This window comes from Tamandua tetradactyla, chromosome X (genome assembly GCF_023851605.1).
Source record: "Tamandua tetradactyla isolate mTamTet1 chromosome X, mTamTet1.pri, whole genome shotgun sequence".
Lineage (NCBI taxonomy): Eukaryota > Metazoa > Chordata > Mammalia > Pilosa > Myrmecophagidae > Tamandua > Tamandua tetradactyla.
In genome coordinates this window covers 9368100-9440188 of record NC_135353.1, presented here as the reverse complement: position 1 = coordinate 9440188, position 72089 = coordinate 9368100, and the positions used below count along the sequence as shown (strand labels likewise).

General features: G+C 37.3%; 1 protein-coding gene across 13 annotated transcripts; it reads left to right on the top strand.

The window, feature by feature from the left end:
- The first annotated feature begins 30147 nt into the window (after positions 1–30147).
- Positions 30148–71829, top strand: FMR1 (fragile X messenger ribonucleoprotein 1). 13 transcript variants are annotated; one of them, XM_077145494.1, is made up of 18 exons: positions 30148–30271; positions 43635–43687; positions 47107–47200; positions 49667–49738; positions 49975–50123; positions 51297–51390; positions 51476–51592; positions 53815–53985; positions 54077–54155; positions 57632–57741; positions 58612–58746; positions 59241–59303; positions 61762–61848; positions 64392–64587; positions 66088–66270; positions 66770–66852; positions 67846–67905; positions 69030–69138. In XM_077145494.1, the coding sequence occupies exons 1-17, from the start codon at positions 30221–30223 to the stop codon at positions 67885–67887; spliced, it is 1779 nt and encodes a 592-aa protein (XP_077001609.1). In that variant the 5' UTR covers positions 30148–30220; the 3' UTR covers positions 67888–67905; positions 69030–69138. The 13 variants fall into 13 exon arrangements, with proteins under 13 accessions (XP_077001609.1, XP_077001610.1, XP_077001611.1 ...); XM_077145495.1 differs by having other exon boundaries at positions 69081–69125; XM_077145496.1 differs by lacking the exon at positions 69030–69138 and adding an exon at positions 68768–69009.
- The last annotated feature ends 260 nt before the right edge of the window (positions 71830–72089 follow it).

Genomic DNA, 72089 nt, shown 5'->3' with positions numbered 1-72089 from the left:
AAATACAAGCCACCTAATAAACTAAAATCTCATTCCAATCTGTAAACATCTATTAAGATCAAACCACTTTTAAGAATGTAAAATATAAGGACATTTCATTGTTATAAATCTCCAGTTCATGAGAATAAGAAAACAGCTGGCTACAATTAATCATTACAAACTAGTATCTCTGAAAATAATCGTATTTCCATATTCAAAGAGCAATCAAATTGTCTCTGTCCACAATCAGCTCAGAATGAATTATGGTAATTCATGCATATTGGCTTATCAACAATACATAACAAAGAGCAGCTTTCCTGGTCTTTATTTTTATCAAAGTAATGAATGTAAATGGTAACAAATCAAAGGGTACAGAAAATCCTATGACAAGAGGCCACAGACTCCCTGGCACATCTCACCTCTCCCCAACACTCCTTAAAAGCAATCCATTTTCACACTTTCTCTTTTCAGCCCCCTGGAAGTACAGATGCTAAGCATACACCTCTGATTTTGATTAATATCTTCGATTCCCTGATATGAAAGACAAGGACTTATTTCACACAATCGCTCTGGCCCTCTCTCCTCTTCCTGATTTTTTATCTTTGTTATTTTTAGTTCTCTTTGGTTACCTTGGTAACTTTAAATGCTGTACTTAAAGCTCAATTTCTAGTACTAGCAACTTTTGATAGTATCTCTCGGACGGAATGTAAATATGAGCAATCTTGACAATGTAGAAGGTGGGAGGTGGACAGGCCGGCTTTATGGTGTGTGCAGCCTGCACAGTAACACAGGGCCCAATGCTTAGAAGGGCTCTGCCTGCTGTTACCCTTCTGATATTCTTAAGACATTAAAGAAAACCTTAAAATGGAGAAAGATGCCTTGTTCATGGTTGAAGAATCCATATTTCAATGTAATTCCAATTAAAGCACCAACCGATGTTTATAAGGAATTCAACAAGTGCACTCTAAAGTATATATGCTCAGGAATAGCCAAAATTCAGATATCAAATATCAAAAATTATTATAAAGCAATGTTAGTGTGATACTGGTATACAGATAAACAACTGGGAAACGGAACAGAATACAGTGTGGAGAAACAGACCCATGCATGTACAGAAATGATAAGTGTCAGAAGTGGTATTGCACAAGAGGCAAATAGTGCTGGAAGAGTTAGTTCCCCTACCACATGCCATACTAACACATCAGCTCCTGATGGATTAAAACTTCAGTATGAAAAAAACTTTAAAATGGTTAGAATATCGGAGAATATCATCATAAACTCAAAGTATTTCTTAAGACAAATAAAGTAATGACAATAAAAGAAAATAATGGGAAATTCAACTCCATTAAAGTTACTAAATATTATTCATCCAAAGAATCCAAAAATGAAAGTGAAAAGAGAAGCTATAATCCTGGAGATGATATTTGCAACAAATATGCCTGACAAAATATTAATATCCAGAACAGATAAAGAACTCCCTCAAATCAATAAGAAAAGACAAATAACCCAATAGAAAACTGGGCAAAAGACATGAATAGACATTTTAGAGAAGAGAAAGAATGAATGGTGCATAAACATGTAAAAAGATGTTCACCTCACTAATCAGAGAAATACAAATTATACTCTATATCCTTTAGAGTGTCAAAAATTAGGAAGTCTGATAAAGCCAAGTGTTTATCAGGATACAGATCGTTGGTAGCTGATAGTGGGAATATAAATAGGAATAAACACTTAAGAAAACAATTTGATAATATCCTGTAAAGTACAACATTCATACACTTATGAGCCATCAGTTTCACTTCTAGGAATATAGCCCGGGTTATAGATGCATATATGTTCTTACATACATACACCATTCTCATAATGACACAGTTAATAATAGAAAAAAAAGAAAAAAATCTAATGTCCAATAGCAGGTGAATATGGACTGTGCTAGTTTGAAAGTATTATGCACTTTACAAAAGCCATGTTTTAATACTGATCCAATCTTGTGGGAGCAGCCATTTCTTTTAATCCTAATTCAATACTATAAGGCAGAAACCTTTGAGTAGATTATCTCCACAGAGATGTGACTCTTCCCATTCCAGATGGGTCTTGATTAGTTTACAGGAATTCTTTAAAAGGGGAAACATTTTTTTTTTTTTTACATGGGCAGGCACCGGGAATCGAACCCGGGTCGTCTGGCATGGCAGGCAAGCGTTCTTGCCGCTGAGCCACTGTGGCCCGCCCGGGAAACATTTTTGAGTCAGAAATGACAGAGCCTACAGAAATAACAGAAGTCTCAGAGCAAATAGAAACTTCACAGCAGAGCTGATGTAGAAGCCGACACATGGAGAACAGAGACACGGATGTTTGGAGACGCTTAGAGCCCAGCAGACATTGCTAGGACCTGGAGAGAGCCAAGGGAAGCCAAGAGATGAAGCCCAGCCCCAGAGAAGCAAAGCAAGGAATCCCCACAGGAACAGTCTGGCGAACATGATGACGTCTGCTAGCTTTCTCTCCTGGCTTCTTGTTTCACGAAGTTCCCCCAGAGGCATTCTCCTTCTTCATCTCCAAAGGTCTCTGGCTGCATGGCCTCCTGTGGTTCTCGTGGCTCTCTTGCTGTCTTCAAAGCGTTTGCTCTTTAAAATGATTCCAGTAAACTAAGAAGACCCACCTGGAATGGGTGGAGTCACATCTCCCTCTAAACAAAGGTTAATACCCACAATTGGGCATGTCACATCTCCGTGGAGATAATCTATCAAGTTTCCAATCTACAGTGCTGAATAGGGATTAAAAGAAATGGCTGCCTCCACAAGATGGATCAGGATTAAGACATGGTTTTTCCAAAGTACATAATCCTTTCAAACTGGCACAGGCATCATCCCAGAATATTGCATAGAAAACCAACAAGAGCATTGTAGTTTTCTATGCATGTATAGACAGAACCCCTGCCAGTCTGAGCTAAAATGGAAAGAAAAGGGGCAGAGTGAAGGAAAAATGTCTTTAGAGACAGAACCATGGAGGCTAAGTTCTGGAAACCTCGAACCAGGAGAGTAGACAGGCCCATACATGTGGAAAGGGTGAGTTTGCCTGGAAGCATAGGGTGGGCTTTCTGCTTCCTTATTCAGGAACAGTTGTGCCACTCAGGCCTCAGAGGCCGTGGAGCGCATAAGCGGGGGATTGCGGGGAGCCTGGCTGCCACCGTATTGTTCTGGAGGGGTGGAATATGTGCCCCGGAGAGAGTAGAGATCCTTGGTGAGGCCTCAACATATAGAGAGGGTGGAACTGAGTAAAAGGTCATCACCCCAACGAGCTCCAGTGTTGCAACACACCCCAGCATTTGGAGTGAGAGGTGGGCCACTGCATAGACCCTTGGGAAGGATGGAACTGCCGCTTTCTAAAGCGCTGAGGATCAATGATTCTCAGACTTTGAAATCCAATGGTGTTTGCCTTGCAGGTTTTAAGAACTGTATGGGTCCAGTGACCCCTGTGTTCCTTCCGATTTCTCCCTATAGAAATGGGAACATGTATCCTATAGCTGTTCCTACTTTGTATACTGGCAGCAGATAACTTGCTCTAGGTTTCACAGGTCCAGAGAGAAGAAAATTTTGCCTTAGAACAGACCACACCTGTAGTTGCTATTGATGAGTTTTTTGTTTTTTTTTTTTGAATGGGCAAGCACCAGGAATTAAAACCGGGTCTCCGGCATGGCAGGCAAGAATTCTGTCACTGAGCCACCCACACTACCCCATTGTGAAGATTCTGTACTGGTTTTAACTTTGTATTTTATTTGTGGTGTTACTGAAATGTTTAAGGCTTCTGTGATATTATGATGAAGTGAATGTATTTTGCATATGGAAAAAACATGTCTTTTTTAAGGTCCAGAGGGTAGAATATGCTGGTTTGAAAGTATTATGCACCCTAGAAAAGCCATGTTTTAATCCTGATCCAATCCTGTGGGAACAACTGTTTATTTTAGTCCAGATTCAAAATTGCATGTAGAAGCTTTTGATTAGATTATCTCCATGAAGATGTGACTCAAGGAATTGTGGATGTGACCTTTGATTGAGTGGAGATGTGACTCCACCCACTCCAGGTGGGTCTTCATTAGTTTACTGGAATCCTTTAAAAAAGAAAACATTTTGGAGAGAATTGGAAATGACAGAGGCAACAGAAACAACAGAAGCCTCAGAGCCAATAGAAACCTCAGAGCAGAACTGACACAAATGCAGGCACATGGAGAACAGAGACAGGGATGTTTGGAGATGCTTGGAGCCCAGCAGACATTGCCATGAGGTGTTAAGCAAGCCAGAACCTGGAGAGAGCCAAGGGAAGCCAAGAAATTAAAGCCAGCCCTAGAGAAGCAAAGTGAGAAATCCCCACAGGAGCAGAGACTGAAAGCAACAGAGCCCAGGAGCAAGGGACCAGCAGATGCCAGCCACATGACTTCCCAACTGACATAGGTTCCAGACCCAACAGCTTTTCTTGAGTGAAGGTAATCTCTTATTGATGCCTTAATTTGGACATTTCTATAGGCTTATAACCGTGAGCTTGTAACTTATTAAATTCCCCTTTTTAAAAGCTGCTCTAGTTCTGGTATATTGCATTCTGGCAGCTTACAAACTAACACAGACAAATGGTGGTATCTATGCAGCGGAGACAATGAATTCACTATAACTACATGCAACAACATGAATGAATTTTACAGTATGTCATTTTTACAAAGCTCAGAAACAAGCAGAATTTGTATAAACACAAACACAAAATTGAGAATACTAGTTACCCCTGGGGAAAAGCTTAAGGATAAGGTAAGGAAAGGAAATGCAAGTGGATGCACATGTGACCCTTGCTGAAATGAACAAGTTTTCTTGTTCTCTTCCCTTTCTTGGAAGATGCAATTTTTCTAACTCACCTTTCCATTTAGAGTGTCCTAGATTTATATGTGGGTCTCAGTTCAGCGACCATGTTATGCAATCCTGTGGGTTTATCTACAGGGCAATCATAGCTTCAGCCTCAACTTACCCCTCTGATTTACAGCTCCATTGAGTTTGTTCCCTGGGAATATTCCTTACTTTCTTTTGAGTTCAGATATGCTTTTGAAAGGATCCTTGTTATAGTTTCTCTTACATCTCTTGGTGGCTTTTGCCATGGTAGATCTTAAATCACTTTTCCAATCTCTTCTATGAAATCTGTCTTTTCCAGTTTTCCACTTTTACCTGGGTCAATTTCAGTCATGATATACTAAAAGAAAACCATCTTTCTATATTTTCAGATCTGCTGCCATACATCTGCATGCAATATTATTTTATAACTCAAACATTACATATTATATCTGAGTGTATATCTCCTTTCTGCCTGCCAATCTTGTCAATTTTTGCTTTCTCTAATTTTCATTCCTTGATCATCATTCTTATGTTTCTCTAATTTATAGGTATTTTCAAAGAAGCTTTCAAATTTTACCCTATTAACATTCATATTTCCTAATTCATTAATTTTACCTTTTATATTTATAAATTGCTTTTTTTTCATTCTTTCTGGTTTCTTTCACTATTCTTTTTCTAAGTTTTAGAAGAATACTTACTTTATTTTTCATCTTCTTCTATAAGATGAAAGTATTTAAGGCTAAGAATTTTCCTCTGGGAGTATGTGTTTTGGTATGAATTATTTTCATGGCTTTCTAGACGATTTTCAATTTTCTTTTTTTTTCTTTAATCCAAAGTTGGTTTAGAAGCATATTTTTAAATATCTAAGTAGATAAGGATCACCTTTATATTATATGTTATTAAAATAAGATCAGCAAATATAATCTGTAAAGGAATAATTTTTAAAATTTTATTTCAATTTTCTTTTTGACTAAGCTCGTGATTGATTTTTGCAAAAGTTGCATTACTACCTGTGATGGTTTGGAGTATATACCCTAGAAAAACATGTTCTTAAGTTTAATCCATTTCTGTGGGTGTGGAACCCATTGTACATAGGACCTTTTGATGAGGTTACTTCAGTTAAAGTATGGCCCACCTCAATCAAGATGGGTTGTTAATTCTATTACTGGAGTCCTTGATAAGCAGAATGAAATTCAGTCAGAGAGAGAGAAAGCCATAGAGGGGGCAGCCGGCAACCAAAGACCAATGGAATCCGGAAGAGAGGGGAGAAATCAGGTGGTGCAGCCATCTGCCTTGCCATGTGACAAGGTAAGGACCAAGAATCGCTGGCAGCTGCCCCCAGAATGCCACAGTCTTCAGGGAGAAAGTATCGCCTTGATGATGCCTTGGTTTGAACTTTTTTCCTAACCTCAAAACCGTAAGCAAATACATTCCCATTGTTTAACCTGACTCATTTCATCGTACTTGCTTGAGCAGCCCAGGAAACAAAAACACATTTTAGCACTGCAAGAGTGGGGTGCTGCCATTGCAAATACCAAAAAGTGTGGAAATGGCTTTGGAATTGGGTAAGTGAGGTGCTTACTAGGAGAGGCCAGAACTGCTCTGAAGAGACTGTTATAGAGATATGGATGCTAAATGAACTCCCGATGAGGCCTTAACAGAAAATGCAAATGTATTATTGGTAACTGGATGAAAGGTGATCCTTGTCTTAAATGACAGAGAACTTGGCAAAACTGAGCTCTGATGTCAGATGGGAGGCATTGGTAATTTACCTAAGGAGATTTCCAAACTAAAATGTGGAAAGCGCAGCCTGGGTCCTCCTCCCAGCTTATAATGAAATGCGACAGGAAAGGGATAAGCTGTGAACTGAACTCCTGGGCTCAAAGAAACCAGAAATTGATGGTTTGGAAAATTCTGACCTTATCCAGACAATGTGCACCAAGGCCTGATTTCAGGAGAAGTCAGGATTGCAAATGCAGTTATGAAGGATCTGTGGAAAGTTCTACTCTTTAATGATTTGGATTCCTGTGAACTACATGCAAATTGATAATTTTTTTTTTTTTTTTGAGATTTGTGTGAACAGAACCCACTGCCAGCCTGAACAGAAAAGGACAAAGAAGGGATGAATTGAAAAAAGAATGACTGCAGAACTATAGGAGCAGAGGTCTTGGCCAAAGGGATCTTCTTGGGCCAAAAGAGTGGGTTACCTGTGTCTGTGGAAAGGACAAGTCTACCCCAGGAGAGGGTGGGCCTTCCACCCCATTATTCAGGGAGAGTTTTGCCACCCCAATGCTCAGGGATGGTGGGGCCCATGCCCCAGTATTCATGAATAGCCTGGTGCCACCCCAGTGCTCACAGAAGGTGGGGTTTATGTCCTGGTATTTGAGGAGTGCCTGACTGCCATCCTGATGCTTAGATAGGATGGAGCCTTTACCCCAATGTTTGGGGAGAGCACGGCTGCTGCACAAGTGCTTGGAGTGGGTGGGTTTGCACTCATCAGTCCTAAAGGACAAACGATTGATAAATTGATAACTTTCAGACCTTGAAATCTAATGGAGTTTGCCCAGCTGGGTTTTAGAATTGTTATGGACCTGTGACCCCGGTTTTCCTTCTAATTTCCTCCTTTGAGAATGGGAATGTCTATCCTATGTCTATCCTTCCATTTTATATTGGAAGCAGATAACTTGTTTTCTAGATTTCACACATCCACAGAGAGAGGGAATTATGCCGAAGGACAGACCATACCCATGACCAATTTTTATGAGACTCTGTACTTAGCATTGTTTTTGAAATGACATAAAGCTTTCGGGATGTTGTGATGAAATGAATGTATTGTGCATGTAGAAGGATCATGTCATTTTGGGGTTGAGAGATGCATGATATTTTGAGCAGCCAAGGAAACTAAAACACTTCCCCTTCCACACAAAATAGTATGCTCTATAATCCTCATAACAGCTGTTAACTCAAATTTATTGATTATGCATTCAGGTCTTCTATGTATCAGAAAGGGATTATGCTCAGCTGCTAGAAACAGAACCAACACACAGAAAATCTGGCAGCATATAGCCCAAATTGACACAGGCGCTCCCTGGTGTTATTAAAGCCTGGTTTCCTTTTAATCTTTCTGTTTTGCAATTTTGAGTTTTGCCTTCCATCCTCAAAGTTGCTTCGTGTCAACAATATTACTGTTGCAGTTCCAGCCATCACATCCAACATTCCAGGAAGAAGGAGGAAAAGAAAGGAACAAAATAGATCTTCCATCTAAGTAACCTTATCTAAAGGGCTTGCCTAGAAACCCCAACCAATGATTTCTGTTTACAAGTCAGTAGCTGCACCCACCTTCTGTATTGAGTAACTATGTGGCTTTCTGCATATAGATTTGTGTTAATGTTCATTTTAACCTTCCCTTTCATAATGATATAATGATTCTCTTTGTCCTTTTTAGTGCTTTTAACTTTAAATTTCTCCTGCATTCTTTTTTTTAGCCTGATTTTTTTTCACACACCCTTAATTTCAACCTTTTTTATCATTTTATTTGTATACTTCTTAATCTAGTTGATAGTCTGTAATGAGATCTATCCATTCAAATAGAGTACACAGTTTAATATACCTGATTTTGTGTTTTGCATCTTGCTTCATGTTTACTATTCATTTTATATTGCTGTTTGCTGTTTTTCCTTTCCTTTATCACACATATTTCCTTACTCTTTACTTAAACCAAGATATCAAGTCTTACTTCCATCAAATGCTCCATTTTCTCCACCACTTTTCCCATGCCAGCCAGATGAATAAATTTCACTCTACCCTACCCTCTTCTTATCCTTTGAGAGGCTTTTATTTCCTCTCATCTTCCATCTTCCAGCCTAACTCCTACATTTGGTACATGCAATATTTGATATCCATCTGTAAAAATAAATGAAGTCCAGCCCCTACTTCTTTCCTTATACAAAAGTTAAATTGAAATGGATCAGAGAACTAGACCTAAAAGTCGAAACTATAACAATTTTCAGAAAATAACAGGAAAAAAGCTTTGCTACATGGGGGTAAGCAAAGATATTTTTAGTTAGAACACACAAAGCCCAATCCATAAAGAATAAATTAGACTTCATCAAAATTAAAAATTGTTCTTTGAAAGTTGCACGAAGAAAATAAAAAGACAAGCTACAGACCAAGAGAAAATATTTGCAAAATACATATCTAGCAAAAAACCTATATCCAGAATAATAAGCAAAACAAAGGACCTAATTTAAAAATGAGTAAAATATTTAGAGACACTTTGCCAAATATGATACATGAATGAATCATAAATACATGAAAAGGGGCTCAACATGACTTCTCATCAGCGAAATACAAAATTAAAACAAAATGAGATGCCACTATATACCTATTAAAAAGGCTATACTTTAAAAATGACAATATTAAGTGCTGACAAAAATACTGAGCATCATACATTGCTGGTAGAAATGAAAAATAGTACAGCCACTTTCGAAGTGGCAATTTCAGCAATCCCACTCTAGATGTTTGCCCAAGAGAAACAAAGACTTGTGTTCATATAAATACCTGTGTATGAAAACAGGAAACAACCCAAATGTCCTTCGGCTGGTGAATAGATACATGTGCATGCATATAATGAATACTAATCAGCAGTACAAAGAAAGGAACTACTGATACATGCGACAACGTGGGTCTATTTCAAGTGCATTTTGCTGAGTGCAAAAAGACTCAAAAGGCACATGTACTGTTTAATTCCATTAATACGACTTTCTGGAGAAGGCAAAGCTACAGGGACAGAAAGCGGAGCAGTGGTTGCTAGGGGCTGGGTGTGTTAGGGGAGGGTAGAGGTTACACAACTGTGCCCATTTATCAAAACAGATAGACCCATACGCCAAAAAGCGTAAATTTGTGCCTTACATAAATTATACCTCAATTAAACAATAAACAAAGAAACGAAAGAATCCAATTTTGCACTCTATGATTACTTGATGATTAACACAGTGAAAAAGCACTAAGAAGTCCTTCCAAGTAATCTGCTGAATAGATCCTCAAGTATGGGGTATGGTTTTGGCAGAACCTAAACAGACCAACCAGCATTTGAAATTACTGCTTGGGCTTGGGTAAGACCAGGGCCTGTATTATATTCTTAAACGTTGTGGTGGACCCTGCCTGAGCAATCCTCAGGAATATAATTGCTTATTTTAGTTATAAAAAAGAAACTGCTTTCCTTAGGGCTGGTAATACTAGCTAGCAGTTCTCATTTGGTGCGTCCAATTAGCACCTGCTTTCGACATCACTTGTAGCCTGTGGTCTCTAAGGATGTAGAAGCCGGGACACCTTGGTTTCATCCTCAGTCTGACTTGGGGACAGATTTCCCTTCTGTTCAAAACTATCTGGGTAGCACACGTCCCTCCCCAACCCACCTCACCACCCCCCCCCCATCATGTATTTTTACTATCTGCACTTCCCTAACTTTTATTAAAGGGACAGTTCAAAGTATTCACTTGCCAGCTCAGATGCCAAAGCCTCATGCTAAGATTTTACAACTTTCTTAGAGGATGAAAACAAAAGGAAAGCAAATAAACTCTTCTTTCCCGAAGGCTTGTGGCTTTGGAGAGGAACTATTCAATAACAGCTGTTTGGGCACACAAACAACACGCGCCCAGTCCAGCAAGGTCATCTTCTCCCTTAAATAAAATCAGGCCTGAAGTAAAATAAATAAACTGTATAATTTTTAAAAAGTTATATTTAGTTTAATCCTTTAGTAAATTGTCGATAGATCATTTCAGCTCAATAAGGGTGGGAAAAACGGATCATCTTGGAAATGCTGAAATTCAGAGATAATTGCTCCAATCCATTAAAAGTCCCAATTTTATCTGATCTACCTGCTCAAAACACTCCTCCAATTTTTTAAGCAAAATTTCAATCATAAAATGTTTCCTTGTACCATTAGCTAATAGAAGTTTCCTATCCAATTTATATTGACTTTATTTTTCTTAGAGGGTCCCATTCCATTTCATGATGAACATAATTTCTGTATCCCTATCCTCTGAACATCATTAAAAAACAGGAGAATTTGCTTACATCAATCATGAACTTGAAAATTCCAGCTGCCTGTAAAAGGGAAAGGTTTCAGGCATATTTTATAAGACTTACAACTTTAACTTGGAGCTCACTTCCTCCCTTAGCTACTTCTTCAGGAAAGGCCGATAAAAACAAAGCTTTTTAAACTTTATTGGTGTTACTGTTATGCCTTCCTACATGTAAAACTTTGGGGATCTTTTATATCCTTTGCTTTTTCAATCGCTGTATTTCAGACCATTTCTACAAGGACAGTTAGCTCTGTGAAAGTTAAAGCATTTTCATCTCTACTGTCACCGATTCCCCCTTCAAAAAGCCCTGGCTGTGATAAAATCCCTGCCTGAATAGTTACTGATTGCCCACCTGTTAAGGTCGTGGGGCAGTCTTCAAGACTTCCCTGGTTTCCTGTGTTTCCATCTCTTGCATCAGGGCCTGGGGCAGCTATTTGAGAGACCTGGGCCACTGCCTGAATCTCACTCAGTCTTGCTCTCCTTTCAGGGTTTCAAGTCCCATTTGTAATTTCATACCTACTACCTCCCTATATTTGGAGATCTGTGATTACCCCACTGTGGAACTCCCAGTGCAGAACTCCTACTGTGCAACACTAGGGGTGTTTTCCACTTCTCTGTGCTTCAGTTTCTGCATCTATAAAAAGGAGAGTACATAACAGCACTATTCACAATAACCAGCGGATGAAAACAACCCCAATTTCCATCAACGGATGATGAATAATCGAAATGTGATATAGCTGAACAACAGAATATTTCTCAGTCATAAAAAGGAATGAAGTTCTGATACATGCTACAACATGGATTGGCCTTGGAAATATTATGCTGAGTGGAAGAAGCAGACACAAAAGTCCACATATTGTATGATTCCATTTATATGAAATAACCAGAATAGGCAAATCCATTGAGACTGAATGTAGGTTAGTGGCTTCCAGGGGCTATGGATGACCAGCAGTGGGTAAGGAATGATGGAGAGTGGCTGCTTAATGGGTTTGGGGTTTCTCTTTGGGCTGATGTTCCATTTGGAACTAGATGGTGGTAATGGTTGTTGCACAACTTGTGAATACCCTAAATGCCACTGAACGATACACTTAAAAATTGTTAATAGTTTATTTTATGTTATGTGAATTTTACCTAAATCAAAAACAAAAGATTTGCTATCCTGTACCAAGTCCAAAACCTAAAATAAAAGTCTCAAAAAAATGGGATAATAACTGTATTGACCTCAGAGGGTTGTTGGGGGGATTATACATGTAACACACTTAGAATAGTGCTGGTATGTAGTAAGTTTTATGTAAGAGCAGGATGTCATTGTTATTATTATTATCCCCAACTGTGCTGGCTAATACGTTTAGCAGAAGCCAAGAATTGCACTCAGGGCCACAATGCTTTGTCTTTATCCTATTTAGTTATTCCCCACTCCAAACCAGATAGAGATGCATGAGCAAACACACCCTCAAAAGCCTCCTTCAAAATCCAATGTTCTCATGCTGTGTGTTATTTAGTTCCTGTATCTAGTTCCCTCAGCCTGTTACACACCTTCCAAAACCCAGGCAGAGTGATGGCAGGGGTGATCGACATTCATTTCTACATTCGACCCCAAAGGCAGCCTTGCCATTTAGGGGCATAGCTTGGTGAAAATAAATGATACCTTCACACACGTACTATAAATTCCTGACTTATATAACCAAGAATGTAGGACATAACAGATGTAGGGTACTGTTCTACTCAGGGTGGGCTAGTGGACCACTGACCGATGCTGGTCCATGAACTGTTTGTTACTGGTCGATGGTAGGATTGGTACAGAAATGGAAAAAAAAACATTTAGAAACCCAGAGCAATTTGCCATTGTCACAACATCCAATACATATCAATGGATTCACCTTGCTGAACAGGGAGCGGGCCACTCTGAGATAGACTCACATGGCAAGCTTCCTGTGGTGTGAGGTGCATACCCGTCATGCACAGTAGGACCAAGTGTTAGTATATACCCAAGGGCAAGGAAAACGCATGTACACAAGTTGTACACAAATGTTCCTAGCTGTATTATTCATAACAGAAAAATGTGGAAACATAGCAAAATGTCCACCAGCTGATGACTGGATATGCAAAACACTGTATATTCATACAATGGAATATTATTCAACCATAAAAGGAATGAAGTACATGCTACAACATGGATGAACCTCAAAAACAAAATACTAATTGAAAGAAGGCAGACACAAAAGGCCATGATTCCATTTATATGAAATGTCCTGAATAGGCAAATCCATAGAGACAGAAAGTAGGTTAGTGGTTGCCAGGAGCTGGAGAGAGGGGGGAATGGGGAGTGACTGCTAATGGGTATCAAGTTTCTTTTTTTTTTTGAGTAATGAAAATATTCTGGAATTAGATAGTGGTAATGGTTGCGCAACTCTGTGAAAATACTAAAAAACAATTAACTGTATGCATTAAATATGTGAATCATAGGGTATGTGAATTATATCTCAATAAAGCTGTTACAAAATAAAATTGAATAAAATAGAAAAGAGGGCAGGGAAATAAGATACCATCATGTTCCCAGAACTGGGGAGCAGAAATACTTGACGTGTTAGTTTGCAAGCTGCCGGAATGTGATATACCAGAACTGGAACGGCTTTTAAATAGAGGAATTTAATAAGTTACAAGTTTACAGTTACAAGCCTATAACAATGTACAAATTAAGGCACCAACAAGAGATTATCTTCACTCAGGAAAGGCTGATGGGTCTGGAACCTCTGTCAGCTGGGAAGTCACGTGGCTGGCATCAGCTGGTCCCTTCCTCCTGGGCTCCATTGCTTTCAGTCTCTGTTCCTTGGGGATTCCTCACTTTGCTTTTCTGGGGCTGGGCATCACCTCTCGCCTTCCCTTGGCTCTCTCTCGGTTCTGGCTTGCTTATCATCCCATGACAATGTCTGCTGGGCTCCAAGCATCTCAAAACATCTGGGTGTCTGTTCTCCACATGTCCGCATCTGTGTCAGTTCTGCTGTGAAATTTCTGTCAGCTCTGAGGCTCATCGTTTCTCACGTTTCTGTCTCTCTCGAAAATGTTTCCTCTTTTAAAGGACTCCAGAAAACCAATCAAGACCCACCTGGAATGGGTGGAGTCACATCTACCTCTAATCAAATGTCAATACCCACAACTAGGTGTGCCACATCTCCATGGAGATAAACTAATCAAAAGATTCCAACCTACAATACTGAATTGGAATTAAAAGAGACAACTGGCTCCACAGATTGGATCAAGATTAAAATATGGCTTTTCTGGGGTACATAATACTTTCAAACTGGCACACATGATAAACAGCACCAAAGCTATCTAACACTGGCACTGCTGCTGCATAACTTACACATATTTTCCCTTTTGTCTAAGTTCCATATGGAGGTGCAGCTGTCAGTGGCACTCTCCATGCAGGTAGGGTCCCCCAGACCAGAGAAAGCCACTGAATTTTGTTACACCACTGCCCTGCTTTTCTCATGTTTACATCGCCATTCTGGACAACTCGAATAATCTGAAAGCTTTGGTTTAGGGCACTTTAAAAAAAAACAATACTCCCTACTTTTTGAGCCAAACTTAGCACCAGTGGGCTACATCCCCTTTAGGGGCAAGGAGCAGAGTCTGTCACCAGCTGTCCCTGGGAAGTACCTCATTCCCTACCTTTCTGTGGTCCTGGAATGTCCATCTCCCTTTGGTAACTCTTTTCACTAACCCAGCCAGAAAACTGATGAACTTTTTCATTCTACAGACTCTGCTCTTTGTTTCACTCAGGGACATTTTCTTCTATCATTTCTTTACTCTCTATTCTCCTCCATCTGTTTCTTTTTCTCCTCCTGGAACTCCTATCAATTTGTGCATTTTGTTCGTCTGTCTTCCAACTATCCTTTCTTTTCTCTCACAGTTTATATTTTTTTCAAGTATTTTGAGTTGATCTTCCAGGCCACAAATTTGGATCTAAACAGTGGCTGTTCTCTTCTTCAGCTCATCCACTGTATTGTTTAGCTGGGAAATTGTGTTAAACAGCTTCAGAATTCTTCATACTTCTCTTGAATCTCCTCAAATGTTTTTGCTATTTTCTATTCAAGTTGTCCTATTTCTTCTAGCATGTCTGTTTACATGTATGCATCCTAGCAGATCTTCCTCTCTCTGGTTGCTGGGCCCCCTGAGATGGCAGTTAAACTTTCCTTTGTTTTCTCCTTGGGGCTCAGTTCTGGATTTTAGAGAGCTCTAAGTTGAGACAGTCTTGCAGGTAGAGGAAAGTGAAGATGACCTAGCCCCACAGATGAATGGTATGGAAGGAGGTGGGTTGCCAGTCTCCTACTGAGCTGGCACTAGACATATCTCCCATTTGCTCCCATCACTAAGCTTTTCCCAGGATGCACTGCATTCTCCTCCTCACACCAGGACTCCTAGCAGCTGGTCTCCAGGTGTTCCTACAGCTCACGGAAGAGAAAGCCCTACACCAGCTCTCTCCACTGGAGCTCCCACCAAGCCCAAGGCCTCATTTTCACCCAACAGCTCAGAGGCTCCAATAGACATCTGTCTATAGAGAGATAGAGAGAATGGAATTGGGATTCATATTCCCAAAGTCTCCCTCTCCACTTCCAAGACTTTCTAATTCAACTAATATTAGGGGATTTGATACATCAAGCTATAACTTGACTCCCCATTTTGAAACTGTGCCTGATTTTCTTTTGGGTGTATAATAAGCATTTTCAGAAATTCATTATGGTAAAGAAACCTCTAATTTAAAAAAATGTGCAAATTTGTGCCACGCTGGTGTCAGCAATCCGATAAATACTGGCCCGAAAATGTAGTATTAAATAATTAATTTCTCTTGAGACATTATTTGCTCAATCTCAACTAATAATAACAGCCTGTTCATTATATATGTGAATGTGGTTAAAAGGGAAAATTTTAGGTCATATATATGTTACTAGAATAAAAATTAAAAGATAAAACATAGGACTGTACAAAATAGCGAACCCTATTGTAAATGATGGACTATAGTTAATAGCACAATTATAAATACGTCCTTTCATGAATTATAACACACTAATGCAAGATGTTAATGACAGGGCAGTATGTTGGACAAAAGAATACACCCTAATGTACACTAAGGACTATGGTTAATAGTACAATTATAATATTCTTTTATCAACTGTAGCAAAGATACCACACTAATGTAAAGCATTAATTACAAGAGGGTGGGGTATATGGGAATGCTGTATTTTTTACATGATTTTTCTGTAAACCTACAACTTCTTGAATTAAAATAATTTAATTAAAAAAGCAATTTTATCCGCAAAGAAAAAAATGTGGCTTGTTATTTTCTTTCTTACAAGACAATATCACCATTTACTTGCATAAAATAGCATTTTCAAAGACATATCTTTTAAGCCAAACTGAGTTTCATTTCTTTTTCTATCATGTTGCATTTTGGTCAGCATTCATAAGTGAGATTTCCTGCACTAAAAGAATCCAGCAAACAGCAATTAGTTCAACAATAAGGCTTTTCAAAATACATCATTTCTGTATAAAACTGATTCTCGGGTCAGAACAACCTAGATAAAAAGTCACAATAGCACTCAGATCCTAGAATTTCTATGAGTCGGCTTCTGCACTATTCTGAGGAAACCTTGGCCTCTTCAGTTTCTCAAAAATGCTTCTGATGGGCTCCCCTGCTGTGCTTCACTTGTTCGCCTAAAATCAGCCTTCTTGACTATTGCGGCATTTCCTTTATCTCTCTTCACCTGTATGATATCTCCTATCACTAAAACTATGCTGCAGCTGACAAACACAAACACCCCTGCCAATGTCTCTGCCCTCCTGGTGTCCACGAGCATCGGCATGGATGCTCAGGTCCATTGCTGAAGGTACTGCAATGAACGAACTAGAGAGGCGTCCTCCCATCACTGCTAAAGCAGTTGGTGTCCTCTCAATTATTCAGAGAAGCTCTTGGGCCCAATGCAGTTGATGCCTCTTATCCATCATTTTCCAGCTTTAGGAGCTTTTTGACTACTTCTCTTGTACCTAGAACTCAAGCATAATGCCATGGGTTCTGGAATTGGGACACAGTCCGAGTGATTGGTATGGTACGTACTCATGCTGGCTTCTGTCCTTGAACTACATGTGTTTAGTCTTTCTACTTCAACTACGATCTTTCCTAGTAAGCTTCTCATGCCTCATGCAAAACAGACTCATAATGGGCCTTTTCTCCATCAGTCTTCTGGCCAGGCCTAAATGCCAGCTGTTAAAAATACCTTTGGCACATACCAGTACATGTGGAACCCACTCAATCTAATTTTGTAGTTGCCGAAATTAATGTGAACAAGTATTTTGTCAAGTGACAATTTTTTCTTCCAATATCCCCTTAATATTTTTAATGCACTTTTAATTTTGGAATACTTTTAGATTTACAGAAGAGTTCCAAAGATAATTTCACCTAATGTTAACATTTTATCTCACCTTGGTACATTTGTCACAGCATCAGCATGCTACTATTAATGAAACTACAGACTTTATCCAGAGTTCACTAGTTTTTCCTCTACTGTCCTTTTTTTTCTTCCAGGATCCATCCAGGATTCCACATTGCATTTTGTCATAACATTTCCTTAGTCTTCTCTGGACTGTGACAATTCTTGGGTCTTTCCTTGTCATCTTAGTTTTTAAATGGTTGATATATTTCTATGTCAGTTGTAGAGGAAGGGTCTGCCTAGGTATTAAAGGAAAATATGTCTCCCCATTGATTCTGAGAAGGCATACTTGTCAAAGAGGAGCAAGAAAGCTCTAGAATGCACCTATACAATACAATAATCAGAAATTTTATTTCTAAGGTTGGACTTTTCTTGACTTCCTCAAAAGAGGCAATATTTTCACAAATGCCAGGAGCAAATATCTCCTCACTTTACTACATCCTCCACTCTGTTGACTAGTTTGCGATTGTGAGCCAGGGATTCTGCAGCTAATGCTGACCCTCTTAGACCTGTTTCACAGACACGACTCTCTGCTAGCTGCATCCTTGATACCATTCTCATCTTCTCCTTCCGAACGAAACACAGCGTTGTTTAAGACAGCAATGTGCCTGGCTAAAACGTGACAGTCCTCTGGCTTCCTTGCAGTATGGCCATGTAACATCATCCCAGCCAATGAAATGGAAGCAGAAGTTATCTGATGAGGCTTCTGAGAGAGCTATTATTTTCCTGATTAAACAAACAAACAAAAAAAGAACAGCTGGCATGTGCCTTTTGCACTCGTTTTTTCCCCCCTTTTCCTGTGTAAAATGTAAACTCAAGGCCTAAAGAAGGAGCAGTCAGCTTGTGAGCATTAGGGCAAGGACTGTACATCAAGGACAGTGAGTGGGAAACAGAAAGGGCTGTCATACAGCCCTGTACTGCTTGTCTCCAGACTTCCTGCTTCATGAGAATAATAACATAAAATTTAAAATAATACTAAAATAAAATAAACCCCTTGTTTTAGGTCCACACTTGTTGGGTCTTAATGAGATGTGATTAAATGTAGTCATACCAAAGACTTGCAATTTGTGCTGACCCAGTACATGCTGTAGAGAGTAACCGTCAGTAACAATTTTAAATAATTTCTGAGGAATCAAGGAGGATGAGAAAAATTCCAGACAATATAGAGAATATTCCACAGTTCAAAAAGGACATACACACCTCTGAGTTTAGTTGATTACTGGAAAAATTCTAAAAAGCGGTTCTTACTGAACAGATTTACACTTCCAAAAAGCTTTGCTTATTGACATTTGGTAAAAGTTCACTTAACTTCTGTTCATTGAGCCCAAATGAATGATCAAACTAAGATGCATTGCACTTTTGAAAAATTCCTCTGTCCTGGTATAAATAGCTCTTCTTGGAGCTCTCCTTGACGTGCAGTGAATAAGCCAGTTGTGTGTACTGCACCCTAGGGTGAGGAAAAGTTCTGCATAGGTTTGTAGATGAGGACAACATATGCACAGGGTTAGTTTCTCAATCCAGTTCTAACATTGTTGATACAAGCCATATTACATACAGACACTAGGTAGCTCTTTACATAGATTATTTAATATCCAAAATACTTGATAAAGTGTGTACCTCTATTATCCCCATTTTACAGGTAAGAAAACTGAAGAATAGAGAGATCAAGTCACTTGTCCAAGAAAGTTGGCTAAGCAAGGGCCTCTTATTCTTAGTTTAGAAAACTTTATAAAACTGTCTTAATTTTCCAAAGTTGCTATAACAAATACTATCCAATACTCACAGTTTGAGAGGCCAGAAGTTGAAATCACAGCATTGGCTAGAAGGCTTGCTACCTCTCTGGGTTGGTAATATTCTGGTAGCTGGAAATCCTTGGCTTTCCCATCACATGGCAATGTTTCCTCCTTTCTCTTCCTGGTTCCATTGACTTCTGACTTCTGGATCCTCCCTGTGGCTTTTCCTGACTCTATTGGATTTTTTCTGCTTATAAAGGACTCCAGTAATTCGGATTAAGGCCTAGCCACATTCAGTTGGGCCACACCTAAACTAAAATAACATCTTCAAGAGATCCGATTTACAATGGGTTCACATCACAGGGACATGGATTACGATTAAGAACATGTCTACATTGGGGTGCATAATTCAACCTACCATGCTATCCTTTGGCTGGTTCCATCTGTGCTGCACCCAAAGACTGCTACAGCTCTTACCTCCTGGAAAATTGTCCTTTTCTCATGCTACTTGCTACTGCCACCTTGAACTTACACCGAGTCAACATTCTCTCTATATCTTTTTTTTTTTTTTTTTTTTGACATGGGGAGGCTCCGGGAACCGAACCCAGGTCTCCAGCATGGCAGGCAAAAACTCTGCCACTGACCCACAGTTGCCCGCCCTCCCCTCTATATCTTAACTAACATACTTAACCAGTGGCAGTTAGCAAAGCTTGATATTTCAGCAACAATGAGACGAAGCTTTGATGCAGTTTTTTCAATAGGTGGGTCTCAGCATTACTCTTTCATTGAGACCAAATTTACTCCTGCTCTTCTTTGTGTTTTTAGTCTGATTTCTGAGCTTTGTACCTCAATTTCATATTGATTAGATCAGGCTTTCTGTCAGTTAGAAATGCACATGGCTGCAGGCATCAGCTCACTGATACCACTGTGATTCTCTTGGTCATTTCCTCAAGGTTTCCTTAGCTTTAGCCATCATATCCACAATCAAAGCAAGAATTACAGAGGTAAGAGGCAATATCAGCCAGGTTCATACCTTTTCTCAAGAAAGCAAAAGCTTTTCCAGAAACCTCCCAGTAAACTTATATTTACATCTCATTTGCAAAAACTGTGTCATAGCTCTTTCCAACATGAAAAACTTCGAATGGGCATAGCCCAAATACCCCCAAAGAGTGGGAGAAATATCAAAGGTGATGGTGGAGTTATTCAGAGAAGGTAGGGTTTAACAAATGAATATGGTTGAGGAATCAATATATTGATATCTCTTTTAGTCTCCATGATCTTAGAGCAGTTAGAAGTAAAAATGCAAAAGTGTGGAATTGTGATCCACACCAAACTCTGAAATCTGTTCTATGACTAATTGTTGTGATGTGCTTTGAAATTTATTGCTTTTTTGTATATAGGTTATTTTTCACAAAAAAGATAAAACCTATTTCTTCTAGCCTCCAGTGTTTTGGAGCAGCTAGAAGGAAAACTCTGAAATAGTGGAATGGTAACCTAGAACAAACTCTGAAATCTGCTCTGTAACTACTTGTTGAAGTATACTTTGAAAACCATTGCTTTTTCTTTCTTTTGTTTGTATATATGTTACATTTAATGATTTAAAAAGTTTTTAAAAACTATATCACATGACCACTTTAGTTGTTATGGTAGCTGGGAACATGTATATTTAGATTTCAGCATGTAGAGTAGAAGTGGGCAAGGGAATGAGGTTGGGAATTTGGAGGTTGAGTTAGCTAACCTAGTGTCTGCCACAGATTGCATGCTTATTTATTCTCAAAGAATAAAGAGGACGTAATGTGGTTATCTCATAGTGAAATAGATCCTGAACTGTGAAACTACCATCTTGAAGGTTAATACTTCTACTTGTGCAGACTTATTAATGACACTTTGGCTATAAATATGAGTCCTGACATTAGAACTCAAGCTACAAGAGAAGTTCCAACTCAGATTTCTAAGACTGAGCTCTGACATGAAAAGAGCTTGGAAGCTGTCATTCTCATCCTCAAAAAAAGGAAAACATTGATCAGACAGCAAAGCAATGACTTTTCTGGGCCCCATCAGAGAATTGAAGTCACAAGGCAAACTGCCACTCCAAATTCTGGAGGGACAGGAAAATACAGAGACTCATAGCTGAGATCATCTTACCTGAAGAAGAAGCGCCTGGAGACAGGGACTGGTAGAAACACTTTAAAGGGTAGTATTGACGAATTGTTAGAGGCTGGGTACAGAATAGTTTGAGAGTTGGAAACTATTGGAGGCCAAGTCTTGAGGGGGAGGTCACTACCATTCTGAGATAATTCCAGGGGAAATCTAACCATTTTGAAATACACCCAGAGTGTTCTCCATAACCAAGGACTACCTTACCAGAGCCTTTTCTGACCTGGGGTTGCGACAATAGGCCAGCTCTTGTTCCCTCTACCTTCCTGTCTTGTCCAAGGAAAAGGGAAAGAGGGTAAAAAGTGCTTCTGAAGGTCACAACCAAGGGACTCAGGCCTACACAGACACAATAAAACAGATAAGATTATCAAACGCTTCCCCTCCTAACCACTTTACCACCACATCAACAGGGCTCAAGTATAGCAGTGGATTACAGCTGAGAACTGAAACACACAGACTCTATCGAAAGAGGAGTCTTAGGGAACTCCAAAGACAATAGGGGAGACAAAAACAAGGACACTAGAGGAAAGTGTTGCCTCTGTCACATACACCTACAGCAAACATTAAATTCAGCTCAACTTCTAGGCAAATTAACATAAATCCTCACACTAAAAGCTTGATTACCTCAGTTTCTATTACCAGATACATCATGTCTGGCTTTCAACAAAAAAATTACAAGGCATACCAAAAGTCTAGAAAAAAAAGTATGAAAACACAAAGCAAGCATCACTACCAGAGTCAGATATGACATAGATGTTGGAATTATTATACAGGAAATTTAAAATCAGTATGATTAATATATTAAGGGCTTTAATGGAAAAAAATAGATAACATGAAAAAAAAAGATAGACGATGCAAGCAGAGAGATGAAAATTCTCAGAAGGAAGCAAAAGGAAATTATAGAACAAAAAAAGCCTGTAATGGAAGTGAAGAATGTCTTTGATGTGCTTATCAGTAGACTGGACATGGCTGAGAAATGAAGCAGTGAGTTTGAAGTATGTTGATAGAAACTTCTCAAACTGAAATGCAAAGAGAAAAAAAATGGGGAAAATAGAACAGAATATCCAAGAACTGTGGGCCAATTACAAAAGCTGTGACCAACACATAATGGGAATACCAGAAGGAGAACAAATGGAGAAAAGAAGAAATATTTGTAGTAATAAAGGCTGATAATTTTCTAAAATTAAATACAGACACCAAACCATGGTTTCAAGAAGCTCAGGAAGGATAAATTCCCCCCAAAAATTCACAGCTAGGCATATCATATTGAAACTTCAGAAAATCAAATACAAAGAGAAGCCTTGGAAGAAACCAAGCAGCGGGGAGGGAGGGAAGAGATCTCCTTATAACACTGGAAAAAGGATAAGAATTACATCAGACTTCTCATCAGAAACTACGCAAGAAAGAAGAGAGTGGTGTGAAATATTTTTTTTTATCTTAATTGATCTCATAGATACAATTGTTTCTTCAAGTTAATGATAGCAACAATGTATTGGATGTTTATAACTTATGGATAAGTGAAATGAGTGCCAAAAATGTTAGACAGGAAAGGGGGAGGAATTGGAAACATTCTGTTATGAGGTATCTGCACTACCCATGAAGCGGGTAAACTTGGATTAGTTGTAAATATATATTGTGAAATTTAGAGCAACCACTAAAAGAAATTTTTTAAGTAAACTGATACACTAAGAAAGGAGAGGAAATGGGATCATATAAAAGGCTCAATTAAAACCAGAGAAGGCAAAAAGAAGAAAAAGAGTGGAAGACAAAAATTAAGAAATAAAGAACAAGGGCAATGAATAGAAAACAGTTACAAATGTGTTAGATATGATTACAATTATATCAATAATCCTGTTAAATGTGAGTGGTCTAAATAAATGAATTAAAAGTCAGAGACTGTCCAAGCATATAGAAAAGAACCAACTATATAGTGTTTATACAAAAACCCATTTTACATATAAAGACACAGCTAGATTAAAAATAAAGGAATGGAGAAAGATATGCCGTACTAATGCTGAACAAAAGAAAGCTGTAGTAGCTATGTTAATTTAAGACAAAGTTGAATTCAGAACAAGGAAAATTATCAAGATATGATAAAGGAATCAGTTCTCCAAGAAGGCATAACAATATGTGTATGTACCTAACAACAGAGCATCAAAATATCTGAGGCAAAAACTAATGGAGGGTGGTGCAATGGTGGCTCAGTGGCAGAATTTTCACTTGCCATGCTGGAGACCTGGGTTTGATTCCTGGAGCCTGCCCATGCCAAAAACAAACAAACAAAAACTATAGAATTGATTGTGGTGATGAATGCACAAACTATAAGATGTTACTGTGAACCACTGATTGTGTTCTTTTGATGATTATATGGCATATAAGAGTATCTCAATAAAATTGCATTAAAAACCTAATAGAACTGCAAGGAGAATTAGACGAATTCACTATTGTAGTTGGAGTATACAATACCCCTCTGTCAGTAAGTGACAGCTCCAGCAGGCAGAAAATCAGTAGGGATATAGGTGATCTTAGCAGCACCATAAATCAACAGAATCTTATTGACATTTACAGAGTACTTCATCCAACCACAGCAGAATACACAGGCTTATCAAGCTCACATGGAACAATCACCAAGGTAGACCACATTTTGGGACAAAAAAAAAAAAACACCTTAAAATTAAACAAAAAAGAAATCATACAAAGTATGCTCTCAGACACAATGGAATTAAATTAGAACTCAATAACAGAAGCATAGATAAATAGCTCAAAATATTTGGAGACTAAACAACACATTTCTAAATAGCACATAGGTTAAAGGGGAAATTTCAAGAGAAATTTTTAAATATTTTGAACTAAATGAAAATAAAAACACAACATATCAAAATTTATGGGATACAGCAAAAGCAGTGCTTAGAGGGAAATTTATGTATCAGAAATGAAAAACTGCAACTTGAAATTCAAAGCACCACAAAATTTACATTAGCACAAAAAATAAAATAAATAGAAATCCAACAAAATGTATATAGGCTCTATATGAAGCAAACTACAAAACTCTGATGAAAGAAATCAGTGAAGATCTTAATATTGTTAAGCTGTCAATTCTTTTTGATCAAAATACCAGGAAGGTATTTTATGGATAGCAACAAGCTGATTTTTGTTTATATGGAAAGATGAAATACCCAAAATAGCCAACACAATATTTAGAAGAACAAAGTTGGAGGGCTGAAATAATCCAACTTTAAGACTTACTATAAAGCCGTACTAATCAGGACACTGGTTTTGGGGAAAGAATTGACAAATATATCAACAGAATAGAATAGAAAGCCCAGAAAGAGACCCAAACAATACAGGCAACTAATCTTTGACAAAGAAGCAAGAGGAAATTCAATGGAGAAAGGAACATCTTCTAAATAGATAGTGCTAGAACAATTAGACATCTACACGCACAACAAAGCTAAACAACAGCCCTTATAACTTTTACAAAAATTACCTCTACAAAAAGACACTTTTCAGAGAATTTTCATTTTCAGACAAATCATAGACTGGAAGAAAATATTTGCAAAACATATATCTGATAAAGGACTCATATCCAAAATATACTAAAAAAAAACAAACAACAACTCAATGTCAACAATAAGACACAAACAACCGAATTTTAAAAACAGGTAAAGGATCTGAACAGACACCACACCAAAGAACCTGTACAGATGGCAAATAAGCATATGAAAAGAGTCTCAACATCATATGTCATCAGGGAATTGCAAATTAAAACAATTGTGAGATACCACAGCATACTTATTTGAATGGCTAAAATCTTCAAAACTGACAATACCAAACACTGAAGAGGACGTGGAGCAACAAAAACTCTCATTGATTACTGGTGGGAAAGCAAAGTGGTATAGCCACTTTTGTAGTTTTGTAGTTTCCTAACAATGCTAAACATGTTCATAACATATGATCCAATAATCATGCTTGTAGGTATTTACCCAATTGAGGAGAAAATTAATATGCACATAAAATCTGCACAGGAATGTTTCTAGCAGCTTTATTCATAATTGTCAATACCTGGGAGCAACCAAGATGCCCTTCAATGGGCGAATGGACAAACAAGTTGTGATATATTCATAAAATGGAATATTATTAAGTGAAGAGAAGAAATGAGCTATCAAGCCAAGAAACGACATGGAGGAACCTTACGCTGGCTTGAAAGGGTTATGTGCCATAGAAGAGCCATGTTTTACTCCTGATCCATCTTGTGCAGGCAACCATTTCTTTTAATCCCTATTCAGTACTGTAGGTTGGAAGCAAGATTAGATTATCTCCACGGAGATGTGACACATCCAATTCCAATTGTGGGCATTAAACTTTGATTACAGAGAGATGTGACTACCATTCCAGGTGGGTCTTGATTACTGAAATCTTTTAAAAGAGGAAGCATTTTGGAGAAACCTTCAGAATGATGAGAGCAGCAGAGGCATGAGAACTGCAGGGTTTACCAGCCAGTAACCTTTAGAGATGAAGGAGAATGCCCCTGGGGGAGCTTCAAGACGCAAGAGGCCTAGAGAGGAAGCCAGGAGATGTCTCCATGTTCACCATGCGCCTTTTCAGTTGAGAAAGAAACCCTGAACTTCATCGGCCTTTCTTGAGTGAAGGTAACCTCTTGGTGGTGCCTTAATTTGGACATTTTTATAGACTTGCTTTAATTGGGACATTTTCACAGCCTTAGAACTGTAAAGTTGCAACTTAATAAATTCCCCCTTTTAAAAGCCTTTCTGTTTCTGGTATATCGCATTTCTGCAGATAGCAAACTAGAACAAATCTTAAATGCATATTGCTAAGTGCAAGAAGGAAATCTGAAAGGGCTACATACTGTATGATGCTAACTATACAACAACCTGGAAAAGGCAAAGCAACAGAATCAGTAAAAAGATCAGTGGTTGCCACAAGTTTGTAGGGCGGGGTAAAGGAAGGTAATGACTAGGGGAAGCACAGGGCATTTTTAGGGCTGTGAAGCTATCATGAACGATATTTTAATGGCAGATATATGACATTATACATTTGTTAAAACCCATTGAATTGTATAACACAAAGAGTGAACCTTAATGTAAACGATGGACTCAGTTAAAAGCAATGTTCCAATATTGGCTCATTAATGCAAGATGTTAACAATATGGGAAACTGTGAGTATGGGGAGGGGTTCCAGGAATATTCAAGAACTCTTTGTACTACCTGGCTCAGGTTTTCAATAAATATAAAAAAGAAAGTCTATTAATTAAATTATGTTTCTGACATCAAGTTCAAACGAGAGGTCAAGGTGAGGAGAAATCGTCAGAGAAAGTGTCATGAAAAAAGTAAGACTTTGGCTGGGCCCTGAAGGATACATAGACCTTCTAAAGTTGGAAAGGGCAGAGAGCATTTCCAGCTGGGATTACAGCAAGAACAAAGACTCGGAGGGCTCAAATTGCTAAGGAGCAGGAAACAACACAGAATAAATCAATGCAAAGACAACAGGAAGCTATTTCATGGAGGCTAGGGGCCAAGACAGGGCCAGAAGAGCTGAAGCAGCATCCTGGTATCTGATAAATATAGGTAAGGGAGCAGACTTGCCCGGAGCCAGGTTCTCATCGACACTTCATTCATTCACTCACCAAATATTGAGCAAGCACCTACTATGTTCTGGACTCTGTGTTAGGCACGGAGGACGCAGCCGTGAATAAAACAAAGAAAACCTCTCCTCTCAAAGAACTTACACTCTAGTGAGAAGAGACAGAAAGGCTTTGTGTGTTCAAGAATCAGCAAGGAAGCCAGTGTGGCTGGAATGGAGCGGGGTAAGGGGAGAAAAGGTAGAAAGTGAGGTAGAAGATGTAACAGGGACCAGGCTGTGCAGGGCATTGAGGCTGGAATAAATAAGGACTTTGACTTCTACTCTGAAGGATTTAGGAAACATTGGAGAGTTTGAGTAGTATAGTGACTTGACTGACACCTGAACAAGGTCACTCTGTCTTCAAGAGCCGCAGCAGAGAGACCAACGAGGAGGAAGTGATTGTAGTAATCCAGGAAGAGAGGGTACGTAGGGGCTTGGACCCTGGTTTTAGCAGTGGAAGTTGTGGTAATTAGATTCTGGACTCAGAAAGGATCTGCTGATGGATCATATGCAGAGCATGAAAGAACAAAAGTCAAAATGACTCTGTTGTAGACCTGATGTTAGTAAATGTAACAGCTATTGAAATCAATCACTTGTGTCCCAGGGACACAAAGATAAGTTTTCTGCTTTGAGGAAACTCATAGCCCATTAAGGGAAACAAATATAAACAAGTAATTCCAGTACCTTAGGTATCACAGTAGGGGTATTCAATAGTTACTGGGTCCAGCTATATGCCAAGGGGTGTGATGAGGAAGCAGGCAGTATGTGCAATGTTCTATAAGAGCACAAAAGGAATTTTTGCAACGGTTTATAAAGGCGTTCACAGGAGAGTTTTTTTTTTTCCATCCCAGTGTGGCACTGGAGTGTGTAGGTGGCAACCTAGATGCCCATCACTAGGGAAAGCTATAAGTAAAATTTATAGAATACTCAGCAGCAATTGGAGACAACAAACTAGATGTATACACAGCAATGTGGCTACAGCTCAAAAAAAACAGTGTTGAGTGTGAAAAGTGGGAAACAGAGACTCACAATCCAATAGTATTTCTGTAAATGGAAAGGGCATTCATAAAGCACTGCAAGCTTTAAATTACCAAGGATCTATCACAAACACATCGATGCGGGTGCCTAGAAGAAGGAGTACAAAGATTGAAGATGACAAGGAAAAATCATATAAACCATATTAAGTAATATAAACAAGAGAGGATCCTTGCAGGGACTAATGATGACAATGTGCAGAGAATTGAGGAGAAAAATTAACTCTTCCCCTGAGGTAAATTAGCTACTAACAGAAATCCAGCTGATAAGGAAGGGTAAGGGGCAGGGTATTCTAGGGGACAGGAAGTATGTGCATGAAAATGTATCATAGGTCCAGAATCAGGGTGGCTGGGAGGAAAGGTGGTTGTGAAGAGCTGATACATTTGAAAGCACCGGGTAAATTGAGCAGCAGTTTACGCGTGGAAAGTATAATCGTTCGAAATCAACATGTCTTTTACAACATTGAAGTTCAAGATACCGCACTGCTCCCATCCAGCCTACGACAGGACAGCCCGATGGGGTCTTCGCATCTGTGACGACTCTAGAGACCCTAGTCCAGGAGATCTTTCCTCAAAGGAGTGTGGCCCTCAGATCAGCTGCTTTAAAGCTGGATCTCCACCAGGACTGGCTGCTCCTCTGGCTGGTAGTGGGGTGGGAAAGAAAGTGGAGGCCCAAGGATGCCTCGCATTCTCCGACACCTGCCTGGGGCAGTTCGCCGCCCTCCCCCAGCTCGGTGCTATCCATCTACCAGTTAACACACCCCTCACATTCCAGCTCCAGTCGTTTCCCCTTCCCTGGCCACCCGTCCCCCATCCCAGGCTGGTTCATGCCCCACTATCATAGGTGAACCTATTCTTCATAGCTCCTATCACACCTTTGCCTTTTTGATCATTTGACTTTGATGTTCATCTAGGTCCCAAGTTCAATGCTGACAGTCTTTTTTTATTGTTGTCGTTAACCAGTGTATCACCAGCACTCAGCACAGTGCTCAGCACACGGTGGTAGGCGCTCAGTAAACCTCTACTTTGAATCCAAGCGTCCCAGACAAAGGCAACACGTGTCAGGTGGAAACCAGCACCACTGTGAGTCAGGAGCGAGAACGCTGGGATTTGTTTTACTGTAAGAAGCGAAGGAGAGAGGCAGTTGCAAGTTAACAAGTCGAGCAAGGTCCCTGTACACAGATCCCCTGTGCTACAAACATGCCCACCACACCCTCTGGTACTGGGTGAACATACATTAGGGGCGGAAGTGAACTATAAAAAAGAAAATGATTGGCGCATTCTTCTTTTTTAACGTCACGTAAAAAATGAAACTAATTGAAGGACGGGGAGTATGTGGGTCAGTTTTGGGTCTGAGAGCGGACTAAAATTCCCAGAGGTCCTGACACAATCCATTACAGGTCAAGGAACGTAGGGATAGCAGTCCCAGGTCAGCCCAGACTCTCAAGGAAGGAGGTGGTGGGCGTTACTCTCACTTCTCTGCCTCTGAGAATCACACAAGCCTGGGTTAACGTGGTTGCCGCTGTGAGCAGTTCACGGTTTGCTTCAATCTTATTCTCTCCCTCCCCACCCACCCAGTCCACCTCCAGCTCCATCAGGCTTGGACTTGCTTAAAACATAAAATAAAACAACCCGTCCACCTCCAACCCATGAATGCAGTCTATCGCTCAAGGGGTCCTTTCCCACGCCTCCGCATGCCCCAGTACGGAAGGAGGCACTGGCAAAGCGACGCGACCTCCTCTAGCTGCACGGCCCATCACCGCCCTTCCCGCCTTCCCGCCTTCCCGCCCTCCGTCATTCCCAGCGCACGCCGAGCCCGCGCGCCCTACGTCGGGCCCGGAACCCCGGTCGGTTCCCAGCATCGCGCATGCGCGCGCGCTCCAGGCCGCGCGGAGGGAAAGGGCGGGGCTGAGGGGCCGAGCCCGCGGTGGGGGGGGCGGCAGTGGGGGGGGGGCGGGGAGATGGGGGTGTGGGTCACGTGACGCCGCTTGACTGTTTACACGCGAAGCTGCCCGGCGCTGGGCCTCAGTCAGGCGTTCGGCTCCGTTTCGGTTTCACTTCCGGTGAGGGGCCGCCTCAGAGCGGGCGGCGAGCCGACGGCGAGCGCGGGCGGTGACGGCGGCGCCGCTGCCGAGGGGCGTGCGGGAGCGCGGCGGCGGCGGCGGCGGCTGGGCCTTGAGCGCCTGCAGCCCACCTCCCGGGGGCGGGCTCCCGGCGCAAGCAGGGGCGACGAGAAGATGGAGGAGCTGGTGGTGGAAGTGCGGGGCTCCAATGGCGCTTTCTACAAGGTACTTGGCTCTCAGGCAGGCCCCATCGTCGCCCTCCCTTCCCTCTCTTTTCTTCTCTGCTCGGCGGGAGGCAGGCCTGGGGCCCTCTTCCCGAGCCTGACGCCCGGGGCCGGGGCGCGCTCAGCGGGATCTTGTTTGGGAGGGAAGGACCGGACTCGGGGCCTGCAGGACGCCCCTTAGCCCCGCTCCTTCTCCTGCGAGAGGCCCCGGCGCCTGGAGGAAGGAGAAACCCGCACGGAGAAGGCTCCCTTTCGGGGCCAAAGCCACCCGGCCGGGGAGAGCTGGGGGTGGGCCCGGGCTGGCTGCAGGTACAAGATCCCGGCGGGAAGGGCCAGAATCCGCGCGAAGTGACGGCGACGGCTTATGTCTCTTTTCCTGAATGTCCTCTCCCGATGGGATCCAGGCCCGATGTGTGGGTATTTGTTGAGAAGCGGCGGGCGCTTCTGTCGGGCCGTCTCTTGCCTTGTAAAGAGGTTTTAAGGTCTCCTTTGGCTTCTCTTTTCCGGTCCAGCATTGGGACTTCGGAGAGCTCCGCCGTTCTGGGCAAGGGGTGTGAGTAAAGAGTAGTAAGAAGCTTATAGTCAGCACCAAATCACAATGGCAACTGATTTTTAGTGGTCGCTCTTTGTGGATTTCGGAAGAGATGTTAAGACTCCAAAGTTTCAAAAAGACCCTAACATATCTGGGCAAGGCATTGCAGAAGAAGTTGCTCCTCTTTCATCTTCGCCCCCCCCCCCCAGTTTTTTTCTTTTTTAAGGTGGGTAAATTCAGGAATACTGATGCTAAAGCATCTAAACAACCCTGCTAGTTAAAAGAATAAAGAATATGAAGCCCCCAAAGACCTGAATATATACCATAAAACTTCAGAAAATTAATTGAGAGTACGTTATTACTAGGGAATTTTTAAAATTCGAGTGTTTGGAAATAATTTGTTTTGCCCTCTAAGTATTTAACTCTCTTCTCTTTGAATTGTAATGCTGCAGAGGACTGTTTTGTGTAGGTTTTGAATAGATACTAATGAGTGCTGTGGATTGTTTTTTTAAGTTACACCATTGTTGGATCAACTAGTATCTTACATTTTTAAAAGACAAGATTAAAAATAATATTTTGATTATCAGTAGTGCGTTTGTTGGTAGGTATTTACTGTAGATCTATTAATCTGTAAATTTTCCTTTCCGCTTGGTTATATCTGTATAACTTCTGTAATATCCCACCTTACTACAGTATTTTGTCAGTAGACGGTGCACATGGAAGGAAGCCTGGAATTAGTTATTGCCATTGTCCAACACAATTCATAAATTGATTCTAGGTTAGCTTTAACGTTTCAAACGGAACTTATCTGGCCAAAGGAAAGCAAGCAGTTGACTTAAAGTATTTGACTTAGATGTTTCCCAATTTAACAGGAATTTAGAGGTAGATATAGTTTATAAATGAGTAAGGTCTGTAGACTCCAGTTTTGTTGTAAAAGGAGGCTGTGAAACAGCCCAGCATTTATATTCTTAACAGAGTGTCATCAATATAAAATTGTTTCAGTTGACCCTGCCATCAAAATTTCAGTTGCATTTATTTTGGTGATCCATTACTTCTACTAGTTGATTTGTGTACAGTAATTCTGGCTCCAGGATTTGTAGTTTTGATCTCTAGATTTGTGGAGCTAACCATAATATACATATAAGTAGGGTCTAATGGTTGAGCAGTAGTCTAAATGATGTTTGAATGCCACTCTTGTTGGATGCTGCTCTTGTTGTCTTAGTGGGGTTTGCTAGTTCACTAAAGGGGCCAAGTGGCATATCCTGGTCTTGAAGCATTTATTGTTCTCTTCTAGCAACACATGATTTGCTCCAGTGATTTTTGCTTACAAACTGGGTGGAATATAAGAAATGCCTTACGTCTTTGCTATTAAGCTCCCCACCCCTTATTGGTTTTTGTTTTTTAACAAAGTAGCCTGATTTGAGGGTGAATGAAAAAGAATGGATTGTTCCTTAGTTCCTTGACGGGAAAGGTAAAACTTGAACAAATGTCTGTAGAGAAATTGCTGTTGTGTTCCTTTAATTAAGATTTAACTTTAACAAAACCTCAAATGATCTGTGTAGATGAAAAATATTTCTATAATGAAAAAAAATTGTCCATTTTTATCAGACTCGGAATATTGCTGTAGTTTTAAAAGTAGAGCAACAGTAAATAGTTGCTTGTCATTATTATGTCCTAGGGCTGGACAGGAAAGATGGGAAATAAAGACCAATCAAAAATGAATACTATGGAGCACTATGTTGTATTTATGAAGAAAAACAGGAAACTTATTCATCAAATTGATAGAAAAGCCTTTAGAAAGTATCAGCAAATCAATGACTTTGGTATAATTGAATACAAACTTTGATTTTCCTACCCACCACATTGCAAAGGACAGTTTTCCATCTTCTGAGCACGTGGTCCAAGTTTGTGATATAAACTAGATAGCTTATACATTGGTAACGGTTTTATTTTTTCTCTAGAAAATAACTCAAGCTCAGGATTCAAAATTAACATAACCATGAAACCCAAACTGTTAAGATGGTTACAGTCCACTATATTTTCCCCCTTGTGTTTTTTCTTAAATACTTGAAAATGGAAGTAATTATCAGTGCCACTACTTTTTGCTCGCATATTTCTTTGACTTAGGAAAAAAAAATCATGTGTACCACTTATAGAACCTTACATTATTTAAGACATGACACTTTGAATTATACCTTACAAAATCTTTACAAAGAATTTCCTATGTAAATAATATTGAGGTAGGATCTTTATTCTAGGGGCATCTGCCCAAAGTAATGTAGTTTCTTTGGACTGGGAGTTTTGATGTGTTGGGAATAGTAATGAATTAACTCCATTTTAGAAATAAAATGAATGTAAGTCCAATATGAATGTACTAATATATCTTTAAGTATGAAAATAGTTATGTTGGAAACATAAGATGCAAGACTTTAATTTTCTGAAAATACAGTGGTTGATATTTGATTCATAATGTTAATATGGTATGATTATGCTAGATTGCGTTTTTATTATATTTTAATTTATCTTATACTTTCAAGTGTGGTATGTGAGGGCAGAGACTTCATTTAGTGAGTAGCATTATGGTAGCTAGCTGCTAAATATGATTAAATGAACTATCAAGAGATATATTTTTTTTAACTGAAAACATTAGTGGCCTATAATGTTATTTTTGCTATATGGCCTGATAGATTCAGAGTTTTTCTAGAAATAAACTTACATGAAGCAATATTAGTGTTTTCTCTCAATCTTTGCATACAGGTGTTATTTTGTACTTCGAGGAAGTGAATTGTTCAGTTCATTCACATTTTTTTTCCTTTCCAGAGTTTATATCTTTTTAGTATTTAGTATCTTTGTGGAAGGTTTGATTTTTTTTTCTTTCCCCCTTTTTAACTGTGCATTTTCCAACTCCTTCCTCAAGTCTTGCTCAATATTCTGATAACTTCCAAATTATTAACTTTGTGCAAAATTGGCTAGCATAGTGATCGGTTTTTTTTGTTTCTGGCTACTGTGGAAATATGCTTCCTGAGATGACCTACCACCACTATGATAATAGTTCGCAGTTGCAGAGTGCTTTCTAAGCGCCAGGCACTGTTCTAGGCCTGCTGATTTATTTAATCATCTCCCATAATTCTGAGGTGATTACTCTCATTTTATAGATTAAGATGTTGATACACTGAAGGGTTAGGTATCTCAGAGCTCTTAAGGGTTGGCTCTAGGGGCTTGAAACCAGACAGTCTGACTTTCTGAAATGATGACAGACATTTGGCTTGAAGAAATTAATTTGATTTGATCAAAATTAATAAGAAATTAATTTTGATTGTATTTGTCACTTTAGCATTATAACAAGTTGCAGGCTATGTTACCGTTTTTTATTTTTTATACAAAGATCTCATAAAATATTCAGTTTATGGTGGTGCAACGGTGGCTCAGTGGCAGAATTCTCGCCCGCCACGCAGAGACCCAGGTTCGGTTTCCGGAGCCTGCCCATGCCAGAAAAAAAAAAAATTGATCTCAATTTTGGGTGCACGGGTGGATCAGTTCTAGAATGCTCACCTTCCATGTGGGAGACCCAGGTTTGCTTCCTGGTGCTTGCCCATGTAAAAAAAAATATATATGTGTATATATATATTCAGCTTATGTATTAGCTTCCTTTGTTTTTTTTATTAACTCTTCCAACCTCACATACTATGCTATGTTCCTATGAATGCGTATTAAGAAAAAATAAAGTTAGAAATCTGTATCCCTGCTGTGAAGTTTACTGTTGTTATGTTGGAAGCTCATAAGTGAAGTTCCCAAAAATTGATTGATTTAATACTGTATTCTCCAAACTTGGGTTCTGTATGGTCTTTGGGTTATTGTGAGTCAGAAAGAGTTGAATCTGTCTTAGAATTTGTGGTAAATGATCAAATCAAGTTGAGTATTCCTGGACGTGAGCTGTGGTTTGGAAGGCTGTTGATAAGTTTTATTATACTTTTCCCTTTCTGCTTGTTCATGCACTTAAATTGTTAGTGCCTGTACACAATGGGCGATAAAGTAATAACCAGCTTTATATATGAAACTTTGGGATTGAATCTTATTTTATTTTATTTCATATATCCCTATCCTCTATCACCTGTACGTTTTCTTTATGTGGCATATTTTCCAATGTTCGAAGTTGCCACTAATGAGAATTATTGTAGCACTGCCTGCACTGTCTTCAGTAAGTGAGAGAAGCTGACTGATAATGGCCAAGTGGTGGTTATATTCAGTGATGGTCAAGGGCTTACATTGAAATTTCTAAGTGCAATCACCTCTCTTATCACCAGCAGCTCATATTTGTGAGATAGTTTACTAAGCTCAGGGGTAGTGGGGGTATGGTAGAAGGGTTGAGTTTTCCCAAGTAGGGATGGACTTTCTGTCTCAGTTTTATATACATCCTGGTAATGTAATGCTTGAATTGGATATCTATAGCCATCATGCACTTTGATAAGTATGATTTTGTGATTGCCTGTTAGGCCCAGTTGCCCTTACATTGGGAATTCCATAGTGGTCTTTTGTTTTCCTTTTTATTCCCCCCTGATGAGGAGTCTGCCTCAGTTTTTAATTGCACTTTGTCACATTTCTCAAACCCCCCAAATTTTCACCATATGTTTTTTTCTACCCAGTTTAAACTTTTAGTATTCAGAATCTTTGAGGAAGTGTCTTTTTTTTTCCTATCCCAGTTCTTAAATCTTTTTGAGCGTGTCCTTTTGTTTGGATATAACTTAGGGCATTTATAATAACACAATCCTTTATATTATGTGCCCCTCTCTGCTTTATCTCATTAATTTAATGCCTGCTATGCCAGGTATTGTGCCAGGTACTAGACATGTAATTTCATAATTCTCACAATGACTTTGGAGGTGGGGTCCAGTACCCCTGTAACTATTCCTTATTAGTAGAAGAGGAATCTGAGGCCTAGAATCACTTCTCTGAGAGTTCCGCTGCGATGTGGTAGAGCTAAGATTTTGAACCCAGGTTTGATTTGCAGCAAAATTCTTTTTTTTTTTCTTCACTTTCTTTCTTTCTTTTTTCTTTTTTAGTTTTTTTATTGAAAAAATCTTCACACACATACTTTCTATACATGGTGTACTATCAGTGGCTCACAGTATCATCATATAGTTGTGTATTCATCAGCATGATCATTTTTAGAACATTTACATCACTCCAGAAAATGAAATAAAAAGAAAAAAGAAAACCTCGTACATACCATACCCTTTACCCCTCCCTCTCATTGACCACTAGTATTTTCATCTACCCACAATATTTTAACCTTTGTTCCCCCTATTTTTTTTCTATAGCCTTACCACTCCCTTTCATTGATCACTAGTATTTCAGTCTACTCAATTTGTTTTAACATTTGTTCCCTCTATTATTTATTTCTTTTTAATCCATATTTTTTACTCATCTTTCCATACCATAGATAAAAGGAGCATCAGACACAAGGTTTTCACAGTTGCATAGTCACATTGCAAAAGCTATATTGTTATACATTCATCTTCAAGAAACATGGCTACAGGAACACGGCTCTACAGCTTCAGGCACGTCCCTCTAGCCTCTCTAATATACCTTAAACTAAAAAGGGGATAACTAAATATTGTGTAAGAATAACCTCCAGGATAACCTCTCAACTCTGTTTGAAATCTGTCAGCCGCTGACACTTTATCTCATTTCTTTCTTCCCCCTTTCGATCAAGAAGGTTTTCTCAATCCCTTGATGCTGAGTCCCAGCTCATTCTAGGATTTGTGGCCCACATTGCCAGGTAGGTTTACACCCCTGGGATTCATGTCCCACCTAGAGAGAGCGAGGGCAATGAGTTTGCTTGCTGTGTTGGTTGAGAGAGAAATAGGTCACATCTGAGCAACAAAAGAGGTTCTCTGGGGGTGACTCTTAGGCCTAATTTTAACTAAGCTTATCCTGTCTTTTGTGGGTATAAGTTTCATACAAACAAACTTCAAGATTGAGGACTCAGCCTGTTGATTTGATTGTCCCCACTTCTGAGAATATCAGGAATTCTCCAAATGGGGAAGTTGAATTTTCTCCCTTTCTCGCCATTTGCAAAAGGGACTTTGCAAATACTTCTTTATTCACTGTTCACATTACTTTGGGATTTATCGGGGCATCACACTGGACAGACCTACAAAACCTCATGCTCTATTAAGGTTCCATATACTTATGGTGTTCAGTTAACCCATTCATGTAAGTTATATTAGGAAATGCACTGGTCAAAATATAAATATTGTACCAAATAAACATTTTCACAGCAAAATTTTTAACCGCTTAATTAACTGACATCTCTAAGAACCCTAACCTTCCTCCGATAGCACATCTCTCTCTGTGCACTCATTTAAACCATTTAAGTCTGCCTTTTGAAACCTTTCCGGAATCCCCTTAGCCTATTTTCTCCCCAAACACCAACTTTGCTTGATGTGGCTAAGGTAGGGAGCACAGGAAAATGGAGTGTTCCAAGTTGATGGTGGGTGGGCCATTAGAGGCTGACAGGGAACAAGGGTAAGAGTGTCAGGGAGAGGGAGAGGTGGGGCCAGAAGGAGGGTTATTGGAGAAAGTATGATGAGAAGCTGGAAAACGACGCCGTTGGTGGAATTGAATGTTTAGTATAAGGCCTTAGGAATCACAGGAGGTGTATGTCCTTGGTGTGAATACATGCAGCCAGAGGCAACCCTGTGAGACTTTAATTTATTTCTTTTATTCCACTTATTTTAAAGCATCATAAATAAGGTATTACATGCCTTCTTTTTTCAGTTAATATGCAAACTATGACTAAAAATGACTGATTTTGAAACAATCATGCAAACATCCACATACAGATAAGCCTCATTAACTGAAAGGCAGTGGCCCTGGTAGGCTCTGATGATTATTCAAATCATTTCTGACACTCTACATCTGGAATTGCTTTCAGAGCCTCTAAAATTTTTTTTTGAATAGTTGCAACAGTTGCAAATCTTCCTCTTTTGAAGGGAATGTTTGGTTTTAGGAAATAGACAAATGTGGTGAATTGAGTGTGATTAAACTCAAAACAATGACAGTTTTTGACAAAAATAAAAAAGTCAAAATATAGGAATGAAGTCATAAGACTAACTTTTAGATAGCTTTTGAGGTGCTTCTGAAAACAGGCCCCCAAATTTTTTAAATGTTTTATATCTGTGCTGTCCAGGGAAACTTTCTATGATCTGCTCTATCCACTACTGTAGCTGTTTACTTATATTGCTGTGGAGTACTGGAAATGTGGTGAGTGTGACTGGGGGGCTAACTTATTTTTCTTTCATTTTAATTAATTTATAAGTAACTAGGCACATGTGACCAGTGGCTGCCATGGTGGATACTGCAGTTTTAGGAAATGCCAACAGTATTGGAAAGCCACCTGATTTATTGGAAACAGTTCTTCACTCAGCTATAACAAGGTTCTATTGCTGACTAAAGGACTTAACATTTTCAGTATATAATATGTAGTAAGGAACTAATGCTAATTACTGCCAAGATATGCAAACGTTATAAAATTTAGACGAGGGTGAAAACAGAAGCAGTGGCCCTTAGTAAATAAGGGATCACCTCCAGATAGGAGTCTTGCTTTTAGTCATTAATCTAATCCCACCCCCAAAAGCGGATTATTAATGTAGTATTAACCATTGTGTAAAGATAAGGTAGAAAAAGGGAGGGGAGATCTGCTATCCCCATTCTCCATAATTTTTAGAACGTAGTCTATAAAGTTTAAGAGCCTAAGAGTGACCAGTTCCTACAACTTTAACTCAAAATCAAAGCCTGTTGCTGTTGAAGTAACAGTGAGGCAAACAACCCATTAGAACGCTGGGGGCAAGATCAAAACGATAGGAAGAAAATGTGTATCCCCTCCCCCCTTTAAACCAGTAACTGACATATATATGCTTAACTTAAAAATAATAGTTTAATTCATCTTGATAAGCCATCTTGGGTAGCAGAACATCTGGGATGCTTTTATAGTCCACCTTGATCTTTTTAAAGACATGATATGGACAAATTAGTTTACCAAGACATTTATATAGAATCTTTTGTTTAACACATTTATTGAGTACCTACTGTATACTAGAAATTATGCCAGGTGCTAAGGTAATGGTCTTAATCTGAACTATTTATCTTTACTCTTAATTCAGTTCTTCTCTTCTTTATCTCAACTGGTGGTACCACCCAGCCCCTCAGTCTAGAAAATGTGGTGTCTTCCTTTGTTTCTGTCCCTCATATTCAACATACGACTGGTCATAGGTTCTTGCTAACTTTATGAATATCTCATATCCTTTTCCTCCTGTGTATCTGACCACTGCCTTAGTTACGATCTTTTATCATCTTCCTTGCAATATTTCAAAGTCTCTGAACCAGTTTCCCTGCCTTCTGTGCTATCCTTCCATATAGCCACCAGTGATCTAAAATGACAATCTAACCATGTTATGACTCAGCCTAGAAAAATCCTTTGAGTGGTTTCCCACCACTTACCTATAGAATAAAGGTCAAGTTCCTTAACAGTGCTTATATAAGGCCTTCTAATCTGGTCCCTCCTCATTCTCCAGTCTTAAATCCTGCCCTATGATGTATGTCCCCACAACAACAAATGACTTATATTTTATTGAAATACAATTCACATGGCATACAGTTCTCCTATTTAAAGTGTACCAGTCAGTGGTTTTTAGTATATTCATATGGTTGTACAGCCATCACCATTATCTAATTCCAGAACATTTTCATTGCCCTGGCAACCACTAATCTACTTTCTGTCTCTATGGATTTGCCTATTCTGGCCATGTCATATAAATGGAAGCACAATATGACACCTTTTGTGTCTGGCTTCTTTCACTTAGCCAGATAGTATTCTATTATATGGAGACACTGCATTTTGTTTATCCATTTCTCTGTTGGTGGATATTTGGATTGTTTCCACTTCTTATGAATAAAGCTGTTCTGAGTATTCATGTACAAGTTCTTGTGTGAACTTAAGTTTTCAGGTCACCTAGGGATGGAATTGCTGGGTCATAATGATAATTCCATTTTTAACAATTTTAGGAACTGCCAAATTGTTTTCTGAAACAACTGCACCATTTTACATTCTCACAGTGTGTGAGGATCCAGTTTCTTGACATACTTGCCAATTCTTACTGTCCTTTTTTTTATTTCGTTTTTTAACCATACCTAGTAGTATCTCATTGTGGCTTGATTTGCATTCCCTTAATGACTAATAATGTTGAGCACCTTTCCATATGCTTCTTGGCCATTTGTGTATCTTTGAAGAAATATCCATATTCAAATCCTTTGTCCACTTTTAATTTGGTTTACATATCTTATTGTTACTGCATTGTAAGCACTTGGTACATATTATGGATACAAGTTCCTGATAAGATATATGATTTGCAAATATCCTATTCTGTGGGTTGTCTTTTCACTTTCTTAATGGTGTCTTTTGAATAAAAGTTAAAATTTTTAAGAAGTCCAGTTTACCTGTTTTTTTTCCCTTATGTCACTTGTGATTTCAGTATTGTATCTAAGAAGGCATTGTGTAATCCAAAGTCACAAAGATTTACCCCAGTGTTTTCTTCTAAAAGTTACAGTTATAGCTCCAACATTTAGGTCTTTGATACATTTTGAGTTGATTTTTGTATATGGTGTGAGGACGGGGTCAGAATTCGTTTTTGCATCTGGATAGCCGTATGTCCCAACACTATTTGTTGAAAGTAATCTTTCCTCATTGAGTTGTTTTGGTCTTCTTTTTGACAAATGACTTATTTCTATCACATTACTTATTTCTATCACATCTCAAGATGTTGCTCGATGTCTGCACCTTTGTTCATGCTATCCCTTACACATGGAATGCCTCGCAATCCCCCTACCCACATTCAGTCTTTTTGGGCTGCTACTGCTGCTTTTTTTTTTCTTTCATTTTAAAGATTTATTTTTTTTAATGCTGTTGTATTGAGATATAGTCACATAGCATAGAAGTCATCCAAAGTATACAATCACTGGTTCACAGTATTATTATATAGTTGTACATATAGCCTCATGCTCAGATTTAGAACACTTTCATACTCCAGAAAATAAATGAAAAAAAACCCTAGTCTTCCCATACTCCTTATCCCCCCATACTATTGACCCATAGTATTGATTGGTACATTTGTTAGTGTTGATGAAAGAGTATTAAAATATTGTTAATTATAGTTAATAGTTTGCAGTACGTACATTTTTCCCATATATCCCTCTATTTTAAGTTTTTCTAATAGTGTGTTACATAAGCTCTAGTTAATGAAAGAAAAATTTTTATATTTGTACAGTTAATGTGATTTGTTTTGTTTGTTTTTGGTATTCATCACCATGATCGTTTTTAGAACATTTGCATCACTCCAGAAAAAGAAATAAAAAAAAAAACCCATACATCCCAAACCCCTTACCCTTTCTTCTCATTGACCTTTAGTATTGCAATCTACTCAGGTTTTTTTACCCCTTATCCCCCTCAATTGTTTGTTTATTTTTTGTCCTTATTTTTTTACTCATTTGTCCATACCCTGGATAAAGGGAGCATCAGCCACAAGATTTTCACAATCACATGGTCACATTGTAAAAGCTATATAGTTATACAATCATCTTTAAGAATTGAGGCTATAGTTTCAGGTACTTCCCTCTAGCCACACTATAAATTACAAAGGGATGTCTACATAATGCATCAGGATAGTCTCTCAACTCTGTTTGAAATCTTTCAGCCACTGAAACTTTATTTTGTCTCATTTCACTCTTCCCCCTTTTGGTCAAGAAGGCTTTCTTTAATCCCATGATGCTGTTCAGCTCATCCTGGGAGTTCTGTCCCCCATTGTCAGAGACATTAGCACTCCTGGGAGTCATGCCCTACATAGTGGGGCATGAGTGAGCTCACCTGCAGAGTTGACTTAGAGTGAGAACACATCTGAGCAACAAAAGTGGTTTTCTGGAGATGACTCTTAGGCATAATTATAAGCTTAGCTCCTCCTTTGTAGGAATAAGTTTCATAGGGGCAAGCCCCAAGATCAAGTGCTCAGCCCACTGAATTGTTTGTCCCCAATGCTTGCAAGAATATCAGGAATTCCCCAGATGAGAAAGTTTAATATTTCCTCCTTTCTCCCTAGTTCCCCAAGGGGACTGCAAATACTTTTTTATTCTCTGCACAAAATAGCTCTGGAATGTATTAGGGCATCACACTAGCCTGTACAAACCAACAAGATCTCACTCCCTAGTCAAGATTCCATGTAATTACGGTGTTCGAATAAACTGACCATACAAGTTAAATTAGATTATACACTACCCAAAATATGAATTTTGCATCAAATAAACATCTCTTCCTTTGGTCTCACACAGGAGTTGAAGTTTAAAAATATGGGCTGCTGCTTCTTTATCCTTTAAAATTCAGTAGAGTCAGTATCTTCCCTGATTGGAATACCACTTCCATCACTTCACAGACCTCTTCTTCCAAAGGCTAGGATAGGAAACTCTTAGCTGTTGATCTATTTAATAATTTCATTAAGTGTGTACTGAACACTCATTCTGAAGTATAACTGTGATTAAAACTGAGCACCTACTTTCAGAAAGCTTACTATTAGTGGGAAAATGGGTGATAGCAATAGTAGAGATAAGCGTAGGATGCTATGAAAATGCTGAGGAAAGCAATTCAACCTTGTCTTTTGGATTTTCCCATAGGAATTGACAATTGAACTGAAACCTAAAAGACTAATAGGAGGTAACTAGATGAAAAGTGGGTTACGACAGTAGGAAAGAAGAAACAGCATGTATAGAGAGAGGCCCAGAAACTACAGATTATGACATGAGTAGGTAGTTCAGCCTAAAAGATGAAGTTTGGAGAGCTCAGCAGAGACCAGATCATGAAGGGCCTTTTACAGCCAGGGAACGAGTTTGGCTATGGTCCTGTGGGCAGGGAGAAACCACTGAAGGAAAAAAAAAACTTGTATAGAACATATTTGAATGAAAAGCTTAAATCTCTCCAATCCATTTTTAAATGAATTATAACCCTTTGAGTTTCTTTACACTTCATCCTATTCCTCTAATTGTCTAAAACCTCCTTTTCTGCACCTATTAAGGACTTAATTTTATAGCTTTATATGGCCAGCATGCTGATTAAAGAATCTTGACAAGTAATTAGCTATTACTTTTTGTTATGTCTTTCTGCAAATTACTAGCAATTGCGTCACCAGGTTTAAAAGATTTAAACCTCTATATTTGTCTTACTGTTTTTTCTTCCAAGTGCCTGTGAGATTGAGAATTTAATTAAACTCTGGTAATTGGGCTTTTTAGTTGGATTTGAGGCATATGGTTGTTAAAGAAAATTTAGTGTACTTTTGTGTACATAGATTTGGGATTATACTTAATCATTTACTGTTATATTCCCCTAAAACTGTATTAAGAAACAAAAGATAGGTTACAACAGAGCTGTACTGGCTGACACATGGCTCTGGAACATGTTTCTTAGTTTTCAATAATTCTAGCCTAAAGTGTATCTCCACCTCTGCACTCACCAACTGCATTGTGATTTTCAGTTAACTAGTCTCTCTCCAGTTAGATGCTGAACTCTGGAAGGAGATTTTGTGTTCGGTGTTTGTGTTTGTTAACTAGGTTCCTAGGGCCGAGCACATAGTAAGTAGATGTGATTAATGTGTGATCCTCAAAAAATGACAGTTTTTAACTTGAAATCCCATTTTATTATAAACATAGAATGTTTACTACCTAAAATTTAACTAAAATAGAAAAATGATCTTTAAGCTTAGAAATTAATTTAACTATGGTGTCTTTCTTACAGGCAATTGTAAAAGATGTTCATGAAGATTCAATAACAGTTGCATTTGAAAACAAGTAAGTTTCCTGATATGTGGTTTGATCTTCAGGTTCTTTAATATTTTTTGCTAATTATTTTTAGTCTTCAATTTTTTAGATTAAAATTTAGTTTGAGTGTTTTTCAGGAATGGATCTTCATGTTACTGACCATGAAGTTCCTGAAGAATTCGACATTAAAACCAGTGGAATGATCTCAGAGGTCTCCTTTCTGTAATCTGTAATCTAATATCCTTTCATCTCAGTTCCCTTAAATGTGTCCTTAAACCAGATTCTTCTGTTTTACCTGAGAGATTAGATAAGAATATTTGTAACTTTAAAAACATGAAAATTAAGGGATTCACAAATATTTAGTAAAAATTTATGTAAGTTTTACAACATTGAATCTAAAACCAATTGTTTTAGTTGTCTGTTATATTTTATTGGAAGCACTCATGTTACCCACCATCTCATTTTTTATCAGTGTCATTTTAAAAATCAATAATCGTACTAACTGATCTTTCTGCTTTTTTTTTTGGATGCACGAGGAAATAAAAATACTTACGGGCCTAGGAACATTAGATATGTGAAAGCTTCAGTAGTATAGATGTTAATTTATTGTGGCAAACAATCACTTGACTGTATCTTTTTAAAATGCTTTTGGCTATTTTCATAATAGCCATTTGGGATCGCAAAGTACATATAAACTCCTTAGGCAAAGTGTAGAGTAGTCATGATCTTAGGTCTTGTTCAAGAATTTTGATGAATGGTCAACAGTGATAATGTTTTGGCTTGTATATGCCAGGAGAGTTAATAGTATATTAAAAGCAGGCCACAAATCTGTAGAGGCAGAAAGTAGGTTAGTGGTTGCTTAGGGCTGGGAAATACAGGGATATAGTAGGGGTGATAGCTAAAGAGTACTGGATTTCTCTTTGAGGTGATGAAAATGTTCTAAAATTTACTGATGAAGGTTGCACATATCTGTGAATATACTTAAAAACCATTGAATAGTACGCTTGAAATTATCTCAGTAAAGTGGTTAAAAAAATAGTATGTGACTCAGACACTGAGCTGAATAAGCAAATTTTTCTTCTAAAACAATATTTTAAAATCAAGCCTAGGGTGCACAGGTAGTTTAGCGGTTAGAATGCCTGCCTTCCATGTGGGAGACCAGGGTTCGATTCCCAGACCATACACCCCCCAAAAAAAAGAAAGAAAGAAATCAAGCCTGTATTTCAATGTTGAGGAAATAAATTTTCTAATTAGACCGTTAGCAGATTATTTTAGCTACTTTAGTAGTAAATATCCTTGGATGTTTCAGACACATTTAGGGTGACTGAGATAAAAGGATTTAGGGTACCCAACCCTATCTCTAGATCTAGACTCATAATCTTAGTCCACAATAGAAGTTTGAATAATAGAAGACCTTTCTCTGAATACATAGGGCCAAAAGTTCCAGAACTTGCCTCTTTGCTGTTTCGAATATCCATACCCTAGAGAACATTTAAGTATCTTGGCATCACACCCCTAATGGAGCGATCTTTGATAACTTGAAGAGTTATTTTTTCCTTATAATTACACTCTTATCTACTTTTATTCTCATCACTAGGTAAACAATGAGCTTCCCATAAAGGGAGAGTTATCTCTATTTACACTCTTTTAGTTTCTCCTAAAAGTATTAAGCAAACACTCAAATCCTCTATGCATTTAAAAATGTGTCTAGTTTATATACAGGTTGATCAGATCAGTTTTCTTTTGTTTTTACTCAGGTTTATACAGTAAACTTAAAATTGTTCCACCTTTGAACCTCCTAATTACCTCCTGCATAAAAATTTGTCTTTGAGCTCTCTGTCATCCTTAGAATTTGAATAGAGGATGAACTGTTTTCCTTTTGTTTTTGTAGTATGTTTGAAATATAATACTGAATTTGATCATATCACCCGGATTTAATAAGTCCCTACCAAAATTGTCTCTTTGCATTTCCTTGTGTTTCCTTTTGGTTTTTCTGCTATAAAAAAAATTATAGTACAAGAACTTCAGACTATATTTATCTTTTCCTTCTTTTCGATCATAAAGAAACACCTGTTTACCATAATACCAGATTATTTTGGATGCTTTGTTTTTACCTTCCATGTTTCACATTTTTGAATAAAGCGTTTGAATGTTATTTCATATACTTAAGACAAAATAATTTTTCCCTTTGGAAGTATATAATATGTATATGCATTATTAGATAATTTACAAATGAAAAACATGTACTTAAGGCAACTTTCAAAAAGTATAAAAAGACTTTTCTCAAGTAAAGACTTTTTTTTGTGGCATGGGCAGTTCCAGGAATCGAACCTGGGTCTCCGGCACAGCAGACAAGAATTCTGCCACTGAGCCACCGGTGTACCGCCTGACAATTTTTTAAATTACATTTTTTAAGTATGTATGATAATTTAGAGGGAAGGGTTCATTGTAACTTCGGCTATAATTGGGTTTCCACAAGTTCTGACTTAACTACTTGCCCTCTTATATAATAGCTCTTAAAAAACAACTCTTAGCACTTTCCTCAGTAAGATTTTACTAAGAAAGCCTTTAGCAAAACATTAACATTATGCATAGGTTTACATATCACTATTTGCTGATAGAATACCCCCAAAGAACCCGGAAGTGACAAGTCCAGCAGTTGAATTCCTTCAGTGTTTTGAGAAGTTTGTCTTTAATATTTTACATTTCTGTAGATATATAGAGAGAATAATTTTCTATATATTTTTTCAAATTGTTTTTTCAAAATTGTTCCATATCGTTTTAAATTAAAACAAAAGCAACTTACCAAACTCCTATAGGCTATCTCCAAAGGGTTTCTGTGGTTTATGAGACCCCACCAAACCAGTGCATGCTGGTACATCGTGGTACAGCTCAGCAGCCAGCTATCCATGGCAAGAATTGACCACCTCGTGGGATCTAGAATTTTAAGGGGGAAAAGTGAGTGGTGAATTGTTAATGTGCTGACTGTACCGTTTTGCTTGGGAATTGTAAGGTATTTAAGACCAGTTTCCCTGGCTGTTGGGATGTGATTAAAATTCCTTTACAAGTTGAAGTATTTTGATACTAATAACACTAATACTAACATATTTAATTTAAACATAGAAGGAAATTTTTGTTGTGACCTTACATTTAAAACTTTCAGAGGTTGAAATTATTGGAAGACTTTTTGAAAATCGTAATGTTTATTGTGTTTAGATAATTATTCTAAATGGAACTACAAGGCTGTTGTGCTGCATGCAGACTTTGTTGAAATGTCTCTATATTGCCATTATAGCCCACTCAACAAAAAAAGTACAGTTTTAAAGTTTTTGCTTCTTTAAGCTAGAAAAACACAAGTCACATTTAACCACAAGTTGATGGAAGTGTGGTCCTTGTTTCAGTTCAACATGAAAAGCATGTTAAATAATTGTATGTTTGCTTATTTGCAGCTGGCAGCCAGAGAGGCAGATTCCATTCCATGATGTGAGATTCCCCCCACCTGTAGGTTATAATAAAGATATAAATGAAAGTGATGAGGTTGAGGTAAGTTTCCCCTGCTCTAATGTTATTAAGCACTGAAGGTTTGAGGAGTGTTTAATTTGCTTGTGCCTTTTTTAGACCTTGTCATTACCATGGTTTAAACAACCTCAGCGTTATAGAAGGATGGACATGTGTTTTTGACTAAACAATCTTAATGATTTAAAATAGTGTATGATGTTTAACTTTGCTATTTGAGCAGTTCTCAGGGCACATCTTTGAAAATCACTGTTGATTTACTTTGCTCACTAGTATTTTCCCCCTTCCTTCAATCTTGGACTATTTCTTTGAATAGTACATTGCTAATTTATATCTGTGCCCCCATTTCCCCCCATTTTTTTTTTTTTTTGCATGGGCAGGTTCTGGGAATTGAACCCAGGTCTCTGTCATGGCAGGCAAGAATTCTGCCACTGAGCCACCGTTGCACTGTCCCCCATTTCTCCCATTTTTAAGCAAATTGGCCTAGGAAAATCAGTTTTACAAAGGAAAAATAATTATGCCTTGAAAGAGTGAAGTATCCTAGAATTTCTTTAAATAGCAGCAAATCCCCCAGGTCGATTTCACCAACCCAGTTTTCAAATTTTACTTTTACACTTATAAGTAATATATCTTCTTCATGGGGCATACTGTGAACTACCAGTTTGCTCATGGGTTTTTGATTTCTTTGACCAAAAGGTATTACAGGATATAACACATTCACAAAAACCTCTGTCTGTTTATATTTCTCTACCATTGGAAATTTCTTTTGTACTTAAGGCACTTATGGGTGACTTTATTTTACAGTTTGTGTAGTATTTTCTCTCACTTTTTGCTCCCCTTTCGTACAGCCCATTTTAAGCTTCTCTTCTTTTCCTGCAATATTCAGTATAAGTACTTGTTGGTAGTTGCTGCTTCGTGAATATATGTGGCATGAGGAAAGCAGTAAGTAGACATTTGTGCAGGTAAGGTAAAGTAGAACTAGGTCCTTGTTTTCTGCACTGTTGTATTCAGAAGGTGCAGCATAACAGGACAGAGTCCCCTGCCTTCGAAGATGTCACAATCTAGTGAGGATACCTGATACCATGATGAGTGTAAGTTCTATGAAGAAGAAAAAGTAAGAGGATGGAAAGACAAAAGGTACTGTAAGGGTAGGGTAGGTACTGTTTTCGAGTGGTCACGGACATCTCTGGATTTCCTCTACAGTTTTAAACTAGAAGTAGAATAAAGTATCATGCAATTACCAAGGATAAACTTAGTACCTACTAGGTGTAAGGAGCTGGGCTTCATTTCGCCAGAGATCCCATAGGAAGCAAACACTGTGCCTGTACTTGAGGACCTCCCATTGTCCACTAGTGGATTTTCCTCAGGGGTTATAGCTTCCTGACGGTAACACCTGGTCTTTCCATTTGTCTTTATTAAGAGAGCTCATAATAGTGTTTGATGGATAGCTAAAGGGAACTTTTTTTCACCCTGAGACACTATTGTTAGGATGACCTTACTATATTACATAACAGTTAACAGAGGTTTTCTTCTGGTGAGAGCAGACTTGAGAAACAATGTTGGAGGCAATAGGGAAAGGTAGGTTAAATTGTCTTTAGTCACTATATAACCTAACCATTAATTTAGATAGTAAAAGGGAGACAAGATTGGAAACTTGGCTTGTCCTCACCTCCCTATTCCTCTTGTCCTCTCCACTTCTCCTTTCTGCTTCTGAGTATTTGTCTTTGTATGTATTGTCTATTGTTTCTTCTCCTATTAACCTTGAATTGTTAGTATCTTCACAAAAGGTTCCATGCTGGCACATGGAACTTTGTAAGTGAACTTTGGATTGGTCACCAGAGAAATTGGTTAGAAGAACTGATCCACAGTCTGAGGGAAAGCAGGAAGGTGGTATCCAGAGGCTTGCCAGTTGAGAAATTGAAGTCCATTTTAATGGAGAGGAGACAGGACACCAGAGAGTGACCAAGGACCTTCTCGTTTAGTCCTAGGAGACACAAATGCCAGGATGGCATCCTTCAGGGACTGAGCAGTCAGCACTCTTAATCATTTAGTGACCAAGCAATCTGGGCAGTAGGTCAGAGTTAATAACTTCCGATCAGTTATTTGATTATTAGAGTAAAAGAAAAATCAATTCATTTGCCTGTTTTTAAATACATCTTTGCAGCTCATAAAATGCCCAAGGAAAGTATGCCTATGTTTATGACCAATCAACTTTTATCGAGCATTCATGTTTAAATAATAATTTTCATGTTTAAAATAATACTTAATACTGAAGTAGAACAGAGAAATAGGGAAGCTTTTCTTTATAGGGAGCTAACAGGCAATCTCAGGGAGCCTGTCTAGCTGTAGAGGTACGGTTTAGTTGGAGGTATACCACATATATATTTGAAAGACACCTAGAGCATTTTTAATACATTTTCCTCAATGTCTGTTAATCAAAGATTTCAAACTGATATTAATCATGAAATACTCTGTGTTTTGATTTTTGTGTAGGTTTATTCCAGAGCAAATGAAAAAGAGCCTTGCTGTTGGTGGTTAGCTAAAGTCAGGATGATAAAGGGTGAGGTAGGAAAATGCTTATTTAATTTTTTTAATACTATTTCCTTTTTCTAAATCCAGGTACTACGTTTCAGTCGGGATTTCAATCATTTTATTATACTTTCTCTCTGTGTTGCATGTGTTATTTGATTAAATATAGTTTTTTTCCCTCTATAGAATTTATTCTAAAATAACTTTAATAAATAGCATTTTTCTCTTTAAGAATTATGATTTTAGGGATAACTTTTATTTATTTCTCTCAGTTCTATGTGATAGAGTATGCAGCATGTGATGCTACCTACAATGAAATTGTCACAATTGAACGTTTACGATCGGTGAATCCCAACAAACCTGCCACAAAAGATACTTTCCATAAGATCAAACTGGAAGTGCCAGAAGACTTACGACAAATGTAAGTTGTAGTGCAAGAAATGCTGAGAACAGTTGATAAGCAGTTAAAAAGAATATAAATTTTTAAAAGAATAGAGATCAGTTTTTAAATTTAGTGCACTTTGGCAAAAATGTTTGGTTTGCAAACATAGTAAAAAATGTTTTAGCTATTTCCAGTTATGTAATCAAGTCAGCATTTCACTTGTTTGAACTTACTTGGCCCAGCTCTGTTTCTAATGTTCATAATGTACATTTGTTTTCTAAAATAAACTAACTTCGTTCATTGAATTTAAGATTTGGAAACTTAATACTGCAAATGTGATAATTCTGTCATAAGTCACAAATCAAATTCTAGACAAAGAGAATTTCTCCAGGTGTTTTTCCCTTTTAGCTCAGAGTTTTAGATTAAGACTTAAAATAATTAGAACTAAAGAGACTTCAAAAGGTCATCCCCATTTTATAAGCCTTGATCCTGGGTACTGCCTTTTATAGACTTTCTAGAAAAGTGATTCCTTTTTATTTGTAGAAATTTAATCAAGGGGACATTATGATTTGATTTGGACATGTGTTTTAGATGAATATTAAACCGCAGTTCACAATACATAGAAATCCTGCTTTTTTTGATCCTAGCGGTTGTATATATTTGTAAATTTTTGTGCCTTCTCATTCATGTGCATTTCCTTCTCTCCCTTAAATTGGTCAGCAGTTTTTCTTTAAAAAAGAAACCACAAAATCGGGTACCGTGTAGCTATCCCCAACAGTTTTCAACACTTTCCTCAAGGAAACTAATGATTTATCATATGAAGTAGAGTAGAAATAGGAACTCAATTAAATAGAAATAAAATGTAGAAGCCTGCAGAGGAGAACACTTTCCCTAAATGGGTCACCTTTGGTGATCTTAAGACCACAAGTTAGCCCTTAAAAGCATAACTGATTGAAAATTAAGAACTGGAATCACCAAATTCTTTCCTCCTTTTTCTACAATAGCAGAAGCTTGATTTCATTGTCATTTAGAGAGATACAATGTACAGCAAAGGAACTAAAATTTTAAATGGAGATGGCATGTTTTGTATGAATCAAATTTAATATGAATACATATGATTCTGTTAAATGTAAGTTTATCCACATATATTTATGCCAGTAGTTGGAAATAATTCATCTTAGTTTACCAATGGTTATTCTCTTTTATTTCTAGGTGTGCCAAAGAATCGGCACATAAGGACTTTAAAAAGGCAGTTGGTGCCTTTTCTGTAACTTATGATCCAGAAAATTATCAGCTTGTCATTTTGGTGAGTGTTTTTGAGTTGTCTGTTTTACTTTATTTCATTTGGTTCATTTGCTTTGATAATAATATTGTTAATTTAAATCATTTAGTCCATCAGTGAAGTTACCTCTAAGCGAGCACATATGCTGATTGACATGCACTTTCGGAGTCTGCGCACTAAGTTGTCTCTAATACTGAGAAATGAAGAAGCCAGTAAACAGCTGGAGGTATGCCACTTTCCCTAACACTGCTTATAAATAGCTATCTAGAAAGGAGATTGTGCAGTTACAAAAGTTGAATATTTGGCAGTTGTCATTAATTTACTGTTTCTTAATTCCTTATATTCTGTACTTTGGAAAATTAAAACGTGCAAAAGATAATCATACTAAAATTTTCATGCCTGAGGCTTCAAAATTAAGCAGCAGTTTATGTATCTTAAGGGACTTTTGATTAAGCTCATTTTTACTAGACATTTGTCAAAGCTGCTAATAAAGTAAATCAATACTTCTTCCAGATAGCATGTTATCATTAAATTACAAGAAAGTATTTAAATATCTAATCATATTCCTTTCATTATGTATGTTTATCTCTGTTTAAAAGGGTATAGAACTTCTTCATTCTAATTGGTTGTCACTCTTTAAAACTCCTGTCTTCAGATTCCTGCCAGAGGCTATTTCCCTAACTTACTATTTCGTCTCTTCAGGTGCATTTTATCTACTTTTATTAATACTCCAATAATTTCCATCACTGTACATTTATTTTCATTGATAACTATCTAGTACTTCCATCCATTACCATAGAAACTAAATGGATTTAGTATAATGTGCCATGCCAAATATATTACTGACAAATTCCAGAGTTCCTCATCATTATTCATTTTGTTAAAAGGAAAACACCATCAGTTGAAATAGGGAAAACAAGGATTTCCAGACTGCATTTTAAGAGAGAAGGTAGTAAAGGCTGTATTCTTGTAAAACCCTGCTAAATTTGCTGCCTTCCAACTTGATGTGTGATTGCTGGAGTATTAGCAGGAGAGTAGATCTCCTTTTGATACTTTGTTCTCCTCATAGCAATGGAGGTCTGTTAATTTTTGCTCTCATTCTTTCTTGATGTCCCTGTGTTCACAGTTTTGTGGTTTCTTTCGCGATTCTTTAATAACTTTTAGGCCAGACCAACCTCCTTACCTTCATTGTGAACATTATGGAAATATACTCATATGCCTCTTCTTAAATGTCTAATTCTTCTTAAATGATCCATCATACCTTTGGCTTAACATTTATCAGTGAACTATCAATAAAAAGAATGAACCAGGTAAATAAACCAGAACTCAAAAAATATAACTTCTTGAAAAGTCCCACAAATATTTTGCACATTTTATCAGTATAATCTAGGAAACTGGATATTATGCATTAAAAATTGTTTATACTAGTTATATATATGCATTCATTCAAATTAATCAGGTATACTGAATAATGAGAAACTAGTGTGCATGCCTATCTTTCTTCACTACTAATATTAAAGAGATTCACATATTCAGATAAGGAATTCCCATTTTTCAACATGAGCAACTAATATGTTTTGGTTTTCATTAATGGCATGCTAGAACTAAACATTAAATTTTTGATAATACTATTTAAAAGGAGTGATTATCCACAAGTTTTGGGTGTCAGTGTAACTTAATTTTATCATCACTGAACATTTGAAAGAGTTCATTATCCTTGTGGATCCAGATCATAAGGTCTTACAGACTCTGATCTCTTTAGGTTTCAGGTGCATATGTAAGATAAGTTATAAACCTTTGGCATTCCTTACTCATTCAGTTTAACTACCGTATCAACAATTTTATGGTTCCTTTCCTTAGGTATGGAGAGGGGGGTGGGAGTATCCTTTTAATGTCGTCGTTTTCAACAAAGGGATATCTAGACCACAGTTTCTAGTGATGAGTTATAAAAATGCTACTGTTTATAAAAAAAAGAAACCCATTGATATCCTTTAATAAAAATAATGTGAATAAGTATTCTATGCAGTCGGTACTATTTTTAACATTTTTGCTTAAAATAAGTAACATTGAGTCTGTCAGACCCAGTGAGCTGGGTTTTATTTGGGAATATTTGATCTAGTTCTTAAAAGTATGGCATTATTGATGTCTTTGGTTAACTAAGGCAATCATGCAAATAGGTTTTTAAAAGTTACATTGGAAAATTGTCCACAAGCTCTTTCCTATTAAGAAAAATGTATCAAATGGCATAGATCATAGGTAGCCTAAAAAACAAAACAAAGCAAAAGAACTGGTGCTGTGGGAGATATTTTCTAAAACCTATTAGTTTTCAACTGAAACTAATTTATAGACCCCTGGTATACAAGGTCAAGATAATTTACATGGCTGACCTAAATATAGTTATTTTAATATTTGATAAAGTATATTAATCAGACTTGCACTTCTCTTCAGAGTTCAAGGCAACTTGCCTCAAGGTTTCATGAGCAGTTTGTCGTACGAGAAGATCTGATGGGTCTAGCTATTGGTACACATGGTGCTAATATTCAGCAAGCTAGAAAAGTGCCTGGGGTCACTGCTATTGATCTAGATGAAGATACCTGCACATTTCACATTTATGGAGAGGTAAATATTTCACTAAATGTATTTTCTAAATAGAAACCAGTATTTCAGCTGACTCATCTTTCATCTTGGAACTTTTCCTCCCTTTTATTAGGACCAGGATGCAGTGAAAAAGGCTAGAAGCTTTCTTGAATTTGCTGAAGATGTCATACAAGTTCCAAGGAATTTAGTAGGTGAGTCATAAATTGCTGTTGACATACTCTACAAAGATACAATTTAAGTAAACAAATTATCTAAGCATATGGAATTCCATTTCCTCCACTTGAGGGGTCATTTCATTGCAATGTAATCTTTTGAAATATGGTTTGTTCCTATAGTATACAGAAAACATTTGATAAGTAATGATACTGAAAGATTACATTTTCAGAAGGTATGCAAAAGAAACTGCTTTGCTAGTTCAAACCTACTAATACCTGGAAGGATAAAGTTTGTATGACCCCCTTGCTGTATATTTTATGTATCTTCAAATTGAATGTTTTTCAAAATGGGTGACATTTGGGTACTTTATAATTTGAAACAAATTGGTATTTATCTCTCTTAGGGGGCTATAAAATGATGATAGTATATATAATTATCCCGGGATTGAAGATCTGAATGTAGGTTGCTTAAGTGTAATAAGTTCCAAAGTTAGAAATAACTCCAAATACTTGTGGTTTTCTGCAAAGAAAACAGTAATTGTAATGGACTTGAGCAGCCTTGTTTCCTGACCGCCACTAAAAAGAGTACCAGAAAATACGTAGGAACTCCATCAGTACCCTCAAATATTGTAGTTATCTTTAGTAGAACATTTCAAATCCAAGTGTAGTTTTCATCCAAAACACTGCATATGTTGTTGATTTATAAATAAAATTGAAACATATGTGCCTATACAGTTTTTATCTTTCAACTCTTGACTGATTATAAAAGGTAATGCATACCCTTTGGAAAAGTTTAAAGAAGAAAACGAGGACTTTTTTTTTTGGTCAGCATAGAATTATAAACACCTTGCTATGTGATTAAAAACACTAGAAAATATTTTTCCTTAAAGAAAATTACCATCTGATTGAGTATAAAGTACAAATATGATAGTGAGGTAATGTGAATTAGCTCAACTGTATACTACATAACCTAAAGAACATGGCTATGTGATGTTATTGAGATAACTCAGACAACAATTGTAGGTGTAGAAAATATATGCATAGCACAAGTTTAAAGTAATAAACTCAAGCAGTATGGTTATGAATGATTTTTTTCTTAAAGTTTATCAACAATGGCATGCATTTTAGAGTTAGGTAAGTTATTTTAAATGATAGGATTTCTTATAAAAATATAGCTTATAGATATTTTTTTTTAATTTACCAAATGGAAATGAATTTTTGCATCATTGGGTTTTGTTTGTGTTTGAGATAACATGATGGTTAGGGAAAGAGCTTGGACCCTGGGTCTAGATTTCAGTCCTGGCTTCACTTGTTGGTAGCTTTGTGACCTTGAGCAAGTGACTTAGCTCCCCTAAGTCTTACTGCCTGCCAAAAAAGGAATATGTTAATAATATCTACCTCAAAGGGTTGTTTGACAATTAAATGGCAAGATATTATATGTATACACACACACACCCCCCCAGCGAAGTTCATTTCTGGGCATTACAAGGGACTCTCTCTAAATGTTCTCTTTCCTTCACCTCATTCAAAACAACTCTGTTCAATTCAAAGCGGAATTGTAGTTAGCCATCAGTTGGAATTTGAAAATAATTATGTTGGGTAGAATTGGATTATTCAATATTAAAAATACATTCTTCCTGTGGTCTTAAATGGAAAGAAAATACAAGAAGTGATGTTTTACCAGAAAGCCTGCCTGAAATACAGTCAGCCTGATTTTTGTTTGCTTTGTTTCTAGTTAGTAAAATAAAGCCATTCCATTTTAGAGATTGTATACTGCAACATGGGGAATGTTAGGAGTTTCCAGAAAGCGTTTTTGTATAATTAAGAATTGGCAAGACAAATCTTTAGGAAGATGTCATAATCAGTATTATGTGAGCTTTCTTTGACCACATACGATTTATGATTTCTTTATTTTTCAAAACCTCTCCTGTTTATATATTCATTTCTTCCTTTCCTTTAAGTGTGCTTGTTCTTCACCCACTTTGAAAGCAAATTGGTTTAATTGTTCAGTCAGTTATAATTGACAGTGCTTAGAATACTTAAAATATTGCCTTAATAGAAACTTGCCAAAATCTAATTTATCTTTTTCGCTAGTGCATTAAACGTTTGTTAAAATCAGCATTCATTCATGAAAATATAAGTGTTATAGATTCAAAAACTTTGGGGAGTTTTCACGTGACTCCCTCCCCCCTCCACACACACACCACACACCTTCTTCATTTGAAGAGAAGAGCAGAAATAATTGACAAAAAGACCTAGATCAGGAATACTGATTTAGTGGGGTATGTTCTTTTCCCTGACCATTGACCAGTCATAGTAGGTTATAGGGGTGAGTGAGGCTGCCACCCAGCGCAAGAGCACCAAGATTCTTCTCACTAGAAGAATCAAAAAATCCTGTTGTGAGAAGCCTTTTCCCTGAGTTCTTATCTAGGATTGGCACGAAGAAAATTTTGGCTTCCAATTTTTGTCCCTTGTTTTGGTGGTTCCTGATACTGCTTAAGATGAAATGGTGGGGTGAGCATGTGGTGGACATGGCCAAATGGTGCTTTAGATACCAGGGGAAAGCCCTGGAAATCAGATGAAGTTCATATACAGATTTCTAGTTTTAGTAGTTCTTATATTTGTTTATCTTGATATCTTGTGTAATGGTAATGGTGTAATGTGTAATGGTAATGCGCTAATGTGTAATGGTGAACATGAGAGTTGTCATTTTCCAGTTGAGTATATGATTGACTTTTATTAAAAGAGGGAAAAAATCAAGTGCTTTTTGATTACTAGTATTTGATGTCTTTTGAAGTTTTTACAGATGTGATTGAATAATACTTAAACTGGTTTTGAACCTTTTCATTGTGGTCTTGAATTATCTTAAAGTGTGCTTTACTGATCTTTTCGCTTTTACTATGTGGACAATCCTTTCACTTTAGTATACTGCTATATAATATGTGAGTAACACAGAGGAGTAATATTGTGTTAACTGACATGATGAATTTATACTCCCTTTAGATATATTTATAGGTGCTTAAGTCACTGTTTTGAAAAAGAGTATATTTTATAAATGGTGATATACAATTGTAAAATTATTTACCATGGGCAAAGGAGCAAATTCTAATTAGATAGGAATTGAAATTGTTAAATAAGCATATATGTATATTGTTGTATATCCTCCTTTTCCTTAATTCCTTTTTTGAGAACCTGCTGAGTAGTACATATCACAGTACCAGCAAGTTAAAACATACTCTTTCATGGAAATTAAGAACTACCTTAAAAATTCAGATTTACCTAATCAATTCACAGGAATCAATCAACTCTACTACCTGACCAAAGGTGTTTAAAAGTAATGATGACCTACTAAAACAGTTTATTTCTGCCTTGAAAAGATTCTTTGTTTTGATTTTTGAAGTCTTTTAATCCAATACATATATTTGAATGTGGTAGGTTACAGTGGGACATGCTTACTAGTTTGAGTTATGTAGTTTTAAAACCAAACATGAATTATTCCTTTCTTAACTTAGGCAAAGTAATAGGAAAAAATGGAAAACTGATTCAGGAGATTGTGGACAAGTCAGGAGTTGTGAGAGTGAGAATTGAGGCTGAAAATGAGAAAAACGTTCCACAAGAAGAGGTATGTTATAATACGTGTGTATCTGGTTTATCTTAATAAAAGACGTTTTTATTGTTTTAATTGGCATATTTATTTTAGTAGTCTCTCTAATATACACATGATGTGAATGTTAAAATTCTAGCTATCAAGTCTGCTAATGCCATGCCTGTTATAATGTTATAGTTGTAGATAATGGCATCTGTCCATTCGCTAATACTTTGACTTTGGCTTAGTCACTTTAACTCCTTTAAGTCTTATTTCTGAATCTTTAAAATGGGTAGTCATAATTTTTTAGATATGAAACCTGTATCTCTGAATGTGACATTGTGGCAATTTAATAAAATAATTATGTGAAAGTGCTTTGTTTATAAGGCACTTTTCAAATGTTAATGTTACTGACAGACAAAATGGAGACACTAAGTTTCATGGCATTCATAGTTTGGACTTTCAGGTTGGGAGTTTGCTTCACATTTTCATCTGGCATAAATCTTTTCCCTGTCATTCTCGTCTTTAAATTCTATAACCCACACTTCTATCTTCATGAATGTTTGTTCTTTGGTGGTGACTTCTAAAGTTTTTGAATGGAATGGGGGAGATGAGGGCATGCTCTTTTGTTCAGTAGTACTATTGTTTAAGATACTACTCCCCAAAGTGTCACAATTTCACATATCGTCTAGCTTTCTTTTGTGAAAGGGTCTTTTAGCTGAAGTGAGTCTTTGGGAGGGTTTTCCTGCATATTTAGGAATGATTTTTATATTCTGTAATTTCATATACCAAAAATGTTTAAAATAATTTGCACTTTTAAATCAGAATGTGATAATTGATACAATGATGGAACTAAATGAAATCTTAAAAATTGATCCTTTTTTCTCTTTTGTGTTTTGTACTAAGGAAATTATCCCACCAAATTCCCTACCTTCCAATAATTCAAGGGTTGGATCTAATCCCTCAGAAGAAAAGAAACATTTAGATTTAAAGGAAAACAGCACCCATTTTTCTCAACCTAACAGTACAAAAATCCAGAGGGTAAGAAATGTCTGTCACTTTGAAATACACTATTATTTCTTCGACTCAGATGTCAGATTGGTGTTTTGGGTGTTTTCTCTGGTTAGACTTGTAGAACTCATGTTCTGTTTTTTCCATTCTGATTGCCAACTTAGGCGATATGACAGACCAAAATAATACATACATTTCAGTTTATTCACAGTGACAAATTGTATGCTGTAAACATAAAATATGGGGTTACATTTAATAGTCACAATTTTCTTTTGAGGGTGGACTTTCATTTCTTCATGCTCTGTCTTGAAATTTTGCAGGTGTAGTGGTTCAAAATGTACCTTCTGATAGATGAATTAGTTACTACTTAAAGCCATATTTTAGAAACTGGTTTTCTATAGTTGAACTAACCTAAATATTTAGAGTTGGGTTTAGAAGTCCTACAGTGAAAGTCCTGCGTTCAGGCTTCTGTGTATCATTTGTTATAGTTAATGACATCACTTGCATTCCTTATACTGCTTTAGGTGTTAGTGGTTTCATCAATTGTAGCAGGGGAATCCCAGAAACCTGAACTCAAGGCTTGGCAGGTAGGAAAACATTCCTTGAAAAATACATTTTAATTTTATATTTTAATGTTTATTCCCCTTGTTAAGATAGACTACAAGTGATCATCAGGGTTGGGGGACGGTGGAGGAGTGTTTGTGGGTATATGTGTCCATTACCCTGGGGCTCAAGCTCAAGTTGCTTAATGTTGCTTGTAAGGCCTTTCTCGGTTATCTCTCCAGTATACTCTCTCAGCGTTCCTTCCCCTGGCACTCTGTAGAATCTTGAGCCATACTGGAGTACCTAGAATTCTATGAACATTATTATGCTCTCTGTTGCTTCTAGACGTGTGCACTTATTTCCTCTGGACACGTACTCTCCTCCTCCTCTTTGGTCAGCTGCCTCCAGCTTGCCGTGTCCATTTTGACTTTACTCCTTAGGAAGCTTTCCTTGTGTACTTGCAACAGGTCCCCCTACCCCTGACTGGGCCAAGAGCCTTTTCTCCTTATGTATTCCCATGTTCTCCCCTCTGTTTTAACACTTTATTACATAGACATTTACTTGTTGATCTCCCCAACCACATTATGAGTTTCTTAAAGGCAGGGCCTCACTTTTTTTTTTTTTTTTTTTACATGGGCAGGCACCGGGAATCGAACCTGGGTCTCCGGCATGGCATGGCACGTGAGAATTCTGCCACCGAGCCACCGTCACACTGCCCATCTCACTTTTTAATATATTCCCTGGTCCCTTTGAATTATTTGTAGAAAAACCGTTTGGGCTTACAAGACATTTAAAGCAAAAATGCTACCCATTTTACAAAGAGAACTTTAGCTGCAACTGGATTATATATTTCTTCCTGCTAGACAGAAGATGGAATCACTTCTTCATGGTGTCCACATTGAAGGCCTCCACTTTTCATTTTACTCCCACCTTTCTTTAATTTAATGTTCAGAAACATTAGCGATGTGTTTAAATTAGAGTGACACTTTGAGTGCACCAACACTTTGGACAAGTTGCAAGAGAAAATGTTTTAAAATTATTTGGTTCAAAATCTTTAAACCTGTGAAAACAGGTTCTAAAGTTTATTTTGGTGATACTTGACCCAGAGGAAAGGGGGTATCATTTCCTCATACAGCATTTTGGGAAATAATACGGTTAACTGCTTTGTACCAGGTAAAGTCAGTTGAAGGGGGGAGAAAAATCTCAGTAGCCACAAAAAGATGCTTTTGAGGAGAGATCTGATCCATAGGCCTGATTATTTCCATTACTTGTGTGTTATTTCATGCCAAATAGAAAATCCAGTTGAAGCTCATGGGTTTTCAGTAGCACCTGATTCTTCAGGTGGTGGTTGCTCCTAGGAGGTAGTGCTTTGCCTGCCAGATGAAGGTCAGTCTGTAAGAAGTAATTCTGAATTGTTCAGTTCTCTTTCCCATCAACAGCCAAGTACATGTGGAGGGAAAAAGAAAAATCTGTTCCAGACCCACAAAACATTTTGAAAATGTTGTATGCTGAATACAGCCCATCAGTAGCCACACCAACAAATGAATGTTCTTTTTAAAAGTATGGTTGGTCCTTTGTTTAAGGAACAGTGTCTTGGTTTTTCACACCTTTTAACTTTGCCCAGAAAATTATTAATCTAGCCATGTCAAAGTTACCATATGCTTTTCTTTCATCACTCATGAATGTTAATAACCAAGTGTATTTTTTCAGAAACAAAATATTAAACTGTTATCAACTTTGAATGTCTGTCGTAATTGCCAGGTGTTTTGCACAGCTGTGGCTAGGCTTTCCTACAACTTATGACAAGAAATCAAGACTTTTTTTCTGAATTTTACTGATGGACTAGAAGTATAAACTTTAGTATACTTTAAAATATATATATGTTCTATCCTCATACTAAAGTTTTACCACTGGGAGAAGATCAGACTTTCCTTATGATTCTCCCTTTTACATTTTTCAGAGTAAGTTATTGAATTGTATCTGGGCTTGCTAAATTTTATGCTCTTGAATGTGTCTATATTTCTTTCTCTTACATATTACTCAGTGCATTTTTACTTATCCTGGGTTTTTTTTTTAGCATGGACAGGCACCGGGAATCGAACTATTCCTGGTGTTTTTGCTTGTTGTTTGTGTTTTGTTTATACCCTGTTGACCTAGTTAACAAACCAATTTAGTTTTTGCAGAAGTTTATGCATCTCATCTTAAAGGTTGTATAATTTTGCATTATACAATTGTGATTTTTGCTAACATTTAATAGTAGTCTTTAAAACATAATAACCTGGTGAATTTTAGAAGTTGCTCCATTAATCTGCCGTTCTTCACAGTACATGTGTAAAATATAGGAACTGCTTATGTTTTCAAGTGTTGATTGATTTTTATAACAAACATCTCTATACCTACTGTTTGCCATATACCCTATGGTAGGGATTTAGTCATTATTTTCACTATTCAGATAAATCCATCATTAATTTTATAAACTCATTGTTGCGATTTCTTTTTCAGGGTATGGTACCGTTTGTTTTTGTGGGAACAAAGGACAGCATCGCTAATGCCACTGTTCTTTTGGATTATCACCTGAACTATTTAAAGGTGAGAACAGAAAGAACTATAACTTCTAATCTTTTTGCATTAAAATATAAAGACTCCATAATAAATATTTCAGCAATTAGGATTCATTCTAGTCTATATTTACCAGTGAGTGAATTATAAAAGGTAATAAAGAAAATACTTTGTTCAGCTTGTATTCCTTCTGGAAACATAAGTCAATTTTCTGTCATTGTAAATTTAAGAACTAATATCCCAATTCTCTATAAATTCCCTTAGTTCCCATTATTCTCCTGTTAAGCCCTTGGCTCTCAAGTTAAGTAATCCTGTGCATATCCTTTTAATCCAGTTGATCCTTCCTAGCCTTTGTGGGGTTTTTTCCCAGGCAAATTGTGCATCTGTATCACTTGCCTTTGTTGTCCCTTTTATGTCATGTATCAAGGAAATCCCAGCATTTCATGAAGTCTTCTGTTAAGTGTTTTCCATATGTATATTTCTTTATACTCCATTACACAGAGTATAAGCACTGTCATTTTATAAATGCTCGTTTTAGTGTTTGTCCAGTTTTGCTTTCCCTACATTGCAAGCTAGAAGGCTTCAAAGTGTAGTGGAAAGAGCACTGCTTCTAGTCTCTGTTCTGTAAGGAGATGACATGTGACTTGAGGCAAGTCATTTCCCTAGACTAGATGCTTTTTAAAATTCTTTTTGGCTGAAATGTTATGCATGTAATTTGATGTTACATTGTATAATGTTATGTAATTTCACACGATCCATTCCATTTCTATAGTCTCTTCTTTGTGTCTGTTTGTATCAAAATCATAATGTAGCCAGCATTAAATAGTCTTTAAAAAGTAATCTAATTTTCTGTTCTGCTATTTATGGTGCTACCTTTTTGCTGATCTCGTAAAAGAAAGAAATAGAAAAGAAATAATTTGTACTTGTATGTAAATAAGAGTGAAAGGAAGAAAAAGAGCAATAACTGGGCATTTCATTCATTCTTAAGATAGTAATTAAAATTTGGAAGGTTTCATCCAGGAAAGTTCGCCGAGATAGAATATCCCTTTGGTTTGCTTATTTGGTTTTGTTTTAAAGTGTGTTTTATGTGTAGTCCTTATGTTTTTCTTCATATTCTTGGTTTAAATATGTTTGAAGACCTAGAAAGTTAGGGTCGCATTATATCAAAACCATTGTTCTTTTAACTAATTTTCTATCTCATATTTTTTCATATTTTTCTCCCTAGTTGAATATTTTTGTGGTTATCAGAAACTGTTCAATTGCCATTCTCTCCATCACCAGATCTTCCCTCAACTGGGCCTAGCATCTCATGGTTTTGGTCCAATAGGATAGCCTGAACTACTGTTCTGTTTTGCAAGATAGACCTGTTTCATGAGCTTTAACTATACCTTTAGAGTAAGCGACTCTGTCTCTCCTTTGTTCAAATCCTGTGTAAAACAGAAATTGTGGGGCTGGCCACAGTGGCTCTGCAGGCAGAGTTCTTGCCTGCCATGCCAGAGACCCGGGATCAATTCCCAGTGCCTGCCCATGTAAAAAAAAAAAAAAATTAAGATAGAAATTGTGCATCTAGAGCTCAGATGAAGCTCACCTTGACCCTTACCTAATCTTTTTTTTTTTTCCAGAAGCTGACACAGTCAAGATTTGGTTTTACAGGGACTTTTCTAATTATTGTTCATATAGACAGCCTCTGCCTGACTGAGACACACCCAGTACTCCTATCATCATGAATCTAATTCCCTCTAGTCAATAAATGAGGTGTTATGGGTGGATTGGAAGTTCAGGGATTAAAAATGAGGTTTCATCTGGATTTGACAGAAACTGACATATTGGTAGCACTGTGGGTAAGGGTCTGTCAGTGGGCTCCATGTGTATATTTTGAGCAACTGAATTTATACTCTATGTCATATTCATTCTAGCAGAGTTGAAGTCTTTAGGACATTTTAAAGGCATGATGTAAGACCCAGCTTTTTTGGTCAGCTATTAAATAGGTTTTTTCCCCTTGTATGTGGGAATGTCAGCATTTTCACTTAATTGAAAACAGTTGTTCCTTAATTGTATTGATCACATCTAAAGACTTACCATAGTGTTTATTCTTTTAAAACAAATGATGGCCCAAACACAATGTTCTGTATATTAAGATCTTAATTGGCAAATCTACTCCAATTAAGGTTATTCATCATATGTGATTTTTAAGGTTGGTTGTTTAAACCTGAAATGTCATTTATCTGTATTTGTACATTTTAGGATTGTTTCATTCAATATCCGGTCATCAAGAGCTCCCAAAACTAGCAAATCTGTGCCTTAGCAATAAAATAATTGGATAATATTGCCAAATCAAACAGTATAATTTTAATGCTGAGTATCTGTTATATCTCTGATTTGGGACATCAGTAACCTGTTACAGTAATTTTGTTTTTAAGAAGACCATTTCATTTCCTGATAATTCTGTGTTTATTGTAAATTTAGAACTGAAATTGAAGTATTTCCAGTATACTTTTTATCTGATGAAAAGGAGAAAACTATTAACTAAAATGTCAAATTATTTTTACTGTTATCTTGTATATTTTAAATAGGAGGTAGACCAGTTGCGTTTGGAGAGATTACAAATTGATGAGCAGTTGCGACAGATTGGAGCTAGTTCTAGACCACCACCAAATCGTACAGATAAGGAAAAAGGCTATGTGACTGATGATGGTCAAGGAATGGGTCGAGGTAGTAGACCTTACAGAAATAGGGGGCACGGCAGACGCGGTCCTGGATATACTTCAGGTACAAACTAAGCATTTTACTCAGTAACTTTATCTGTTCCTAGACTTAATAGCTGCTAATCTCTACTATTCATTAGAATCCCATTATAACAGTTTCTCACTACATGGTTTCCAATTCACAGGGGGTCTTATATTGCAGATACATGTAGTAAAAACCTGACAATAACCCACACAGTTCACAGGGCAGGTGTGAGTTCTGTCCATGTTCTGATTGGGGATAAACCTGCTTAAGCCCTTGCGTGTTGATGAACTTCTTAAGATCTTTCCTGATTTTATTTCTGTATAGACAAAACTTTTTCATTTGTGTACTGTGGCTCATTTTTTGTCAGGCATGTGCTGGTCATACTTGCTGGATGGACTGTGTAAATCAGGGGTCTGCATCCTGTGGCTCATAAGGTGATTTTGAGTGGCCTGGCCAAAGTCAGCCCTAGGCACAGTCAAGAAGTAGGCGAAGTTTCCCTTTGCCTTTCCAGCTTTTCTGTCAGTGCTACTGCTTCTCTCCCCCAACACCTTTCACTGAACCCTATCCCACCTACCAGTCCCTACTGTCTTTCTTGCTCAACTGTATATCAACTATGTAACTTGCTAATGATGGTATATGGTGTAAGGTATAATCCATCTCACAAATATTTGCATTTTAAAAAGGAACTCTTTAAGATGGAAAAGCCTTCAAGATCCACAGGAATGAAGCTATAATGGTGAAGCTATAATTGGTCATTAGCTCCAACAGAGGAAGAGAGAGAGGTAGTAGAGTTGATATTCTGGAGTCGGGAAAAGATGCCTACTCCTAAAGCCAACCTTAAACCTAACCCTTAGCCCTCTCCTAAGAGTCTGCTCTTTTGGCTCATGAATTTTTATCTCACCATGGAATTTTTTCACCTCAGTTATGATGAGTTTATTATAGTAATTCCTTTATTAATGATGTCATTCCAGTGGGAGTGGGAGGGAAGGTTGTGAACCTAACATCATGCAGGCATATTCTCCTTCAACCAAGTCCAATCCCTGATCCCACTAGAGATCCTTCCCTGAGACAGTTGCCACAGTGGCCTGCTTTGCCCCTCTCAGAATTGCTAAAACTTGTGCATTCTCCTCTGTCCCTAGGCCAAACCTTGTTAAAAGGAGCTCTCTTTATAGAGGTTTTATTAATTAAGATACTGCATTTAACAGTTGTAGACAACTTTTTCTCCAGAGAGCACAGATCTTTAAAGGAGCACAGCTGTTTAATGATGTGGCACACTCAGGTTGGAACTTAGGTAGCTAATAAAATACCCATTTTAAAAGAAAATAAAAACCAAAAATAAGCAAAAACTTTTCAAATATTGTGAAGCCTTCATTTTGAATTTAAGATAATTTGTTTTACAAAATGGAAGGTGATAATACTCTGGTGGGCTTATAAATTGGAAAAAGTAATGGATTACCCCTAAAAGTCTCTGGAAACTTCTATCAGCCTAACTTTTTTTTTTAAGTCGGACAATGGTATATAACTTTTAACTCTCGATAGGAACTAATTCTGAAGCATCAAATGCTTCTGAAACAGAATCTGACCACAGAGATGAACTCAGTGATTGGTCATTAGCTCCAACAGAGGAAGAGAGGGAGAACTTCCTACGCAGAGGAGATGGACGTCGGCGTGGAGGCGGAGGAAGAGGACAGGGAGGAAGAGGTCGTGGAGGAGGCTTCAAAGGTATGAAGGTTTTCATTTGTTAAAAATAAAGGTGAATGTTAACAATTGTTTGAAGTTCCATGAAAAAGCTTGATGATTCAATTAAGTATTCTCCACATCCCTTTTCTCTTGTTTCCTGCTGATAATCATAGGAAAGAATCAGCTTTTCACACATGTAGTAGTTAATAGACTATGGGACAGCCTTCATTATGATTCATGGAGAATACATGAATAACCATTGATAACTAGGTCAGCTTCTTTTTAGATTTTAAACGTAACAAACATCTGAGAATTAACTCAAGTTGACCAGTAATGTAGTTAGTGCAGAATTGTGTCTTTTGAAACATTTTCCATTTCTTGGTGGTGTTCTAGATTAACCATCTTATTACTGGAATCCCTAGATGATTGATTACATTTTAGATTCTGTGGGTCTGAATAAATACAGGAAATGGAAATAAAGAAGACTGTAAAAGCATTTCAGAATCAGTAACTGTTAAACCTTTTAAAAATGTTGCTATAGGAAACGACGATCACTCCCGAACAGATAATCGTCCACGCAATCCAAGAGAGGCTAAAGGAAGAACAGCGGATGGATCCCTTCAGGTAAACCTATGTGCCTCTTTTTTTTTTTTATCTAAATTGTTTGAATATGATAGTTTGAGATTTATGAGTTTATTCTACTTTACTTTTAAACATTTCCAAAGATTACAAATTTGGTATACGTGAAGTATTTTCCCTTCAGCTTAACAGTTGTGGGCAATATTAGTCCTTCCTGATAGATATCTAAATAAGGGAAATTTCCTAGAGAATAAGCAGTCCAAATATTCATGAAGACTTTGACAGCCATATTGTGACTTTAAGAGTAATACCACATTCGTGGTGTCTTCCCACCCTTGCCTCACTCCCATTCTCCAAGGAAAGGAATATCCTGGAGTATACTAAGAGACCTGAATCAGCCCTGTGGGTCCCTTCTCTCCTTAGTTGCAAGGGTAGAGTGTTTCCTCCTTAAGTGGGAATTAAGGAAAAGGAGATATCTGTTTTGGGGCTAATTACCATGAAATAGACAGGCTGGTGATATTCAGCTGGTACATACACAATCAATCAACTGCTCGTTTGCAGAGTCTGGATAATCCCTTCCCAATTGATCATTGCTGGTGCTGTGAATTCATTATTAAATAATTTTTTTTAATTAGTCCTTAGCACCTCCATGTACCTTTGCTTAAGGGCTTTGTGTGTTTTATCTCATTTACCCTTACAGCAACTCACTGAGGTAAGTAATTTTATTATTCCATAATTTATGTGTGAATAGAGAGTGACTGAGAGAGGTTCAGTCCTTTGCTCAGCGTCACGTAGCTAGCATGTGGTGGAGTGGTATTTGAGTCCTGGTTTCTGACTCTCAGAACCCATGCTCTGTTATATTTCTTCTTTAACTTTTAATTCTTAATCCAAGACCTTAATGTCCCTTCCTGACTATGAACTGGTTTGGGACCAACATCCAAAGACTAGTGAGAGACTTTTTTTTAGAGCAAGAACATTTTATGATGGAATATTCCTTAGAAAAAATAGCAATTCTGAGTAGGTGTTAACTATTGACAGGTTCTTAAGGACCAGCATAGAAAAGACCTTGGACCTAGATAAAAAGATTGGCGAATTAATGTACGTATATATGCTTTACAAAGATTTAAGATATTTATTATGTTCCAGTTTTGTAATCCCCCACTTTAACTACCATGTATGATTAATTGTGCAATCCTATCACATTGGTTAAAAGGATACATATTTATAATTTTATTTATAATTAAAACAAACTATTGAATAAAAAGTTTGTGTGTTCTTTATGAGAATAGATGCAAATCAAAACTTGACAGCCACACATTTAAAACATACACTCAGACCCAACACTTGTACATTTCGGGATTTATTTAACATTTGTACTTGAAACAGGTCAAAATTTGATAGTTATTTTAGGCCTATTGGTCATTATTATCTTTTGTGCAGCTTCTGGAATTCTGTTAGCAGTGTTTGAGAGTTCATGTGGCACTAAAATAATCTTGTAGACCTTAGCATATTATATTTGAAATTGCATACACTCCTAGGATTCCAGTCATCCCACTGTTAAATTTCTTCAGCGTTCCCTATTTATTCCTGAGACAAAGTTAAGTCTTAGGATCATCTGAATTCCCTTATTGAAATACAAGTAGAGTATAAACCAGCACTCATATTTTTCTACTAAAAGATGATGAGAACCCTCAGTATGGAGAAATTTAACCTTACCTATGATAGATTTAAAAGTGTAGTAAAATAAAGCCTAGTTAATAGGTGAGTTGGTTGAGTTTTTATTCTGGTAAAGTCAGAATAGGAAGACATTATTTTGTTCTCTTCCCTGGGTTTCACAATCTTAGGAGCATAACCTGTTCTTTTTGAACCTCTAGACTTATAGGCATGCATATCTTCTGGTAGTTGGTAATAATAATTCATTTTAACTCTGTGTTTCTCATTGTTTTATTCTGCTTAGAAGAAGACACGGTAGAATTGTGAGTTTTTAGTCTAACTTTGGATGCAGTCACATGACCAATATGTTCCAGGAAAGAAGAATGTTTTGAAATCAAAAAACCAAATAAAGATTGTACCTAAACTTAATTTTTTGTACTACTTCTCTTCCCACCTCCATTTCCCCTTTTACCCTGGAATTTTCACTTTAGGCTTAAATTTCTTGCCAGGCCAATTACAGATTACAATTGAAGATGGTCTATATATATAATAACTATAACTTGTTTTAGATCAGAGTTGACTGCAATAATGAAAGGAGTGTCCACACTAAAACATTACAGAATACCTCCAGTGAAGGTAATCGGCTGCGCACGGGTAAAGATCGTAACCAGAAGAAGGAAAAGCCAGACAGCGTGGATGGTCAGCAACCACTTGTGAATGGAGTACCCTAAACTGCATAATTCCGAAGTTATATTTCCTATACCATTTCCGTAATTCTTATTCCATGTTAGAAAACTTTGTTAGGCCAAAGACAAATAGTAGGCAAGATGGCGCAGGGCATGAAATGAACACAAATTCTGTTAAGACTTAATTTTTTTTTTTTTTTTGGTATTGGCTATAAGCAACAATTTTCAGATGTGCACCAAAAAAAAAAAAAAATGAATTTCGAAGCATTGCTTTTAAAGTAAACTTAGCACTTCAGGACAAGACTTTATTTTATTTTATTTTTTTAAGTAGTAAGCAGTGATACTCTGTTAATTTGGGCCATTTTCCTGCAATGGGTGGTAACTTACAGTACATTTCAGTTTTTCTGAATAGATAGCATTTATGGTAACCGTGTTAGACTTCTGTTTTCGATCTTATCTAGAAGTCTCCATGAAATGCTATGTCATTTCATGTCCTGTGTCAGTTTATGTTCTGGTCCACTTTTCCAGTATTTTAGTGGACCCTGAAATATGTGTGATGTTAAATTTGTCATTTTCATTAGCAAAAAAAAGTTGTTTGATCTGTGCCTTTTCTATATCTTGGCAGGTAGGAATATTATATTTGGATGCTGAGTTCAGGGAAGATAAGTTGGAAACACTAAATGTTAAAGATGTAGCAAACCCTGTCAAACATTAGTACTTTATAGAAGAATGCATGCTTTCCATATTTTTTTTCCTTACATAAACATCAGGTTAGGCAGTATAAAGAATAGGACTTGTTTTGTTTTTGTTTCGTTGCACTGAAATTTGACAAATAGTGTTATTGAGAGGGATGTGTAATTTTTCTGTATAGACAGGAGAAGAAATAACTATCTTTTCATTTGAGAGAGGCTAAAACATTTTCAGGTAGGAACAAATCTTCCTGGTCGAAAGTTAGTAGGATATGCCTGCTCTTTGGCCTGATGACCAATTTTAACTTAAAGCCTTTTTTAATTTTATCCTCCCCAAGTTTTGTGAACTTTCTCATATTTTAATTTCGAGCTTGTTTCGGGGAGATAGGAAGGTCATTTCCATGTGTGCATAATAATCCTGTAAAATACAGGTACTTTGTCTAAGAAACATTAGAAGTAGGTTAATTTGTTTTGAAAAATTTGAAATATGAGGTCTAATTTATACCGGAATTGGAAAGCAGACTAAAGGATGGTTAACAAATAATACTTTTTCTTTTGTTTTTGTTTTTTGGGTTTTGTGTTTTTGTTTTTTGACATGTTGGGTTTTGTTTCTTTTTTATTTTTTTAATGAATGAAATTTACTGAGGAAAAATATGTGAAGGACCTTCACTCTAAGATGTTATATTTTTCTTAAAAAAAAAAAGTAACTCCGAATAGGGGTACCACTGAATCTGTACAGAGCCGTACAAACCTAAGTTCTGCCTCTGATGTATTTTGTGAGTTTGTTTCTTTGAATTTTCATTTTACAGTTACTTTTCCTTGCATACAAATAAGCATATTAAAAAGGCAACGAACTGCACATGATTTAACGAATATTAAAAAGTCTTTTAAAAGTATTGCCAAACATTAATGTTGATTTCTAGTTATTTATTTTGGGAATGTATAGTATTTGAAAATAGAAATTGGTACCTTGCACACATCATCTGTAAGCTGTTTGGTTTAAAATACTGTAGATAATTAACCAAGGTAGAATGACCTTGTAATGTATCTGCTCTTGGGCAATATTCTCTGTACATATTAGCTACAACAGATTGGGTTTTATGTTAACATTTGTTTGGTTATAGTGCAATATATTTTGTATGCAAGCAGTTTCAATAAAGTTTGATCTTCCTCTGCTAAATTGATGTTGATGCAATCCTTACAAATGATTGCTTTTAAAATTTTAAGATAGGAAAAGAAATCTATAGAAAGTGTTCTGTTACAAAATTTAACTGTTACCCTTGGAAATTTCACGTCATAGAAAGTTAGCTGTTATCTACCAGTTTTCAAGAACTTACTATTGTTTAAGAAAGTAAAAAAAAATCAACAAAATGGTACAAAAACACATTGTACCATTATAATATGCACTAAGTATTTTTTACAAAGGCTGAATTCAGCAAGACGCTAACTTGCTTAAGTGTGAATTACTAACTTCTAAAACTTACGTAATTTGATTCACGTTTTCAAATGGAGTTGAAGTTGATTCATATTACAATATTTGTGTGCTAAACGTGTATGTTTTTCAGTTTAAAGTCATGATGTTTTTAAAATCTTATTAAAGTTTCAAAAACCTGAAGATTGTTTATCTAGATGTAAATTTTTATTAAAAAGTTGCACTTATGAAAAAGCAAAAAATTAGTCTGACAGATGTTTGCTCCTGGCTTTAAATCTTTTAAGCATGTCAAAACTTAACATTATAAATGTGTGTGTGTGCTGAGGGGGGTTACATTCATAGCATATATGCCTTGTAAATTATCTTTTATGTGACTAAAGAACAAAAATGAAGACATTAAAAAATAATTTTCCATATCCCCAGTTACAAAGTTTCTACATATTAATTACATAGAGTGCTACTTAACTGCATTAAACACACATTTATATGTATCTGTGCACACATAAACATCCTATCATTTGGAAAATATTAAATGTGTCTAGTGAATAAAAAAAAACTTTTGATGCCAACATTTCTGTAATAAAATAAATGACAGAGTCCACACAGCCAAAGACCTTTGGAGATGAAGAAGGGATATGTCCCCACGGGAGCTTCATGATACAGAAAGGCAGGAGAGGCGGCTAGCAGATGTCTCCATGTGCTCTCCCAGCTGAGACAGATATCCCAAACTTCATCGGCCTTTCTTGAGTGAAGGTGTGTAAGCCGAGCCCTGGCATTGTGAGACATAAGTTCCAAAGATGAGCCTGGCCCTTACGTCATGGT

What these genes read in the sequence shown, in the direction of transcription:
- FMR1 (XM_077145487.1), top strand. Translation starts at nt 30,221, where the DNA reads ATGGAGGAGCTGGTGGTGGAAGTGCGGGGCTCCAATGGCGCTTTCTAC. An exon ending in ACAGTTGCATTTGAAAACAA is followed by an intron (nt 43,688 to 47,106) that starts GTAAGTTTCCTG and finishes GCTTATTTGCAG; the next exon opens with CTGGCAGCCAGAGAGGCAGA. An exon ending in CAGCGGATGGATCCCTTCAG is followed by an intron (nt 66,853 to 69,029) that starts GTAAACCTATGT and finishes AACTTGTTTTAG; the next exon opens with ATCAGAGTTGACTGCAATAA.